The sequence below is a fragment of the Dermacentor andersoni genome, chromosome 10 (genome assembly GCF_023375885.2).
Source record: "Dermacentor andersoni chromosome 10, qqDerAnde1_hic_scaffold, whole genome shotgun sequence".
Lineage (NCBI taxonomy): Eukaryota > Metazoa > Arthropoda > Arachnida > Ixodida > Ixodidae > Dermacentor > Dermacentor andersoni.
The window spans coordinates 62,066,985-62,127,932 of record NC_092823.1 but is presented as its reverse complement, the minus strand read 5'-3'; the positions used below and the strand labels follow the sequence as shown (position 1 = coordinate 62,127,932).

General features: G+C 46.0%; 1 long non-coding RNA gene across 1 annotated transcript; it reads right to left on the bottom strand.

Moving 5' to 3' along the window:
• Positions 1-4,108: 4,108 nt before the first annotated feature.
• On the bottom strand, positions 4,109-29,201 carry LOC140213498 (uncharacterized). Its single transcript, XR_011890343.1, has 4 exons — positions 29,023-29,201; positions 14,163-14,225; positions 12,559-12,620; positions 4,109-4,321 (listed from the first exon to the last, which is right to left on the bottom strand). It is a non-coding gene; the product is annotated as an uncharacterized lncRNA (long non-coding RNA).
• Between the last annotated feature and the right edge of the window lie 31,747 nt (positions 29,202-60,948).

Sequence of the window (60,948 nt, the reverse complement as noted above, 5' to 3'; positions counted from 1 at the left end):
CAGCAATTTGACCGAGTTTCCCACTTTATATTTAACCTGATGGCAGAAATGTGACTTGTCTCGTAATAGTGGCGACCTTTCTCAAAAACAGACACCCGTAAATGCGTTTTCCGGTTCCTCTGGCCTCAAGAACCCGCAGTGCGAAATCACTGCAAGCACCGTGAGAGACTCCGTCCCGTATTCTGCTTCACATGCAAGTTCCCTAACTGTCGCCGTTCGTGGAGCTGCTCGCCAGCATGCCACTGGCGCGCCACTGGTGCCTTACGATAGCCGCCCCGTGCCTGTAGCATGGGTTCCGGCCTGCAGTTCCTGACATAGTAAATCCGGGAACGACCTAGGGCCGGAGGCCAGCATTCAGTATTTTGAAAATAAAGACGTTTTCACCGCCACCGCTAAGATAGCGGCAGGTTCTTCGCGTGGTTAGAGTCTAATGCAAGCGCCATCATTCAGTTCGCTAGCGCGGGAACTCTTCGTGGTACTATTCTACAAGGACGCCTTTCTGCTGTGGTCGTGGTTTATCGTGACATCAATCATCATTGCAAGTTAACGCGGTGGCACCCACACAGGCTTTCGCTGGCTTCGGTATTCACTTGTGCCAAGCACACGCCTCACATGCAGCGCGGTCCCTCGTAGCATAGTCTCAAACATACACGCAGAAAAGTGACTGACAGAGTAAGCGATGCTCTCCCCAGCGAAACACAGCGCACGTTTTTCCCGCACAGTGGTGCCAGGTACCGTATGTCTGTTTTTCGTATTTGAACGAGAAAGCTCGCTGCAGTACTTTGTTGGTGTCTCTACACATGCAGATTAACTAACATGACTTTGAGTAGTATACAAAGAAACACGTTATTTGGCGTAACCCCTTCGATGTAACGTACGAAGTCTCAAAACGAGACGGAGGCATACGCAAGTGACGTCAGAAATATACAGAGAGTACGCATGTAATATCATCTCCCACTGCTTAGCTTTTCTTTTATATTTCAGCACTACTTTCGAAGCCCCAACGCCGCCACCATATAAGAACAAAAACGAGAAAGAACGTTCAAAGACAACACGTATCTTTCTCTATATTATGCGTTAACATATACAGTGTACACGCTAAATGTTAAAGGCTGCATTTCTACCTATTTTACTTTGCAGCGCTGCCATGCTACTTTTCTACTATTCGGAGAAAGCTTTACCATGCAGTGTGGACAATCTTTGAGGTTTCTTGTGGTGATCAACGAGATGTGTGACAACATGTGATTGCATGTAGAAACAATACCTAGAATACGGTGAACGCCTAAGCGCTGTTTTATGGTTACCAAAAGTCTGTCCGGCGTTGGCGTTGGTGAAGCCACACGGTGTTGTACGAATGACGAGAATTAGAGCGAGAAATACAGATCGTCTTTGTAGAAGTGTACTGTAGACTGTAGCTTGCAAATAGTGATGACTGCAGAGCACACGGTGTATATTCCAAGCGGAAGCGTGCAAAGTTAGGTGTAGCCAATATGGACTGTTTGTGGAGTACATGGTGTGTGGAGCCACTATGGACTACGTGCAGCTGTAGCATTTTCTAAATTACTCACTCTAACCACTGTAGAATTCCAGAAGATTTTAGTTATCTTTAGTCAACCGGACGCTCTTCTAATTTTCTGCCTCCCTCTTTTCTTTCTCTTGCGTCCTAAGCAGCTGTACAAACATAACCTACTAACAAATATAATATTCTAACTCGAACTTAGGGGAAGCTTTGGCTTGGAGGCTGCTATCGCAATACATGGAAAATCAGCAATCGTTTTCCTGAGAAAATGCGGCACTGAGTGTAGTGAGGTTTATTGAATATTCAATAAAAAGTTACAATTTACTGATTTCGGAGCAGATTTTCGTTTTATGAAGCCTGTACACGTCTTTATAAAGAATTACAAAAATTACAACATTACAAAAACCTATAATTTAATTACAGAACTCTGTATGTACATATCGCAATTCTGTAAACTGCATCGAAACGGGCAGAAATTGTATACGCCACTGGAAATATAGCAACTATATGTGAGTATTACATTTTAATGCCTCGCATACGTTATGATAAATTTACATAAGGTTAAATTGATAGATCAAATTTGTCCAATTTAGGTGCTTTATCGGGTGCAGTTTACAGAAATGCAATATTTGTTTTTAATGCTGACTAAGGAATTGTCAACTTTTTGCTTCGATGCTTTCAATGCTACCAATTTCAGGCAATTCTTACAGAACAGGCCATGCCCTTAGTCGAAATTGTGCTTGCTCCAGTCACTGTAGTTATACTTTTTCTTTTCTTTTAAATGCAACAAATTTCATTCAGATATGTTGAGTGGTTTTCTAAAAGCAGCATTCTTGTGTTTTACTGAACTTGAGTAGCTGGTCTCTAGGATATGCCCGAGCCAAAGCTTCATCATAATTAATGCATCACGCTTGTTCTATAGAAAACCCAGGAAACAGAACGTTGGCGCATGTATCTCTCAAATAAAGAAAGGAAAGAACTAAAGCACAAAATATTCAACGGACGCTTTGCAGAAGTGGTTATGTCGGCCAGACATCGCATCAAGAATGTTGACCAGCAGTCTGGCAAAAGGAAGCTTTAGCTCGGGTGCTCCTATATGAATACATGTAAAAGGAGAATTCGTTTTTCTCGGTAACCACTGCACGATATTTGATGAGGTTTGTTGCATTTAAAAGAAAAAATGTTTAGTGACTGTTGGTGTCAAATTTTTAAGTTAGATCGTCAATTTTTTATTAAAAATTGGCAAAGATTGATAATTTTCAGAAAACGACACTATCAAGTTTACAACTCTGTCTTTCAGCAGCAGAAATGATAACACAATTCTGTGAATTGCATCTGATAGTGCATCTAAAGCGGACAAAAGTGATGTTACACACGAATCTAAAAAAAATTGGTGATATGGAAATACAGCTTTTGCAGAACCCTTGTAAACAGCGTAACAAATTCACATAACTTGCAAAAGGACCTATATAATTTGTCCACTTTGAATGGTCTAATGGATGCCGTTTCGTGCTTCGTGCTTCGTGCTTCCTACAGTGACTAGAACTTAACTGTCTCTCTCAAATGCATCAAATTTTATTAAAATCTGTCCAGAGGTTATCCCACAAAAACGTTTTTGCGTTGTACGTGTACTTGAATAGGCCGGGTCGGAGTTGGGCCCGAGCTAAAGCTTCCTCTTAAGTGCCAGTCGAGCTAGTAGTTGGCCGCCTTCGCGATAAAGCTAAGTGCACTGGTTTTCAAGTGCCGAGGTGAAGCGGCAGTCTCGAGGTATGCCTCGTTTTTCTTTTGTACTTTCTTTAGTGGCGCAAGAGAGCATACGTCATGGCGGGTATTTCGAATTCTTTATGATCGATACGCCTCGCGGTCACGATAAAGGGAAACTGAAATAAATGTCCCTAATTCTTGGGGACCGACAAAATCTGTGCCCATAGGGGGAAAATACTAATGAGTTGCATAGAAGTTTAAATTCATGGTACACGAGTGTTTTTCCCTTTGGTTCTGATCGAAATGTGGCCGCCGTGGCCGGGACTTGATCCTGGACCCTAGGGCTTACCAGCGCAACAACAAAGCCACTGCGCCCCCACGGAGGATATCTACGTGTTTGGTCTCTACGTGTGTAAGCAGAGAGTAATTGTAAGTACTTTGCAATAGCTTGTGTCCGTGTGCTGGTATAAGCAGATGAAGATGGGTGGAGAAATTATTCATTACCTCATTGGTAACATATGAAAGGCGCCGTAATCATGTTTGCACATGACAAAAAGGCTAAGGCGATGCACGTGTAATCCACTGATTACTAATGAGGGTCCAACATTAGGATAAAGAAGATTGTGTATATTAGAAGCACACAAACGATGTCTCTTTCGCATTATGTCAGTGGTGCAGGACATCCTGTCACTCCCCAGTGAAGTCAGGGTAAACGATGCAGTTTTTCCCCTGGAAGCAGTCAGTTACTGGACACAAGCTGGGAATGCTTATTGATAAAACCTAAATATAGTTCCCTACTGTGATTATGCAGTCACCTTCCTAATACAGAAGAAATGAAAGAACTGCTGCCCTAAAGGATGGAATAATAAACGTTTACAAGGGAAGTGCTGAAAGACTGAAGTCATTTTATTTTATCGAGACGTTAATTTGAAATTTATTTTACTAGTAAAATAGGAGCATATAGAAAGAGAACACCACATAGATGGTCATAGTAAAAAAGAATGAAAGTGCTTGTGTTGTGTATGGCCCTCTGGTAATCGGCTGCACGGTATACTACCATTTTCTTTTCCTACTTTCATGGACCCATCTCAGTAGCACCTGTTGAAGGAACGCAAGAGTATAGATAAATGTTTAAATTGTTGATAAATATATATTTATGTTGTAAAAACAAACAAATACTGACATTTCGTGCTCGAAGTCCAGGCGCTTAAATCTTAAAGGCAGCATAATATAATTGAAGTTGCCATTAGGAAATGAGTTCACACTTAGATGAAGCAGCATATTGTGGAGACAGGTTCTGATCGCGTGAAAAGTCCTCTCGGGCATATTTCGCCAACAATCATGCTGACAATGAGACAGATGCGCAGAAAGAGCTCCATTTTAGTTATTCATTATCTCCGCAATCACTTATTATTCTTGCACGCGTGCAGGTAAATTTAATTTAAAGCTATGTGCAATACAAACATACTCTCCTCGAAAATTCACGCACATTTCCATTATTTCGTCCCGGCGTTAAACACTTGATGTAAAACCATCTACAAACTGTATCTTAGGTAAAAGATATATACAAGCATTGCTGATTGAACAAATGGTCGTTGACTCTCTGCCGAATAAAGAATGGATATGTTCACTGCGTATTACAAAAGAAAGGGTTCCAAATATTTGCAACTTCTGTCGAGAAAAAAAAAACTGATTTTCATTCAAGTCGGTAATGTGTGAAAGACCAAATAGTACTTCCTGTCGCATTGAGTCTTAATGACATACAATATAATCCAATCGCTGGCCCGAATTTTCACACCCACATTGCCACGCTCTCTTAGCGTTAGAGGAAGAGGACGAAGAAGTCCTTGGTTGATTACGAAGAAAGTGAACACCGGCTCGCTTGGAGCTGATCGCTTTGCCGTTTTCTCTTGTACGAATATATTGTAAATAATTCATTCTTCATGTCCAATCAACACTCACAAGTGATGTGTGTACGAGTGATTCCATGGTACAACAAGCGTAGATTATGCAACACAAGCTGTAAGTTATCCACTGCACAGAGTGAAATGCAAAATGGCAATGCACATCTAAATACTTGAATTTCTACGGCGAATTTCTAGGTGAAAGAGTCTACTAACGAGCTTACACTGGATTTTGGTAGAATACGGGGAAAACGAAAACAGTCTAACTGCAGTTTATTATTGTGCACGCATGCAGAAGGCCTGAAAGTACCACGTTTAGGACTGACGGAAATATGTCAGCGTTCCTACAATGCGAAATAAAATATTGTTCTCTTGTAGTAGTGGCGCTCCACTAGACATGCTTGACGCGATCATTTGTGGCTGTAGTTGCCGCTACTAGGTCGTGGCCAACGAAAAATAAAGTGTGCAATAATGGTTATCTATTCAGTGAATTTCAATTAATACCTGTTCCGGTTCCTTAGTCTTATTATCTTGACTAGAAAGGTAACCACTAGGGCAAGCCATCAGTAAAGGTTATTGACTTATAGAAAATAAACACAAGCCTGAGTTCACTCGAAATAATATATTCTAATAGCTTTTCTACAGCGAATTTCAGTATCACTTCTACTGCGTCGTGATGTCATGACACAAAATACGGTCAAGTGGCTGCAGGAATCGGAGGCGTTTCGACACTCTCTTCAGTTCTATCTGCCACCTCCTATGCTGCCCCTAATGAAGAGATCTGATGTAGCAGCATAGCAGATGACCGAGCAAGCTGCAGCAATTTCCAAAACGTCGGAATGCCCTGTTCCCACGTGACTACCTTGAGCGTCAAGACGTCATGACTATGACACAGTGCACCATATTGTTATATCGTCCGCACACATAGTGTGTTTGATGCCTTTAATCTCGAGAAGTTTTCTGCTAAGGTTGACCATAGCTATATTGAATTAACAGGGGGAAATGACTGACCCCTGCGGGGTGCCCGTCTCGCCAAGTTCCAGCAGTAGTGATTCGAGATCGGCCACCCGGAGGGTAGCCTTCCTATCCGAGAGGAACGGTCTAACATAGTTTTAAAATCTCTCACCCAGATTGAGCCGAGATATCGAGGCTAGGATATGCGAATGTAGAACGTTGTCGAAGGCCTTACCAAGATCAAGTCCCAAAACGGACCCAGTGTTCCTAGAGTCGTTGTCTATGATTTGATGCTTAATCAGTTTCAAGGTATCCTGTGCGGATAGGCATGGTCTGTATCCTATCATACGATGGGGGTAAATGTCGTTATTCTCCAGGAACCGGGAGAGTTGATTCAAGACCGCGTGCTCCGCTACCTTACCCACACATGATGTAAGCGAGATGGGCCTCAAGTTGTCAACGCTATGTGTTGTGCCAGGTTTGGGGATGAGTACTGCGAGAGCAGTCTTCCAAGGTAATGGGACGGTTCCATTCCTCCAAATTTCATTAATTTCCTCTGTGAGGTATGCGATTGATTTGTCATCCAGATTTCGGAACGCCTTTTTGGATATGCCATCCGGCCCTGGTGCGGATCTACATTGAGTCCATGTAGAACCCTATGAATCCCCTCAACGCCAAATTCCGCATCCAGGTAGGAATTGGCCTGGCCCGGGTAATCGACATGTACAGGAGACCGTCCTGAACCGACTGGGAGATATTTTTCAGCAAGCATGCGGAATAATTCATCCTCAGAGATCATTCGTGCGGCCTCATGTATGGTTCTACAAATGACGTGCCTCTGATTAGGCTTAGTATGCGTCTCGTTAAGCAGATGCTTAAGCAAGCTCAAAGATTTACCATTGCGTATTTGGCCGTCTATCGGATTGCAAACCTCGTCCCACTGCTGTTTAGAGAGGGTTACACAATGCTCCTAAATGTGTTCGTTAATCTCACATGTCTTTTTGCGTAGCTTACGATTAAGTCGTTGACACTTCCATCTGTTGAGAATGGACTGTTTGGCCCCTAACAGATGCGCTAACCTGCTGTCCATTTTCTCAACAGGAAGGTCAGTGCAGATCTTAGATGTTGCACGCCGAAGGTCCTCTTGGACCTGAACCATCCATTGCTCTATGGTAGGTCGGGAATCTGAGGGAGGCCTCTCCTTCCGAAGCTTGCGGAATTTATCCCAGTCCATGTACGAGAATTCGCGCCGTTTTTTTACCTACAATAGGAAGCTGTGCCTCACAAATATAGTGATGCATACCAAGGTTCTCAGCCAAGTTATTCCATTTGGCCTCAGTCACGTTCTTGACAAAGGTGAGATCAGGGGTAGAGTCTCTAAACGTGGTTGGCCCGATTCGGGTTGGAAAGTTCGGGTCAGTGATCAGCATCAGGTCCAGATCCATGGCATTCTGCCAGAGATGCTTAGCCTTATTGGTATCATATTTGTAACCCCAGACATGAAGCGGGGCATTAAAGTCGTTAGCGACAATAAGAGGGCTTGAGCCTGCCAGGTCTACGGCCGCGCAGAGAAGAGTCTTAAATCGTTCCCTTTTTTCATTGGGACTACTGTAAATGTTAAGAATATACATGCTGCCTCGGTTCACCCGACCAGGCATGACCTCTACCATGACATACTCAATAATACTACCAGCCAATTTGAGATCATGTGTCACATGAGTGAGTTCCTTGCCCTCTCCCCTTCCCCCGACTGCACGGCGACCGAGCAAAACCCAGTCATCGAAATGCCAGGTGAGAGGGTTTCCTGTAATAAGATAACTGGGGCATCTTTTCACAACTGCGTAGATATTGCTGTAGGGGAGCTTTCTTCCTAGAGAAGCCCCTACAGTTCCATTGCCAAATTCGGTATGTGTCAAGGGGCGAAGCCATCTCTTACGAGCTGGACACCGACCCTAGCGGGGGGGGGGGGGGGGGAACTAGAATCGTGGCTACATTACTAGCTGCTGGGTCAGAGAGCCGCATCGGTGGGTTCGGTGGCGCTACCGGGCCCACAATAAACTCGAGAAAAGATTCCATTTTCGCCAACCGCTGGTTGGTGTTTGCTTCTAACGTCGTCATCTTGCTTTGCATCTCAGTGATCCTATCACGTAACTGTTTCATTTTTTCGCTGAGAGTGGTTAACATCAAGCGCACCTCTGATTTAGCTTTACGTGACATGTTCTCCTGATCAAAAGCTATTGCCCTCTTCTTCGGTGGTCGTGATCCATCGCCACCCTCGGCCATCGGGACTTCCAGAATTTCCACGTTGATGGTAGCGGTGGGTTGCTAGTTCCTGGCGCCCTTAATCTCTATCTCAGCCCATTAGCCTATTAATCCTCTCTCTCATGGCCGCATTCTCGCGCTCTAATCTCGTGATTTTTCCCAACTATCATCATGCTCTGGCAGCGACCTCAACATCACCTCCGATGGTCCTCCACGGACCCGATCTGCCCAAGTAAGGCGGCCCTCCTTGTGGACGACCTGCTGCTGATGATGATGTCCCCTGGCTATGGATGTTGACATAGATCGGCTTCTGGGCTCAAAGCGAACTGTGGAAGCAGATCCTCCCCTGGAGTGACTACGGGAACAGCTTCGGGATAAACTCTTGGAACGGTGATGACCCCTACACCGTGATCTGGAACGGCGGCGATCTCCCTCGGGGGCTGTTTGCTGGGGCCGATGCTGGTCGAGCTCCGGGAACTGCAACTCGGCACCGCGGTAATACCGGCTAGGGCTTCTCATCCGGCTCCTTTCGGCTCTGGCTCCTTCTCTTCGACGACGTCGAACGACGTATGGGATTTCAAAGCGTTGTCTACACTCCTTCCCTGCCGTGAAATGGCTCTCGCCGCACAACTTGCATTTAGGCATGCACTGATGCTACTCGTCTGGGTTCGAGGCCCCACATCTTCTGCATATGGCTTCGCTGCACGTCGGACATACGTCGGCGCGATGGCCGAGCCTTCCGCAAACGTAGCAGATGTCGATCTGCTTACGATATAAAGTACATCTGACCAATGTATTATCATACCTGACGTTGTTGGGTACCCGGTATCCGTCAAAGGCAATTATGACGGTGCCGGTGTCCTTGATCCTCTCGGCCAGCGCCAGGGGGTTTCTTGCATTAAAAATCTTGCACTGCAACACCTCTGGCCCGTCACAGTGGGCAGCGTCTCGTATTGCACCTTTGCACGTAGCATGGGGTGTCGTTCGGTATGCCGCTACCTCGTGCACATGACCCGCCATCAAAATATTCTTTATCCTAACATATTTGGTTGCATTCTCCTCCTCAGGGGTACTGACCACGACGATATCCTGTTGATAGTTAGGACAGATTGTGTCCGCTTCACGCTTCGAATCCTCGATGCAAGCAGCGGTGTTGATTGCATCAGCCACCACAGCCGGGCCTATCCTGGATATATTCAGGCCACCCCTCACTCTGATCACAATTTTGATGTCCTCCCTGGGAAGCGGCGGTATTCTTCCACGACAAATAATGCGGCTCTTGACACCAGCTCCGGTCCTGCCACCATCATCGCGCCCGGGCATCGCGCTAGGCCTGGCTCTATTGCCGGGCCTGTCTTTCGACGATTTCGTCAAATGGTGTCTTTGGCCGGCTAATTGCCAGGCGGAATCCTCTAGAAAAGCGTCGGGTGGTAGTTCCTCCCCTTGAACGGTTTATTGCATAAAAAGAGGTTCCACTGAAGGGCCAAAAGGCCGGGGGCGGTTTCCCGCCACGAACTCTTCTGGTTCACGGGCGGCGCGGTCGAAGTGCAAAGAGCCTAAACTTGGAAATATTCCACTCACTGGTAGCAGTCTGGTATCCAGTTGGAGCTAACAACTTCACGCATCCATCCTCGATGAAATTGGGCACCCACAGGCAAGAAATCTGGTCAGAAACTTCCCAAAAAAACGGGAGCCGATGTAGGCAAAAGATTGCGTGTTCTGTTCTTCGTCTCTCCTCTTGGCACGTAATACCATATTATTCTTTTTTTCATCGCTTCTCGGCCTTTTGGCTAAGATCAAAGTATAGAATTTTTTTTCAAGCAGTACGTCATACATGCACAGAGCTATCGTTGAAGGGCTTTTACGACGCCGCTGTGAAGACGCAGGTGATGTTGACGTAGCTGCGACGGAGCGCCGTTTACGCGCAGGTGACCGTTAGAGGGAGCCTCGACGCGAGCGATCGGAGCACACTCCGAAGGAGTGCACGAAGCAAAACGCGTTTCTTTGTAATTAGTGGTTTAGCATACTTCCTAGTTAATGAGACCAACGAAACTTGGAAGGGCTAGAGTTTTATTGTAACCGGCAAACATGGAGCTGACAGTTTCCCTCCCGTGAAGCCCATGTACTGACAGCAAACGGAAATTCCACAGTTTTTACAACTTCACCCAGAACTACGTAATTACGAAAAGTAAATGAAACTCGGCGTGAAGTTAAAGTTCTCTTAGCGGCAATTTATCATTTAATTTGTTTAGGGAAAGTTGCGTAAAAGAAGAGTTACAGCCGTTTCCTGTAACCACACTCCCCCTGGAAATGCCCATGTACTGACACAAGCGGGAGTTCTGTAACGTTTACAACTTCACTGTGCACTAACCAGTTATGACAAGTAAATGAAACTCGTTGTAATGATAGAGTAATCTGAGCGGTCAATTTCAGTATGATCTTCTTCCGAAGGTGCCTACACTTGATTCAGAGCTACAGAGCATTCGCGAGAAAGTTGGCTTTGCCACAACGCGTTTCTTGTTTGCCGCAACAATTTTTCTGGAGGGTAGCCATAGACAGCATCGCTGTAAAAAGACAATACCCATAGACATACAAGATCTTCTCAGAATACACATGGCGAAGCTTTTAAACGTGGTAGGCAAACTGAAATTTCGGGGTGGGCCAATCTCAAATTTGAAGGTGCGCCAACTGAAATTTGGGATGGGCCAACCTAATATTGGGAGTCGGCCAACTTCAAACTTGTGGATGGGCCAATGTAAATTTAAGGATTGGCCAAGTTGAAATCTTGGGAGGGGGGAGGAAGTTCAATTTTGGGTTGAGGCAACTTCAATTTTGCACACATCAACTTGAAATTTTCAGGTAGGCCAACATGAAATGTGGGGTGGGCCAAACTAAAATTGGAAGTGGGCCAACTTAAATTTTGAGAAGGACCAAAGTAAATTTGGGAATGATCAAACCTGAAATCTGGGAATCGGCCAACTTAAATGTGGGGCGGGCCATATGGAACTTTTGGGGTGGAATAGTTGAAGTTTTGGGGTGTGCCAACTTGGAATCTGGGCGTGGGTCAAGTTAAATTTGGGGATGGACAATGTTCAGTGTTGCGGAGTGGTACAACTTAAATTAGGAGGTGGGTCATCTTAAATTTTGAGTGTGGGCCAACTGAAATTTGGGCGTATGATTACGCATACTCAGGCAAAGCCAGTGGAGTTTCTGCATTCTTTTTTCCGAAATGCAGATGCGGCCGTGTAAAACAGTTCAATATTTACACGACGGTATTGCTACGCATCTACTGCTGAAATGCAACTCCGACGTTGCTTTCAGGACTGCCCCCTTTTCTATCAGATGGTTATGGATTACAATGTTGACGGAACTATGATTTACGTATCATACATCACCTTCAACCTATTCATGTTTATTGCAGGAATAAGGCGGCTCACAAAAGTCTCCAATTACAATGGTTTTACGCCAGTTAACTACATTATCTCCTTGCCAATTTTCAAATTTCTTCACGCCACCTTGCCTTACGCCATCCACAACTGCGATTTCCTTCTCTTGGTACCCAATATGGGGCTCTATTAGATGACCGGCAATCTGTTTTACGCGTTACATCTCCTCCACAGAACAAATTCTTACCTCTCATATCAACTAGGGTGTTGATTTTCCCGTTTGATTTCTAACTCGACCACTGCCTCAATGTTACGCCTTTCATTTTTAGCAGTGTTGCTCTTTGCGTGGTCCCTAGTTTCGTCTCAAGCTTCTTTCATAACCTCCAATTGTACAGCCCATATACTTTAAGACTACTTGCTGCTGGGCTAGTTGGTTTATTTCGAACATTACTGAATTTAGCGCCAAGAAAACAAACGATCACGACGAGGAGAGGGCACAAAGTACTCGTCCTGTCTTTATGACTTTCCCCTCTCCTTGATCGTTTCTTTGGTGCTAAATTCATGAATGCTCCATATGTTCAAAACGTTAGTAGCGGTAAGATGAAATGATTGTGCAATTTTGTTTTCAAGGATAGCCGAAAGCTGCCGGTTGTGAGATGGCAATGCCTACTGTATGCGCTCGGACAAATTTTATTCGGCCCTAAGTTTTCTTTTCATGATCATGGAGTCCCATAACCAACTGGCCTACATAAACGTACAACACGCCATGGTGGCGCATGGGCTTTTGCGTTCTGCTGCTTGCACGGAAAGGGAACAGCAAAGTACATACTCAACGGCCTTGATTCCTACGTCGTGATGGAACGGGTTGAGGTAATTTGCCGCAAGCTCGTTCTGGAATGTAAAGAGCCAGCAATCACGTTTTTAAGCAGTTAGAAGAAAGAAAATGGTCAAACTAACCAAAGCTCTTTGTCTAGTAACATTTTGTTGTCCCTTTAACAACTGCCTCCGGTTGGGTGCAAAGTTTGGGGGTAGCAGATGGCCGGTGGTTTTATGCGCGCTGTCTTTTCGCCTGTGTAGTGCTGCAGTTTGGGTAATATCATGTTATGGGGACGGCGCTGAATCAAAAGCCAGCAGAAGCGTTCGCTCGCCTCCATTTCCTCTCTTTGTCACGCCTGCATTGTAACCACGAGTGTCTTATTGTAATCACGAGGTAACCAAATGAGACCTGCACATGTTTGCCTGTGCACGCTGAGGACCAATTAGGGGGAGGACGAATTGAAATTTGGGGATGGGCGATCTTCAATTCTGGGGAGTGCGACAACTTAAATTTGGAGGTGAGCCAACTTAACATATGAGTGTAGGTCAACGGAAATTTGGGCCTATGCTGATGCATATTTAGGCAACTCTAGTGGAGTTTCTGCATTCTTCAGAAATGCAGAGGCGGCTGTTCAAAACAGTTCATTATTTGACCGACGTTATTGCTACGCATCTACTGCTGAAATGCAACTCTGACATTGCTTTTAGGACTGGCCCTTCTTCAGGCAGATGGCTATGGATTGTTATTTTAACGGAACTATGCTTTACGAATCATATATCCCCTTCAACCTATTCATGTTTACTGCAGGAGCAAGGCCCCTCACAAAAGTCTTTAATTATAACTGTTTTACGCCAGTTAACTACATTTTATGTTTGCTAACTTTCACATTTGTTCACACCACCTAGGCGTACGCAATCCACAACTGCCCTTTCCTTCTCTTGGTATCCAATATGGGACTCTGTTAGATTACCGGCAACCTGTTTTACGCGTTACGTCTCGTGCACAGAACAATTTATTACATCTCATATTAACTAGAGTATTGATTTTCTCGTTTGATTTCTAATCTGACCACTGTCTCAATGTTACAGCTTTGATTTTTGCTGAGTTGCCCTTTGCCTGGTCCCTAGTTTCATCTCAAGCTTCTTTGATAACCTACAATTGAATCTCCCATATACTCTAGTACTACTGGCTGCTGCGCTAGTTGGTTTATTTCGAACTTTACTGAATTTAGCCCCGAAAAACAAACGATCATAAAAAGGAGAGGACATAAAGTACTCGTCGTGTCTTTGTGGCTTCCCCTTTCCATGAACCTTACTTTGGTGCTAAATTCGTTAATATTCGATATGTGCCAAACGTTAGTAGCGGTAGGATGAAATGATTCCACACTTTCCTTTTCAAGGATAGCCGCAAGCTGTCGGTGGTGACATGGTAATGCCTACCGTATGCGCTCGGACAAATTTTATTCTACCCTAAATTTTCTTTTCATGATCATGGAGTCCCATAACCAACGGCAAAAAGCGTGTAGTAGGCCTACAACGGGCCTACTACACGCCATGGTGGCGCAGTGGCTTTTTCGTTGTGCTACATAGACGGAAAGTGAAAAGAAGGGTACATACTCTTACGGGCCCCTTTCTTAAGTGGTTTTGGAAGGGCTGAAGGTGTCAGGCCGGAAGATCCTCCTGGAATGTAAAAAGCCAGGAAACACGTCTTTAAAGCAGTTAGAAGAAAGCAAGTGGTCAAACTAACCAAAGCTCTTTGTCTAGGAACATTTTGTTGTCTCTTGAAGAATAATGTCGGGTGGGGGCAAAGGTTGGGCGAAGCAGACGGCTGGTGGTTTCATGTGAACTGTCTTTTCACTTGTCTAGTACTGCAGGTGGAGTAATGTGATGTTATGGGGACGCGCTGAAGCAAAAGCCAGTAGAAGAATTCGCTCGCCTCCGTTTCCTCTCTTCGTCGCGTCCGCGTTGTAACCACGAGTGTTCGCGGTCATCGAGAGAGATCTGCTCATGTTCGCCTGTGCACGCGCGACACCATGCTTCTAATTTATTCGTCAAGCAAATCCTTAGTGCTATTTATGCGGCCTCTGAAGCTTCTACCCAAAACTGATGTAGTTGACTAACGCTTTTCCCTCGCTATCAATGCTCCGTCTTTCGGTCCAAAATACAGCATTGTTAAAGCGGAGCTTTGGTCGTCTACAATTGAATGGTTTCACCTCGGTCGCTCAGCCACTGGTAAGGTTCTCGCCCTGTAGACTCAACCTAATGCGCAAAGAAAGCGGTGGCTTTCGAATCCCGGCTTGCCAGCAGATCAACCTGTTTCTCTAACAATTAGGCCACAAGAGCTTTCTTTTTGCTTAATGCTTTGCTTATTATTCCACAGGCAATTCACTATCGCTCACAATCTCATGAAAATACTCCCAGAAGTTTTTCTTTGATACTTAAGCAAGTGAAAGATAGTGACCGGGTTATGTGGTTGAAATTGCATTCTAAGCACCTCTCTAAGTTGCAAATGTACGTACACTTCGCCTCTGCCAACAACAACTAGCTCTTTTATATGATCACCGTGTATGGATACTGAGCATGATTTCGACACTACGACACATACCCATAACGTGGGATTATAATGTTTATAATCAAGATGGTCGTTTTCATAAAATTCCACGTACCCAACAGCGACATATTGTGACATGGGCAACTATCTCTATAAGATAATCTAACTAGATAATCTAGATAATCTATGAGATAACTGCCACACTATTACAAGCAGTGTCCGCTAAGCAACATTTATTACATGCTACGGGGGTAAGAATAAGAATAATACAAGCGACATGCACTTTGACATTCGAACTAGCACCATTCCAGTAATACCTTAGCGCCGCCATCAGCGGCCTCAAATGCTTGCACAAGTCTCAGCACGCGACAGCCTCATTATCAGCAGAGGACGCGTCGTGCACAGGCATGATGTGAGTCGGCGCACAATCACGAAGAAAAGTTTTAACAGGAGCGCTCTTCAAGCGTTGATATGTTGTGCAGATGAAACTGTATGTTTATCCGAAAAGAATGAATTTTCAGATTTGGTACCACTAATCAATATGGTGGAAATCACTGCTTTAGGCTTGCTTCTTGGGGATTAATACATGTAGTGCTATAAGGCAACTGTGAACAGGAGAGACCACCAAGAAAATGCGCTGTTCAATTTCTTCATGTGCATTGTCATACGTAAAATTAGTGGCGAAATCGCCAATGCTATTCCACACCCCTACAAATATTTGTTGCTAAGGTATTTGATATAGTAGTGTAAAAAGAAAACTATCTGTAGCTTCAAGCTTATACATTATCATTATTTCGAATTCATAGTGAAATGTAATAAATGTTTCAATAGATGCAGCAGTAATTTCACACTACTGTTACCAATTACATACTATATACTATATTAATGCTCTAGTTAACTATGGCAAAAAAATAAAGTGAGCTATGGGTGCAGCGAACCAGGCTTATAAATTAAGTACCATTGCCACGTTTGTTAGCTGGCTCTGTAGCTTGAAAACAATAAATCCACAAAGAATATAGAACTGAGGCTGTGACAAGATTTCTCAGGATAGTTACGGAAAGACCTTTCTTGAGAGCCGATAGAATTAATATATAGAAACCTGTCCGGGTGTGATTACCTTGTGTCGCAATATACCTAGATTAAAAAGAGCATTGTACAAAAATTTATTATACTGATGTAAGATTAGCGAGCTGAAATACATTGCTACTTACACTTAGGTCCTACTTTCGTGCTAGTCTAAAATGACTAATCACTCTCCGTGTGTATCGAGCGTAGTCAAAGTAGCACAGCATAAATTTGCATGGGTTATTTCGGGTCTCTTTCACGGATTATCATGTGAATGAATTACAAAAAGTTGGAAAATTTCGACGTTATTCTGCTCATTGTGGGTTGGAAGGTTCAAGAGTACACGTACTGACACTGCTGTTGTGTTGACGTTGTGGGGGGACAGGTAGTGGTGGGCGAGCTGGAGGTACCGGTTTAGCGTGTACTGCATGGTTAGTTCGTCCGTTTCCCAAACATGCACCTCTAATTTATGAGGTTGACACCGTGGAAAGATAAATATGTATGTCAAAAACTACAAAACTTTTAATTGAAAGGACTTGTAAATCAGTCGGACACCCGGGTGGAAATGAGCACATGTTTATTGACGCACAGTCCCTTTATATTATGACCAACATGTGCTGAAAACCACTGCTGCTAGCCTGGGTGATAAGCGATAAAATTAACACGCAACGTGAGCATATAACACTCGTTTCTCCTAAGATTAGTCGTACAAACAAAACAAAAACTACGCTGGGATAGTCATTAATGTCATAACGTAGAAGAGGTCGTTGACCGTGCATTGACCTTTGCGGTGCGATCGGATCTTGGGTGGCTCGTTGCGGGCTTGCCCCTGGCGGTGCTTCTGGGCTCAACAGCTGCTGCCGTGGCCGTCTTGCCATGGCAGGAACCCGGCATGGTAGTCCACCCCAGTACCTTGGCCTGTCTCAGGTCTCCTCCAGGTGCTTCTTGGTTGGTTCCGCTGTCTGTGATGGCACTCGCCGTTGTTCAGTTGTATCGTGTACAATACCCGGCCTTTGACCGCCCCCACTCTGGCAGCTTTCCACCTGGCATCTGAAGTGAAGCTTCCAGAGCTGACAGCGTTACCGACACAGTACGTCTTCGTCTCTGGGCGGTGAACCTCAGGCCCGTGCTGTCGATCCGGATGAAGTCGTCCCAGAGGGGTTCTCAGCCTTCGCCCCATCATCAATGCTTCTTGCAATTTTCCAGTGACAGAATGCGGCGTCGTGTACAGTTTAAACAGGAACCACCAAATTTTGCACTGTGTTGATCTTTTCTGTTGCGTTTTAACGCTTCTTTGACGTCTCTTACCATCCTCATATCTCTACCAATACTGGCGGGATGATAAGGTGAGGTAAAAACAATACGCACACCAATACATTTCGAAAACGTATGTAACTCAGCGCTTGTGAAGGCCGAAACGATAAAGTGTTGCACACCATGTATCGAAAACATTCTTCTTAAGCTTGTCACAATGGAAGTAGCCTTCATGGACGACATGACTTCAACCTCTGGCCAGTTGCTGGACACATCTACCACGTTAAGAAATACATGTCCCTTAACTGGGCCAGCGAAATCAATGTCTCGATGACTCCAAGGTTGGTATGGCTTGATCGAAAAACGAACGGGAGACTTGAGGTCGCTTTGCTGGTTACTCTGACATGACACGCAGTACCGTACATATTCAACTTCGTGGTCCACATTTGCCCACCACATGAACCCTCTAGCTGCTGCTTTCATTGCCCACGTTATTTGCATGCAGGAGTTGTAGCACTCGTTCCCTTTCGGGTTCGGGAATAACTACACGATTTCCCCGGAGTATGCAATCCCGATGCAACACTCGGTCTTCCAGTTCCCGTAAGGCGCAAACGTGCTGCGTAGTTGTGTTGACAGCCAGTCACTGAAGATCCCGTCCTTCACCTTGACCAAGATGCTGTCTTTCTTGTTCAGCTTGAGAATGTCCGCTGCCTGTAACGGTGCGCACTCGACAGCTTCCAACAGAAGCACGTCTCCTGGTGGCTGCCGTGGTTCGTCCTGGTCCCCTGGGGATGGCAGGCTACTGAGTGCAAAGACGTTGCAGTTGTCTTCGCCTGGCCTTTACTGGAAGCAATAGTTATAAGCAGACAACAACAAAGTCCTTTTGTCTTGTGACTGGCGCAGCATGGCCTTAGTTGCCTTTGTACTAATAAACTCAAATTAATGAACAAACAGAATCCACAAAAGCATTTAGGGCGACAGTACTTCCGGCACTCGCTTGTCCGTGTTAAACAAACCCAAATGTGGTTTGTGATCTGTTATTACCGTGAATTCTCGCCCGGGAGATACTGATTAAACCTTTTTACACTGAAGATGACGGCTAAACCCTTTTTGTGAATTATTGCATAGTTGCGCTGTCTTGCGCAAAGAGTTCGTGAAGCATAAGCTATAGGTTGCTCCCTCCCGTTAGCGTCTCCAAGGGTGAGCACGGCCCGCACCGCTACAGGGGATACGCCACAGCACAGCATCAAGGGATGCTTGTGGTCATTGGGAACAAGTACGGCGCCAGAGCTAAGTAGCTTCTTCTGCCACTAGAACACCTGATAGTGCTCACCAGTCCACTCCAATTCGTGGTTGTGGTCCAGGAGCGGATAAACAGGTTCCGCCGATTGAATCCTACCCTCGAAGAAACTTCTGTAGAAGTTAAGTAGCCCCAAAAAGGCTTGCAACTCTTTCTTGTTACTGGTCACTGGCGCTTGCTGGATGGCATGAGTCTCGCTTCAGCTCGGGTATATTCCTGTGTCATCAATCCGGTGTCCCAAGAATTCAATGGTTGTCTGGTTGAATTCGCACTTGCCTTTATTGAGTCTCTACTGTGCGCTTTGCAGACGCGACAACAGTCTCCAGTCTCTGCATGCTCTTCCGCTTGAGGTTTGGAAATCAGGTTATCATCAAGAAAAGCCTTGACGCCAGGAATACCTGCCAACAACGCGTCGATGACTCGTTCAAACACCCACGGCGTGACGAAAATTCCGAAGTGCAGCCGCCTGGCCTTCTACAGCCCCTTTATTGTATTAACTGTGAATACCTCGGTCGACACATCATCTAGACTAAGCTGTTCATACGCTTGACCTAGGTGAATCTTCACAAATATCTTGCTTGGCCCAAGGCTCGGCAATGGGCAAAACATATGTGCTTGTTTTAGCTGCCTTGTTTAGCGTGTTTCGGTAGTAACCACAGCGACGTAAGGCTCCATCTTTTTCCTTACCACTACCTGCGGAGTTTCCCACTTGGAGTACTCGACAGGTACGCAGACAACAATGTCATAACTACTAGCTTTGCGGTTATGGCATTACTAGAGGTCACGGATCTGATCCCGACCGCGACAGCCACATTTCGATGGGGGCGAAATAGAATAGGTACGTGCACTTAGATTTTGGGACACGTTGAAGAGCACCACGGTGTCAAAATTAATCCGGACTCCACCACTACAGCGTGCCTCATAATCCGATTGCGGTTTTGTCACATACACCCCCATATTCCAATTCAAGTTTAATACTTCTACTACAATGCGATGGGCCATGTGAGGCCACGAGAACGCTCAACTCTCTCACAGGTTATGAAATATGGCACACAACACCGCAAGCAAACCCCTGTTTTGTGTACTACGCAGACAAACACAAGTAGCGCACACAAGGTAACGTTTAACGTCTACTCAGCAATCTCGTGTTAAACTAAACGTTGAAGAAATTAAGCTTCCGCCGTCAACATCACAGGTAATTATCGTCAATAAAAGCAGCCATCACAGAAAGCTTCGCTTACATGGATTCCCACAGTGCGTGGGATTTGCATAGGTTTTTGTCAATAGAACTCTTCCATCATTACTTATAGAAAATTCTAAATACGTTTTGGTAGATTATGGGTGGTTCGAAATATAACACAATAAGGTTGAACGACAGGACTGGTGTTCCTCTTCCGCGTTCGCAATGTTGTTCTGTATTAAAAATATATTCGTCATGTCTTTTTCCCAGCGTTAACTGTTAATTAGCCTGCGTATTCTATAATGATGTATCCGCCAATATATCCTATGCTGATATATTTTGTTTGTTGTACTAAATTAAAAACTACAAATTTTCTACCTCATGCAGAATAGATCGTATCATCTCGAATTTTTGATGAATACTTAAATGTAACATTATATAGTATTGTCACGTACTGTGGCGAAGACAAATGCATTGTAGTGGGGCTAGGTCAGAGTCTCTCCTGTCTGACTTAAAGGGCAGCTAAAACCTGTACGCCCTGTGCAGACTTCACTAGATAAGTGCTAGCGATTTACTGTCGAATAAAAACTCCTCGTAACATCTTTTCGTGGAGGTTGCGGGCTCTATTCCTCCCGGCCCTCGATCTTCGGAGCGGGCGCCACATTCATTTCTCCCACCGCTATGGCCGAAGACAGTACGCCGTCGCCACAGCCCGCGCCAGAAGGTCCGGCAATTGTGGCCCTATGGCATCCCCTCGATCCCGGCATATTTTGCGGTACGGACAACAATGACATCAACGATTGGCTCGTATTGAAGCAGCGCGTCAGCAAGTGCCACGGGTGGGGTGAGACGCTCATGCTCGCCAACATCATTTTCTACCTACGGGGCATAGCTCGCGTGTGGTTTAACACGCACGAAGAGGAAGTGACGAGTTGAGACGTATGCAAGGAGAAGAGGCGCGAATTGTTTGGCCGATCGATCGAACGACAAATGACAGCCCGGCACGAACTCGCGGCCAGAGCTCAGATGTCGACGGAATCGTACGTCGCCTATATCCAAGACGTCTTAGCCTTGTGCTGCACCATTGACAAAGACATGCGACAGCCGGAGAAGGTTGGCCACGTGTTGAAAGACATAGCTGACGATGCCTCAACATACTCGTGTGTAAGCACGGCAGCACGGTTGACTCCATCATAACAAAATACCGTCCGCTCGAACAAGCGAAAAGCAGGCGCATCACTCGCCGCTTTACCAGAGTCCCGAACACGGCTGCGACATCCTCATGCGAAGATCCCATGATGCCCCCTCCATAATTCTAGACGCCTATCAACCTAACCAGGATTGCTCACCAGGAGCTCGTAACCATGGCTCCAGCCGCTTATCAGGTACCTGTTCACGACCATTTGGCGATAATGTCTTTCATTCAATCCGTCTTCCGTCAAGAGCTTGCGAATATGAGCATTCCACAAGCCACCTGTCACGCACCTCAGCCCATGCGTGTCAGTGTCACTCACGCAGCCAATGCGTGTCAACCGGTGTCAATGTAGAGCTGCACTTCCAACATGCGGCCCAGGTGAGGTTGTGGAACGTCGAATGAACTTCTAAAGTGGTGCAGGAGATCAAGAAGGTCGGCGCGCTCGGCAGGTGTGAGGGTATCGGCGATGACACTCGAGAACGCATCCCTGGACGTCTCCTCAAGCACGGAAATCGAAGATGGTTGGCCGGAGTCGACATAAAAAGAGTCGCCCGGGACGTCAATCAAAGATGAAGAGTCGAGGAGTTCCACGAAGCCAAGGCATTCGCCAACGAGCAACATAATAGGCGCGCAGAGTGGATTATAAAAGTACATAATGCTGCAGCTGCCGGCCATGTCAAGTGTTGCCAAGGGTAGTGGGAGAGATTTACGGCCCATCAAGACGTCGGATGGTGTGAAGAGGACCCTTGCATCAGAGATGGCATCGCGAGAGACTGGTACGATGGCGAAGGAGCCAGGTGGAATATCGGTGTGCTCGCACACTGTAAGTTTAGAAGGGCGAACGTAATCTTCGTGGAAGGGTGCGTCACAAGGGGAAAATTCAGCTTCGGCGCGTGTGCAGTCGATCACGGCTTTATGACGGGATAAGAAGTCCCATCCGGGGATGATGCCATGCGAGCAGGTGGAAAGATCAATACACTCGACGATGTAAACAATGCCGTGAATAGGCACACGTACAGTGCAGGCTGCGTGCGGAGTGACGTTCTGCGCGCTTGCCGTACGAAGCGACAGTCCAGAAAGCGGCTTGGTTACCTTGCGCAGCCACGGGCACAGTTTGCCGGCTATCACAGAAACGACTGCGCCGGTATCCACAAGAGCAAATTCAGGAACACCGTCTACACAAATTTCGGCTACGTTAGCAGGACAGGCGCGAGGACTTGGACAGTTCGAATGGGGCGCAGTTCTTGCCTCTTGAACTGCGACGTTGAGTTTTCCTGGTCAGGTGGTGCGGGTCGCCGACGCATTGGGGAGAGCGAGCGTCGGCGAGGGGATGGCGAGCGACGCGAAGGAAATTCTGGGAGGTCAGCACGAGCATACGGTTGGGGGGAAGGAAGGCTCAGTCCGGGGGTGCCGTCTACGTGAAGCAGAGGCCAAAGACATGTGTTGCCTCCGCCGGGAGGCATTGAAGGTCCAAAACCCAGCATTGGCTCAACCCCCAGGATCCCGCATTCTCCAGACATGACTAAGCCACGTACGGCTACACGCGGGAGGGTGGAACCCTCGTGTACTTGTGTACGTGGTGTCGCAACACACCAAACGCCTGCTGACGCAGACGCCCCTGCTGGGACGTTAGCCAGCCCAGCAACTATCCCCCCCCCACCCCCCCTGTGAGACGAAGCATGCGGTTCATTCAAGCAGGTCCGTCATGTAAACAACGTCGCTGGGATGAAGGGAAGTAATAAACTGAGGCCATCCCACCTACTATGGGAATATAAGCTCTACGAAATATTTTTGTGCTATCTGGCTATTGAGCATGGTTTCAGATCAAACAAGTTTCCAGGGGGATTATAGTCACTGCGTGTGTCTGCCGCGAGCGTATGCATGTCGACAGCCGCAACGTGATGGTTATGAAGGCATCATGACTACGATACCTTGATTTCTACTCCGGCCCTTCAGCGCGAACGTAAGACTTGCCCGATCGTTTGATTCTACAAACTTCGTGCACACGTACTACACGAGCGAAACATAGATTGTAACGTCACCAGCGACTGCGTTACTACAAGTGTATGTACTTAAGATTATGTCACGTGTTATACAGTAAAAGGACGATGTTATTTGGATTCCTGCTATAATAAGCTAAAACCTGTTCATCGTGGGTCTATCATGAAGGCAGCCCAACGTCGCACAGTTTCTACGCAGGTTTAGGCGCTACAAGGGAAGTACTGCGGCTAAGTCACTAAGCCGCAGATGTAATGTCGGTCTTGATTTCGCAGTATATTCCGCGCTTTTTAGTCAGCGCCTGCTGCTAAACCAACAGCAGTTTAAGTTTATTCGTTCCGCGGTGTTCATTTTTTTCAGGCAACATGTACGTTTTACGACTGTTTTCATGAGCTACAAAGAATGCAAGTGATCGCCGGGAAGCCTGCTATTTCAACTGCTCCGCTGTGTTTCTTTTTTGAATTAGATATGTTTTTATAAGGCGTGTTACATTTAACGCGAGTAGCTTGCCTGGCTCTCCGTTATGTTTACGTGTAAGCCTCTGAGGGAACCTTTCCTGTATATGCGCAAGCACTTAATTCTTTAGTTATCACCTTGTCCTGCAAGTGTAATGCCTCAAAGAATTACAATTCGCACAACCACAGCAATACTTACTTCTTATTCTTCCCACAAAGATCTCCTCAATACGCTCTATCCGAAAAAATAGTAATCCGTCCTTCACGTTGCCTATAGTTCCTCTACAATAGGTATTGTCATCATATAACTCTTTCTGAAGGTGTTTTATACATCTGCCTGAGCCGCGTTGTCAAGAGACACAGTAAACTGTGACTTTACCGTGATCGCCAACTTGCTGTCCGGAGGTGCGATTTTCCTCTATAGGGTATAGCCTTTGCATTGTTCGACAACAGCCTATTGCGAACGTACACCGGAAAAGTCCAAGCGTTTTTTCGAATGTGGTTCGAATGGGACGAGCGTAGCCCTTCCCACCTGATGGCACCCTGCCCTCTCAACCTGCCCTCATAAGTTTAGGGCTTCGGAACAATTCAAGTTTTATATAAGAACCACGAAAGTCAATGGGAAGGATGTGAAACAATGTTATATTTAACAATATTCATAGAATCGTAACTATGGGCATGCATGATTATGCAATCAGCGAGACCTGAAATACTAAATGGTAACGGGCAATGCTGTTACTAGTTTATAGGTGGCTCTAGAAAGGAAAGCCAAAATTATTACGGATCGAATTCATTGCGGTTGCCAGAGTGGGTGAAGATCAGGTAAGCTTTGCTTTATTAGTAGGACTTGACGCTATTGCAGCACGTTTCATTTCTACAGTTTGGCGAGGGACTTTGCGATCTCTAATATGGTGTCTTCAATGTGCACATTTTCGTTTATGCTCTTCACATTGTCTTGCCAAACCTCGGAACTGGCTAAACTAACAATGCGCGTCAATTTGAACGCTGGTATGGATTAGTCTGCGACTCGATCATGGCCAAAGGCCCAGACGCGATATTTTGACGTGATTGTCAATTTGGGCCCCTCCAATCTGACCTGCGATGTTGAGCCGGTTAACCACAATGTGACAAGCAAAACGCAAGAAAGATGAGCTAAAATCAATCTTCAAATCTTAGTTAGATAAGGCGAGGCATCTTTTACTCTACTATGCTTGATATTTACGTTTTAAAAAATTGTGAGCTTGATGCAGCCTGCATGGCTCGCTCTTCGATTCACGTGCGGTCCTGAGCACGCCGTCGCACTTAACGACCGCCACAAGAAAACGGTCTTAACAGCTCCACTGAAAAACAGGAGAATGGAAGTATGGACTAGAAAGCAAGCGTGTTTAAATTATGCTCTGGAAATGATGTTGTTGATTATGACCAAATAGTTACGACGTTCTATCGCAACAGGCTATGGGTGATCGAGAACAAATTTAGTGCTAGAGACAAACATCAGAAAAAAACATCAAATTATGGGTTTTACGTGCCAAAACCACTTTCTGGTTATGAGGCACGCCGTAGTGGAGGGCTCGGGAAATTTGGCTACCTGAGCTTCTTTAACGTGCACTTAGATCTAAGTACACGGGTGTTTTTGCATTTCGCCCCCGTCGAAATGCGGCCGCCGTGGCCGGGATTCAATCCCGCGACTTCGTGCTCAGTAGCCCAACACCACAGCCACTGAGCAACCACTGCAGACAACAAACATCGGAAGGTGTTTTGCGATGTGTGAAGAAGGAACATGTACATTGACTCTCCTGCTTTTCTAAGCGGTAGCCATTTGTTACTTCTTTCCCCAATTTTGCACCGTGGGCGCCGAACGCAGTAGTCAGCCACTCCTGGAGACAGTGCAGTCTACTGTTCGCGTGGATATGTGCAGCTATATATGTTGCACTTGGTATGTTCCACCATCATCACACTTTCATCATCATGTTATCCTCGTCATACAGGCGGCGGCACACCATTTCAGTCTATGGTCGTCATATAGTCGTGGACTTCCGATTCTCGTTATATAGTCCTCACGTCGTCGCCGTAAAGCCATTGTCCCCATAAAGTCATTGTCATACAGCCGTTGTCACGTCAACGCCGTCGTGCACTCGTCGTCGTCCCACTGTCGTCATGCCATGGTCCTCATATCGCCTGCGTTGTTTCATCGACGTCATTCCTTTTTCATCATTTTCGTCCACCGCAATCATGTTGTCGTCATTAAATTATGATTATGACGCCTTTATTAATCCATCACCGCCCCAGAGTCGTCGTGCAGTCCTTCTCCTACCGTCGTCGTAATACCGTCATTGTCATTCCAGCTCCGTCATCTGATTCTTGTCAAACCACTTTTGTTACGTCATCGCCGTCATAAAGTCTTCGCCGTCATATCGGGGGCGAGGACTTACGGAGTCGCCATCTGTCGGAAGCGCCTCCCTTGCGTAATACAGGCGATAACGCGGTGCGCTCCTCATAGGTTTGGCTTACGGCGCCCAGTAAAAACACCACGAGGCAGCCCTCGTGGAAATTTCTGTAATAACTCCCAAAACGAGGGAAGTTTTTTATTGTCAAAGTAATAATCTTGGGCAAACTGAAAACACAAAGTCGTTTACAGACGTTATCGTTTTACCGAATATGCACAGCGAGCGCCCCTACGCACGGTCGCCGCGATGGAGCCTCCCGAACCGGCTTCTTGCGTGCAAGGTAAACAAACGCTGAGAGCAAACAATGTGAAATATGTTCTTACAGTGGGTTGTCTGTATAACCGAATGGAGCATAACAGAATGAAGCCTCAATGCAGCAATCGCACGGGTTCGCAGCGACCGACTGCGCGTCTGCATTCATGTCCGTGCACAATGTTTTGCTTTCGCTGTGAGCGCGCTTTCGCACCGTGCCGTGAGCTTTAGGCCGCACAATATGAGCGTTTGACAGTACACAAACAACCATTGTCGCGTCGACGATATCAGAGCTGTTCAAAAATAATTTCGCGATGTGACGTCGCAACGTCTCAATCTCTTTTTCTTTTCTTCTGCATTCTTATATGTTTCAGTATTATTATTTCTCATGTCGCGCCGCACTGTACGTTTATCGGTTTTCTCAGCGTGCGATTTGCCGCTGCTTCTTTTTCGTAATCCAGTACATTAATTCATAACACAAACATGACCATGTGCCATGCCTTTATTTTATGTGATTCTTACCGCTCCCTTTCAACTCCAGTGAGCTTGCTAGAATCTAGCATCAACATGTTCATACGCCAAATAAAGCGTAATGTCACTAGCCGGGCGGCGGGCGCGGACGAGCGTCTCAGTGCGCGTTTTCTGCTGCTCGCCGAACATCACAATCCCAACGCCGTACATGAAATCTTCCTCGCGTCTGTGCTTGCGGCATACCTGAGTTGCAGCCGATGGCTGTTTGACGGTTCTAAGTTTCGCCAGCCAAGCTTCAAGCAGCTTCCTGTCCTGCGGCTACGTGTGAATAAGGCTGACACCAGGCTCCGCTGCCTACGTCCCGTACTGCGGCACCGAGCAGTAGCGTGCCGTGCTGCACGCCTCCAAAAGCAGCCACTACCTATTATAGTGCTTTCAAATGCTGTCAAGCAGATACCCCAAGGCGAGAAAACTTTGTCACTTAATCAGAACAGCAGTGCAGGTGGGGCTTTACACTTTCTTTTTCAGTTCCTTTCGCTGCTTCCGAAGCAGCTGACGCGGCCGACGTGTCCACGTGATCCTTCAGGCCACGTCACGTCGATGGTGGCGCCAGCTTTTCCAGTGGTGGAGCTCGCCCCCAATACTCATTATCGTCTCAATGTCACCACGCCATCGCCTTCACACTGTCGTCGTCATAGCGCCTTCGGTTGCGTCACTGCACGCCTATAAAGTCGGCGAGCGTTCGAGAACCAGACAGGTGCGTAGCACACTAATCGAGAGCCCCTAAAACATCCTCTACAGTGAAATGTCATCTAAGAAACAAAATGCTCAAACCCCCAAAGGATTCGGCAATCTCGACATCGGGAGCAGGAACGCCTAGCTCATATACCTCAGCTAGCACTTCAACATCCGCGCTACTCACTCGTAACCACCCGCGATTTTTTTTTCTCTCTTACTTACTAGCGCGATAAAAGGGCCATTGTACGCTTTTACCACATCTCCCTGTGTAAAGCAGGAAACCGAACGTGCATCTGGTGCACAACCCTACCTTTCCTTTCTTTCTCTTTGTTATTTCTTTTCGGCATGCTATCACGCACAAGCGTATTGGCTGCCGCGATCATCTATTTTAGGTACGTTCTGCATTGAAAAAGCTGCGCAGTTTCTCCTGAAGGCGAAGCATTGAAAGAGATAGGAAGGTTCAGCGTCGCGGTGAAGGCGTGTCAGCGTCAGTTGACGTCATGAAAAGCGCCACGAATTGCGTTGCAGGAGTCGCATTTCGGCCGTGCACAAGATCGCAGGCGCTTGCTACCACCGAAAGAAGCCGTTATATATATTTGCCTTAACAAGTGCTGTCCGTTCCTCTGAGTTCAGTTAAAGTACCACATTGTAGTTCGCACAAAACTGCTCAAGAGGAATTACTGCTACTACAATGCGTCTGCGAACAGCGCTCATGCCAGCAGCGGAAGGCAACATTCGAGCTGCTCCTGCAGAACCCATTGAGCCAAGCCTGATGATGCGTCCACTCGCTACCGTCGCTTGTGACGCCAAAGTGACTGCGTAGATGTGGACGCATCTTAACACTGCACGCGCAAGTTAGGCGATGCGCGCCGATACCGTTGCAGCACGACAGCGGCAATAGCTACGTTGTACACGCACATTGAGCGTCCGTGCAATTGCAATACAAAATGATTCGAGTCACTTCGGAAGGGTATGCCACCACAGTCAGTAGCAACACCGCATTCCTTGTTCACCAAATGTGCATGTGGTCTTACACAACACAAATCTTCTTCAAGCATACGATGCTTCCAAACGCGCACATAACCAACCGTCAAGGAGGAACACATTTACGCGCTAGCAACTTTGCGCACTGGCATTCCAGTATTGCCTCACGAGTGTTGATTCCCCGTTGAACTGCTGCTCTTCGCTAGCACAAGCAGGGGCTTACGTTCAAACGTTCGGCATCTGTACATGAAAAACAGTGCTTAAAGATGAGTTGTCTCGTTGCCTTTGCAACATTCCCCGCTACGAACAACACAAGTGTTCATATTCATAAAGGAAAACCGTCTTTTAGGGATAATTTTCGCGTAAGCACATCCCTACCCTCTGTGGTGTCGCTATGCATTGTGTGTATACCAACGTACAACAAAAGTAAGCAAGTTCAGTACCTGCCAGTGCAACATCACCCTCTTTTGATTTACGTTGTGTATTGTGCATAATAAAGCATATTTTGCGGCTTCGCATGAATATACTGCATCTCATTAAGATATATGTAGAAATTATATATAGAAAGAAAACCGGAGAATACGTACCCCTATGCAATTGCGGTGAATGATCGCGGTCATGTAAACCTAGATTTCCTAATTCTGCCTGTCCTAACTTTCCTCCAAGCACGCAAGCTGGGCCTTGCTCAAGCGTGGACAGAATAGAAATTAAGGCTAGTGCGACTAAAATTTTCAAGCCTGAAACCTTCGTCATGGTTTGTTGCCTAGAAAAGCTCCAAGCGGTTGGTGCCACTCGCAAGCTGTTATGCCTTCCTGTAGGCAACACACAGAGCTCGAGAGTACAATAATAAATCAATTCACTGCAAACTTTCGCAAGCCGCTTCTCTTTTCCCGACGCCCCTTGCCTTCGTTTCCTACCACTATGCAGCCTTTGTGTTGCACGTGCATTGAAGACATGCAGGTGCTAAATCGGACTCGATAAGCAGCGTTACTCTCAACGAAAAGCTGTGGCTAGATTAAAAATAGGTCACCGAAATATTGCTTCGGTGCGAAGTGTTGCTGGAGCTGCGTGTATTGATGAATGCCTAGTGTAGATTCTGTTATCAGTAACTGCACTGCATAATACTCATCACTAAGAAAGGCTTTTTTTTTGTTTTGGGAATTAAACTAAGAAGAAAGTTGGCACCCTTCTCGTTCACAGTAACCAACTACTGCGCTTCAATCAATAGTCACTATGAATCCACAATCGCTGCAAATGCGCCACATAATCGCTAGGCGCTGTGCAACTACGTCACTGTAATGGAGAGTCCAAGCAAGATTTTTCAGTGTCGAATAATTTTACAGGGACAACTGCCTCCCCATGCAGGTATATTGCCTCGCTGTGAAACCGCGTTGCCCGAAGCTTAGACAAAAGTAATTTTCTTCACTTGATGTTTGTTCGATGTCGCATCTAAATTAGTGCGTCAGTGTGAGAAAACCACAATCTTTGCAAATAAATGAGAAATTTCTGTTGGAAAGCCAGGAATGCAGAATACTGCGCATGTGTTCGCACAGCTATTGAGCTTCTGCTTTTATTATAACCTTAAACTGAATATACATATAGTAATAACTTACTTTCGTACGTGTTTAGTGTGCCCTTGAGTGGGTAAATAAAATCATATTGCAGCTACCTATAAACAATATACTTATACATTTGCAAACAATTCATTTGACACCCCGTGCAATTATTACATATACAAGCTTGCCAGTTATGTTGCCCCCTGCTGCAGGCTACCTTTTCGTAAAATTTTGTGTAACTTTACCACGTCATCTCTGTCTGAAATACAAACGGCAACTAATTGCGCGCGCGCGCGCGCGTGTGTGTGTGTGTTGTGTGTTGTGCGTGCGTGCGTGTGTGTGTGTGTGCGTGTGCGTGTGTGCGTGCGTGCGTGTATGTGTGTGTGTGTGTGTGTGTGTGTGTGTGTGTGTGTGTGTGTGTGTGTGTGTGTGTGTGTGTGTGTGTGTGTGTGTGTGTGTGTGTGTGTGTGTGTGTGTGTGTGTGTGTGTGTGTGTGTGTGTGTGTGTGTGTGTGTGTGTGTGTGTGTGTGTGTGTGTGTGTGTGTGTGTGTGTGTGTGTGTGTGTGTGTGTGTGTGTGTGTGTGTGTGTGTGTGTGTGTGTGTGTGTGTGTGTGTGTGTGTGTGTGTGTGTGTGTGTGTGTGTGTGTGTGTGTGTGTGTGTGTGTGTGTGTGTGTGTGTGTGTGTGTGTGTGTGTGTGTGTGTGTGTGTGTGTGTGTGTGTGTGTGTGTGTGTGTGTGTGTGTGTGTGTGTGTGTGTGTGTGTGTGTGTGTGTGTGTGTGTGTGTGTGTGTGTGTGTGTGTGTGTGTGTGTGTGTGTGTGTGTGTGTGTGTGTGTGTGTGTGTGTGTGTGTGTGTGTGTGTGTGTGTGTGTGTGTGTGTGTGTGTGTGTGTGTGTGTGTGTGTGTGTGTGTGTGTGTGTGTGTGTGTGTGTGTGTGTGTGTGTGTGTGTGTGTGTGTGTGTGTGTGTGTGTGTGTGTGTGTGTGTGTGTGTGTGTGTGTGTGTGTGTGTGTGTGTGTGTGTGTGTGTGTGTGTGTGTGTGTGTGCGTGCGTGTGTGTGTGTGTGTGTGTGTGTGTGTGTGTGTGCGTGTGTGTGTGCGTGTGTGTGTGTGTGTGAGAGAGAGAGAGATCTTCTTGCCAGCCTTCCACATCACCTGTTAGGTCTCTGCAGCTCCTAATTTTGTTTTGGTCAGGCGGCACTCCATCAACTTTGCTCTCGCCGTTCGCTCTCATTTCGTGCTCTTGTGTTCGCTGCCGGCTGTTGCTCTGCGATTTGTGTTCCGCCTGTTGCACGGTGATCAATGCCCTACCTGTGATCTCGCCTGTTATTTCCTGGAACGCAGATTCGCCACTTGTCACCAAGCATAAGGATAACTTCCGGACCCTAAGCTCTCAAGACACCTCCGTTTGACTTAAAGGTAGTGGCACTTCATCATCTTGCACAGCCTATCTGCGCGCAATCAGATGTGCTTGATAGCCGCGTTGCGGATGCAGTGACAGCCAGCCTCCGGGTAGGTTCAGCCTGCGGGTACCTGCAGATACCCGCGGGTATCTTTCCGTCCACGCTCACTTATTTTTACTTTTTTTCATTATGCATCTAAGTTACGTACAACAAATACTTTCCATTAATCTTGTCTGTTTTTAGTTATTCGTTTGTGCAGCACTTCCAAAAAATGAGGCCCTCAGATCCACCTATATTTGTTCTTATCAATTATTTTTGTTCTTGAGCATTCTGCGGTGGTCACAATAATAAAGCAACGTTTTATCCTGGTTTCTACTGCTCACAAGCTGGGTACCACAACAACAATTGGTTCATCCCTCTTTCAATATAATTTTGTCATAACCCGAAAGTAAAACGAGTATTCTTGGAGCCAGTTTCAGCTTAGCAATGCAAGTCTACAAATGCAAGTCCATAACTGTGGAGCCTTTTATTAATTACAGGTTCACTCGCACGTCGAAGCATTGCCAGCGATAGCAAGAACGCAACGCCGTTGGTGTTCTCCAGCGTAAACAATGCCCCGGAGGCTACTGGGCGTCATAAGTATATCCGACGCCACTGCCGGTCCGTATGCGGCGGCACTGCGTCGTTGGAGCTCCCGCAGCGATATCGAATGGTGATGGTTGTCATCCACTGGGAACGCCTACTCAGCTTGACACGGTACTTCCAAGCACCGCCATAATTACAAACCTTCAAGGTGTCTATGGAGTCGGGTATTTTCTCGACAAAATTACTCAGTGATAAAGTATGTATCATCTAAGTATACTATTGGAAAAAGATACCCGTAGTGCAGGTAACAATCCCATTATAAAACGAACCTTTCTAATATTTCCTTGCCTGATCTTTAAACCGATTATACAGGCACGAAGCGGCAAATTTCGGCCTCAAGAAATGTCCGTCGATGAAGATACTCCTTATTGCGAAATTGAAAACTGTACATGTGTTTTTATTTCGCGATTTATTGACGCAAAGAATTTAGGACCAATTCACCGCACCGACCAGCGGTGGGCCATTGCCGTCAGCACCTTCGCAGATGGACGGGCAGTATGGGAACGCTGGATTCATGAGCGGCATCGGAGTCAGTTATGCAAGAAGTAGACGACGACGCGCAAGCAGTGACACAACCGCGTTCGCGCGGTTACGGCGATGGACGACGACATTCAAACCAGGAACAGGCGCCTAATAGCTGTGCTCGAAAACAGTTTTAAACGCTACCACATTTACTGTCCTTCTACTTGTCTTGGTAAGTGGGCATAGTACCTAGAAATTTAGTGAGTGATCAAATAAACGAGAGCTAGATATGCTCCTTGAAACATACATAGCTCCTGATGGTCACAATATTTTTATTAAACGAAACCTTTCTAATCGTTTTATCTCTACTATCATAGCCTTTAGGTCGGCAACGTAATGCTGTAATGAGCACTTGTGGGATGATGATTATTTGGTGTAAGTACAAGCGACCTATTTTCGATTGGGCCCGATATAAATAACTTTCGTTTTAAATTTGTTTTTGCAGGGATAGAAATATGTTTTGTATCTGCAGCTGCAGTGAGGTCATGATGTTTGAAACTTTCTTTTTGCGATAACAATTGCAGTTGTTGCAGTAAGAAATGTTCTGCAGGCACTTTCTCAGAAAAAAAGAAAGACGCTTTCGCCGCAAAGAAATGCATGCTATTTTTGTGCCATTTTAAATGTATGCTCAATATACGCGAAGTCAAACAGGACACGGTAAATACAGCGCTAGTATGCGCCATTTTCAATGTATTTTGCCTACGGTGCTCATTTACATTTATTTCCGCGCTGTGACAGCGCTGTACTACTACAGGTCTCGCGAGTTAGTCTAACAATTACAATTGTTTGGTGGTTATAAGCTATTTGGCACCACAAGAAGAGGTCGCACTTACGACAAATACTTTTACAATGTGAGCGAATAAGTTAAGCCGGCTCTGTTTATGACAGCGACGTTTCAGTTAAACGGCGCTCGGACCACACGTTCTTATAGGACGAGCCACCATCCCCTCGCCATCCCCCTCCTGCACACACACATACGGAAACTGTGCAAAAAAATGGAAATTTGATATTGCACAATGTCGAAACGTGACGTAGCTTTCTCTCATGGCTCCTCACCATGCGCGTGCATACCATTAGAAATTGTTTTTTTTTTAATTTATGTAATAGATCTGTAGAACTGTTATTATTTCCATTTCAATGGTATTCAACACTCTTTAAGTCAGACGGATTAGACTACAATGAAACTTCCGCGCTGCGTTTGGCAAGGATCATTCCGTCGACATTCCGTTCATTTTTCGTTTATTTTCTCACATCATCTGTGCGATAGAACGAACAAAGTCAGGCGTGCTTTCTTGCGGCCAGCGTGGCATTCTCATATTCGCTGCCATCAGAGGCCGAAGTTTCTCGCTTTGGTATTTTAGAAGTCACTGTGCCACGTGTATCGACAGTATCAGTTTCAGTACGAAACACACCCTGAAGAAGATCATGACCTGTCAGAACGGTATAACTCTTTCGTCAAGAGCGCCAAAGACACCTATGAGCAGACCGCACTCAAAAAGCATAATGATTTTGCACATAAGCCGCGCCATAAGGCATTTAATATTTAATTGTGAATCAAATCTTTCGAAGTGCCGGCCGCGTTTTGAATTGGCCCACGCGCCAGGTTTGGGCTGGCACAGAGACCCGTCATGAGACTCAAAGCGATTTCCTTCACACCTGCAGCGTCTTGCCGCTATCCCATTATCTTAAGAAGGTGGCCAACGGGCACGAAGTCAACGTAGTGCTTTCCGCTCTCTTCAAATTTTCCAAGCTCTGCAATGCAATGAGGAATCGGAAACGACCGCAATGCACCAAGTCTCATCAAACAAGATTTGCCAAGTGTACCTCTGAAGTTGTTTACAAGGTACCGTTAGATTGCGGAAGAGTGTACATCGGACCAATCGGGCAATGCTTTAATGATGGAGCAAGGTAGCACAAAAACAATGCATAAGCAGGTACGGTAGCCATTTGCCTGCCTATTGCAACAATTTCGCGGCTAAATAGACTATTAATATACTCCCTAATGCGAAATTTGAGCGCAGCTGTATACGTGTGTGTGTTTTTTGTGTGTTTATTAAGCCCCGTGGTTGCTTAGTGGCTGTGGTGTTGGGCTACTGGGCACGAAGTCGCGGGACCGAATCCCAGCCACTGCGGCGGCATTTTGATGGAGGCGCAATGCGGAAACAACCGTGCACACAGATGTAGGTGCACGTTAAAGAACTCGAGGTGGTAAAAATTTGCGGAGTCCACCACTACGGCGTCCCTCATACTCAAATCGTGGTTTCGGCGCGTAAAATCTAATAATAAAAAAATCCGTGTTTTTATTTCACGATACATTGAGGCAAAGAATTTGAGAAAGACATGTAGCATAGTCGGCTATCGTCGTAAATCTAACATGCGAGTCATGCGCATCGGACTTCACACATGACTCGTTCAAGGTTCCAGTGTAATCGCTGTTGCCGCTTGACTGCCAGAAAGTTCTACAAAGTTCGCGTAACGCATTTAATCAGATTAGAAAACAAACACAAACGATGGCAATCGGAACAAGCGCGAACCAGTCAAAACCAAGCAAATCAAGCAAGCGCGAGTGATAGCAGTCGCGAGCCGACGGTAGTACGAAAGGGGGGGGTTCAGCTGAGACCAGCACTAAATTATGGGATTTCACGTGCCAAAACCACTTTCTGATTATGAGGCCCGCCGTAGTGGAGGAGTCCGGAAATTTCGACCACCTGGGGTTCTTTAACGCGCAGCTAAATCTAAGTGCAGGACATTCTCTCACTCCCTAGTGAAGTAAGGGTAAACGATGCAGTCTTTCCGCTGGAAGCAGTCAGTTACTGGGCCAAATTGGAAATTTTTATTGCCATTGTTTAAATAGACTTCACTACAGTGATTATGCAGTCACCTTCTTAATACAGAAGACATGAAAGAACTGCTGCCGTAAACGAAAGATAGAATAATAAACGTTTCCAAGGGAAGCACTGAGGGACTGAAGTTCTTTTATTTTATCGAGACGTTGATTTCAAATTTATTTTGCTTGTAAAATAGGAGCATAGAAAGCGAGAATACCACATAGATGATCACAATAATTTGACTGAAAGTGCTGGCATTGTGTATGGTTCTCTGGTAAAAGGCTATACGGTATACTACCATTTTCGTTTTCTACTTTCTTGGACCCATCTCAGCAGCACCTGTTGGAGGAACGCAAGAGCACATATAGATGCTTAAATTGTTGACAAATCTATATTTACGTTGTGAAGGCAAACAAATATTGACATTTGGTGTTCGAAGTCCAGTTGCCCAGATCCGAAAGGAGGCATAAAATAATTGAAGTTGCCATTAGGAAATAAGTTCACCCTTAGATAAAGCAGTATTTTGCGTAACATAGGTTCTGATCGCATGGAAAGTCCTCTCGGGCATATCTCACCGTCAATCATGCTGGCAGCTAGACAGGTGTGCAGAAATAGCTCCAGTTTACTCATTCATTATCTCCCCAATCACTTTTTATTGTTGCACGCGTAGAGGTGAACCTAATTCAAAGGTATAACTAATATAAACACACTCTCATCGAAAATTCACTCACGTTTCTTTTATTTCATCCCAACGTTAAAACACTTAATGTAAAGCTCTCTATAAATTGCATGTTAGGTAAAAGATGTATAGAAGCACTGCTGACACATGGTCATTGACACATGGCCGTCGACTCTGCGCCGAATAACAGATGGATCTATTCACCACGTGCTACAAATGAAAGTGTCCCAAATATTTGCAACTTCTATCGAGAGAAAAAAAACTGATTTTCATTCAAGTTGGCAATGTGCGAAAGACCAAATGGTACTTCGTGTGGCACGGATTCTTAAAGGCATACAATATAATCAAACTGTGGGCGCCAACTTTCGCACCCACACGGCCACGTTCACTTAGCGGTAGAGGCCGAGGACGAAGAAATGTGTGGTTGGTTACGAAGAAAGTGAACACCCCTTCACTCCGGGCTGAGCGCTTTGCCGTTTTCCCTTGCACGAATATATTCTAAATAATGCATTCTCCATGCCGAATCAACATTCACAAGTGATGTGTGTAGAAGCGATGCCATGGTACAACAGGCGTAGATCATGCAACATAAGCTGCAAGTTATCCACTGCACACATTGACATGCACAATGGCAATGCACATCTAAATGCTTGAATTCCTACCACCAATTTCTAGGTGGAAACGTCCACAAACGAGTTTAATGTCGATTTTGGTATATTACGGGAAAAAAGAAAACAGACCAACTCCAGTTTCTTACTGTGCACATATACAGAAGCCTGAAAGTACCAGCTTTAGGGCTCACGACCGTTTGACAGCATTTCTATAATCCGAAATAAAATATTGCTGTCTTGTAATAGTCGCGCTTCGCTACACGTTTTACGCGATCATTCACGGCCGTAGTTGCCGCTACTAGGTCGTGGCGGACGTAAAATAAGGAGTCCAATGGTGATTTTCTATTCAGTGAATTACAATAAATATCTGTTCGTGTTCTTTGGTCTTACTATCTTGACTAGAAAGATACCCACTAGGGAAAGCCATCAATGAAGGTCACAGACTTCTATAAAATAAAGGCAAGCCTCATGTCACGCGAAATAACCTATTATAATAGCTTTTCTACAGCTAATTTCAGGATCACTTCTACTGTGCCGTGAGGTCACGACACAAAGTACGGTCACGTGGCTGCAAGAACCAGTGGCGTTTCGGCACTCTCTTCAGTTCTATCGGCCGCCTCCTATGCTGCTCCTAATTAGGATATCCGATGTAGCAGCATAGCAGATGACCTGCCGCAATTTCCTAAATCTTGAAACGCCTTGCTCCCACGTGACTACATTGACCATCGAGACGTCATGACAATGACGCAGTAGGAACGAAACCAAAAATTACTATAGGAAAGCTGACATACTAAACGAGTTGCGGCGTCTGGAACTTGCCATTATTTTTTCTGGTGTTTTAATGTGTCGGATCAACATTTGAAGCCAATAATGAGTCACAAATATATTGTCAGTACTCCTTTAAAGCCATGTGCATTCGATCTATTCACCTAGAATAGAGCCAATGCACCTCTTGGGCACCTTTCCAACCTTTTCTTCAGCCTATATCATGGCACTTTGTTGAAACTATAGTGCAAACCATCAAGTCTGCTGGCGCTCACGCTTAGTAGCGTTAAACTGCCATCTTTCAGTTACGCAAAGGCTCAGCTAGTATCAGATGCTGTGGTAACTAACACGGGCTTGCCGATGAAAAATATTGTGCGAGTGAACGGTGCGCCGATTATTTGTTCTTGCAAAATTGTTTCGTAGTCCCGCATGTACATTGCTTTTGGTCAATAAATTGAGCGATTAGAGTATTATTTCTACTATAACTCTAATCTATAATATAACTCTAACTCTAAAGTTATATTGGAGCGATTACATTTTGTGTAATTTGGTCCCCAATTTGAGCGATTAGAGTTATACGCAGTTGTTGTATTACATTATGTGTATCAGAAACACCTTTCGTTAAGAAACTGCTGGCTAGTGACACGTTCTTCTGCCATGAACGAGTGCCAAATGAAAGGAAAATATTTCAGGGAATTATTTCGACATTTCGCAAGGCCAACAAGCAAGAATTAATGCCAACTCGGCAGCTAAAGCTTCTGTTTCATTCGATCTATTGGTAATGAAAACTATTAGGCACTACGTATGTTTTGTGACTAATACCGGATAAAAATAGCAGTGGCAGAGAATTTCAAACTTACATTTTTTTTTGTTGCAGCAAAAGCTGGACGTGCTCTATACTCGTGGATTCACTTCTCACAAGTAATCTCTACTTGCTACAATGCCACGTAGATGCCACGACGATGACAGTCAGCATCTCCATCAGCTCAAAGCCACGAAAAGATATTATAGCAGTAATTCTCCCGTTTTTCGCGTGACACGCAAGAGGAACTCTGTATGCTCCTTAATCGGCAAATTATAAGGAGGCTCCACATTTCAATATTGAAAATGGAACTGCTTCCTATTTTGTTCTCATCTATAAGTTTTATGAAATGCGCAAGTATGCTTGCGCTAAAGAAATAATAACACGTAAACTTTCAGTTATCCGGGTACGAGTTTGTTTATAGCTTCTTGCTTCTTTCTCTTCATTTTATATTCGCGCTGTGTGGGAAAACGAATAAATTTGAATCCATATTGCAGTCAAGCAGCCATTTATAGTGTTATGACATGAATTCTAAAACTGCCGAGAGAACATTTCTCGATAAAAATAATTATTGGTAGGGTCTTTTGATTAATACAGAACTAACTTTATTGAGATATCTTGTCAAATATACAAAGCATTCGCGATATATTTCCCGAAATACTGAGCGTGGTTGTTTAAGGATAAGTAAACGTATCGGGAATATGAGAATAATTATCTGCTTTATGCAGTATATATGCTTCAAACAATCAGGGATGGGAAATTTATAATGCAACTACAACTTAATGAATCTGGAAACGGCGAAATTTTTCATGTATTGACAACTCTCTTGAACACAAAATAAAGTCTTTCGTAAATGTTTCTTACCACACGACGTGAAATCTACGAGGAAACTTGTTTTACTGAGGGCTCATCCCCATTCAGCTTCATCGGTATCACGCTTCTGCTTCCGCACGAAATTAGACTTGTAGTTATGCAGGCACGTCAATATTTGCAATATCTGAATCGTGGCCTTCCATTTTCTTGCGGCGTCAAAAGAGCAGATATCACCTCGTATTTTCACAACCCTACATTGGTAGAAGGTTGATTTAGGTAGTCGACAACTGACTCGCGAACATCAGTTCTTTATTTATACAATGCGCATGGTACTAGTTCGGATTAGACAGTACGTAAAGAATATTTTTAATGTAGCAGCTATTAAGAAATGTTGCCTTAGAGCGGACTATAATAAGCAATTAGGCCATCAAATGAAATGAAATCTCTGACGACACGGACCGGCTATAAGAATGAAACTGAATACTATCGCTAAGTTTCGTAACTGTTGCAGACACTGAGATCAACAAAATTGATGAAGAATTGGCAATAACAGCGCTTTAACGGCATGGAGAGCCTCTTTTTGAGTGACACGTTTCGAGAAGTTCCGTACTTGTTATTACCATGTACTGCCGTTTGAACATCTAAGGAAACAATGCTGAAATTCCACTGAAATTGTCTAAGCATGCGTACGCATATACCTCACTTGGTCCACTCCCCGAGTTTCAAGTTAGACCACCCCCAAACTTCGATGGACTCACCCCCAAAGCCTTAAATTTCAGTTAGCCATGTCCCTTATTTAGGTTCGCCCACCCACAAATTCCAAGTTCACCCACCCTCAAAATATAATTTGGTGCACTCCTTAACCTAAGCTGGCCTACCCCGCAATTTAACTTACACCCCCCCCCCCCCCCGCCCCCAAGTTTCACATAGGCTCGCCACCAAGTTTAAAGTTGGCCCTCCCCCATACTTCAGGTAGCCACACCCCCAAAGTTCACTTCGCCCACTTTCAAATTTCAAGTTTACACACATCCAAGTTTCAGCTCGTCCACCCATATTATAAGTTTCCAATGCATTTTCTAGGGAGCACCACGTACGTCTATGTGTATTCTCTTTTTCTTCCCCTTTTATGATATATTGTTGCTCATCGCATTTAAACCTAACAGTCATCTACATTTACGCTATCAGAACGACAAACCGTCTGAGCTTTGTAAATTACGCATTTTCGTGCAGATACAAGGCATTACAATTTTCCTGTGACAGCTGGCGTACTCGGTAAAGAATGCTTATGCATTAAAGACGTACGGAAATAGTTCTGTTACAATAAATGTTGTGTGCTCTACAACAAAGTTGTTTACATTGAATTAGAGTTGAGTCTAGGAGCAACTCAATGTCACCTATTGGCTGATTTTGAGGGATTCCTACAGGCCCGCCTTCAGTCCTGCGGTTCTTAACACAACCAGAGAAGGCACCTATAGGCACCTACAGGCACCTCTCCACCTATAGCTTTTCGCCGTTGTAGCATCTACTTCTATCTGTATAAAAAAGGGTTTTGTGATCCCGCCGAAAAGAAAATATACAGTGACTATTCTGATTTGCAGATTGTAGACAATGCTCGCGAGTAGTCTGCAATAAGGATGTATAAAAATAGTTTAGAAACTTAGTTGTTTAGGCTCTACAAATATTTTGAATATCCTGATTTCCAAGAGGGTATGTTTGACTTCGTCTAGCGAAGATTTAATTCTATGTATGTATTCTATTTGACCATCAGTTCGCGAATACGGCAAGCCTTTTGGTTTCTTAGAGGCATAATCTGCGTGCAGTGGTTTTAATGCATAAGCATTCTTTGGCGAGTATCCCGCTCTGTCACGTTAAATGTGTAACGCCTTGAATGTGCACAAGAATGTCTAATTTGAAAAGTTCAGACATTTCATTGCTTTAATAACGTAAATGTAGACGATCAGTAGCTTCATATGCGATAAGAAACAACTTAAACAAAAACTAATATCACAATTGAGGAGCAATTCCATTCTGTGAAGGCGCTTGGCCATCGAAGCCACTATGGTTGTATATATTGCGTTGGTATCGGGTTTTGTTGGCAAATAACTACACATATAATTATGTATATGCCACAGACGTGCGCTACGTCAAGCAGTACGTCATACATGCACAGAGCTACCGTTGAAGGACTTTTACGACGACGCTCTAAAGACGCAGGTGTTGTGGACGCAGCTGCGACGAAGCGCCGTTTAGGCGCAGGAGGCCGTTAGACCGAGCCTCGACGCGAGCGACAATATGCGTTGACAAAAGCACACTCCAAGGGAGTGCACGAAACAAAACACGTTTCTTTGTAACTTTTGGTTGAGCGTACTTCCTATTTAATTAGACGAAGGAAACGTGTAAGGGCTACAATTTTATTGTAGCGGGCAAAGTCGGTTTCCTTCCCGCTGAAGGCCATGCATTGGCAGCAGACGGAAATTCCACAGTATTTACAAGTTTACCTTCAACTACGTAATTATGAAGAGTAAATGAAAGTCGGCGTAAAGTTAAAGTCTTAGCGGCTATTTATCATTTAATTTGTTCATGGATAGTTTCGTAAAACAAGAGTTAGAGTCGTTTTCTATAACCATACTGCCCCTGGAAATGCTCTAACGTTTACAACTTCACTGTGAATTAACCAATTATGACAAGTGAGTGAAAGTCGGTGTAATGATATAGTAATCTGAACGGTCAATTTCAGTATGATTTTTTTTCCGAAGGTACCTACACTAGATTGAGAGCTACAGAGCATTCGCGAGAAAGTTGGCTTTGCCTCAACGCGTTTTTTGTTTGCCGCAACGATTTTTCTGGAGGGTAGCCATAGACAGTTTCACTGTGAAAAGACCATACCTATAGAGATACAAGGGCTTCTTAGAAAATGCATCGGGAAGCTTATAATAGCGGTAGGCCAACTGAAATTTCGGGGCGGGCCAATGTGAAATTTGGAGGTGGGCCAACTCAAATTTGGGATGGGCCAACCTAAAATTGGGAGTGGGCCAACTTCATATTTGTAGATAGGCCAATGCAAATTTAAGGATTGGCCAAGTTGAAATCTTGGGGGCGGGGGGGAACAAGTTAAATATGGGGGTGAGGCAACTTCAGTTTTGCAAGCACACCAACTTGGAATTTTCAGGTAGGCCAACTTGAAATGCGGGGTGGGCCAACTAAAACTTGGGGGTGGACCAACTAAAAATTGGAAGTGGGCCAACTTGAAATTTTGTGCTGGGCCAACCTAAATTTGGAGAAGGACCAAAGTAAATTTCGGAATGAGCCAACTTGAAATCTGGGGATGGGCCAACTTAAACGTGGGCCCGGCCATATGGAAATTTTGAGGTGGAATAGCTGAAATTTCGGGGTGGGCCAACTTGAAATCTGGAGGAGGGTCAAGTTAAATTTGGGGGAGGACCAATTTAAATTTGGGGATGGACAATATTCAATGTTGGGGAGTGGGAAAACTTAAATTAGAAGCTAGGTCAACCTAAAATTTGAAGAAGTTTGGACGTGTGCTTACGCATACTTAGGCAACTCCAATGGACTTTCTGCATTCTCCTTCCGAAATGTAGCGGTGACAGTGTAAAACAGTTCAATATTTACACGACCTTATTGCTACGTATCTACTACTGAAATGCAACTCCGACATTGCTTTTAGGACTGGCCCCTTGTCTTACAGATGGCCAGATGGCTATGGATTGCTATTTTAACGGAGCTATGCTTTACGAATCATACATCACCTTCAGCCTATTCATGTTTACTGCAGGAGTAAGGCCGCTAACAAAAGTCTCCAATTACAACTGTTTTACGCCAATTCCCTACATTTTATCTTTGCTAATTTTCAAATTTCTTACACCACCTAGCCTTACGCCATCCACAACTGCGCTTTCCTTCTCTTGGTGCCCAATATGGGACTCTATTAGGTGACCGGCAATCTGGTTTACGCGTTACGTCTCCTGCACAGAACAATTTCCTATTTCTCATATCAACTAGAGTGTTCATTTTCCCGTTTGCTTTCTAATCCGACCACTGTCTCAATGTTATGCCTCTCATTTTTCGCTGTGTTGCTCCTTGCGTGGTCCCTAGTTACGTCTCAAGCTTCTTTGATCACCTCTATTTGCATGTCCCATATACTCTAGTACTACTTGCTGCTGGGCTCGTTGGTTTATTTCGAACATTACTGAATTGAGCGCCAAAAAACGAACGATCACAAAGAGGAGAGGACATAAAGTACTCGTCCTGTCTTTGTGACTTCCTCTCTCCTTGATCGTTAGTTTGGTGCTAAATTCATGAATGCTCGATATATTCCAAACGTTAGTAGCGGTAAGATGAAATGAATGTGCAATTTCGTTTTCAAGGATAGCCGGAAGCTGCCGGTGGTCACATGGCAACGCCTACCGTATGCGCTTGGAGAAATTCTATTCTACCCTGAATTTTCTTTTCATGACCATCTTGTCCCATAATTAACTGGCCTACATAAACGTGCTACATGCCATGGTGGCGCAGTGGCTTTTGCGTTGTACTGCTTGCACGGGAAGAGAACAGGAGGGTACATACTCAATGAACTCCAATCATATGTCGTGGTGGAATGGGTGGAGGTAACCTCCCATTTGATGCTTCTGAAATGTAAAGACCCAGGAATCACGTATTTAAAGCAGTTCAAAGAAATCAAGTGGTCAAACTAACCAAAGCACTTCGTCTAGTAACATTTTTTTGTCACTTGAAGAACAAACTTCGGTGGGTACAAAGGTTGGGAGAAGCAGACGGCTGGTGGTTTCATGCGCGTTGTCTTTTCGCGTGTGTCTAGTGCTGAAGATCGGGTAATCGCATGTTATGGGGACGTGCTGAAGCAAAGGCCAGCAGAAGCGTTCGCTCGCCTGCGTTTGCTCTCTTCGTAGCGTTCGCATTGTAACCACGAGTGTTCAAAGTCATCGAATGAGATCTGCTCATGTTTGCGTGTGCGCGCGGAGGACCAATCAGGGGTAGGACCAACTCAAATTTGGGGATGGGCAATCTTCAACGTTGGGGGTAGTGGGATAACTTATATCAGGAGGTGGGTCAACTTAACATTTGAGCGTAGGCCAACTGAAATTTGGGCGTATGCTTACACATACTTAGACAACTCCAGTTGAGTTTCTGCATTCTTCTTCCGAAATGCAGGGGCGGCCGTGCGAAACAGTTTATTATTTACACGACGTTATTGCTACGCATCTACTACTGAAATGCAACTCCAACATTGCTTTTAGGACTGGCCCCTTTTCTGACAGATGGCTATGGATCGCTATTATAACGGAACTATTCTTTACGAATCATACATCACCTTTAGCCTATTCATGTTTACTGCAGGAGTAAGGTCGCTCACAAAAGTCTGCAATTACAACTGTTTTACGCCAGTTACCTACATTTTATGTTTGCTAATTTTCGAATTTCTTCACACCACCTAGCCTTACGCCATCCACAACGGCGCTTTCCTTCCCTTGGTACCCAATATGGGACTCTAGTAGACGACCGGCAACCTGTTATACGCATTACGTCTCCTGCACAGCACAATTTCTTACTTTTGATGTCAACTACAGTGACGGTTTTCCCGTTTGATTTCTAATCCGACCACAGTCTCAATGTTACGCCTTTGATTTTTTGCCGCGTCGCTCTTTGCGTAGTCCCTAGTTTCATCTCAAGCTTCTTTGAAAACCTCCAAATGTATGCCCCATATACTCTAGTACTACTTGCTGCTGGGCTATTTGGTTTGTTTCGAACATTACTGAATTTAGTGCCAAAAACAAACGATCACAAAGAGGAGAGTATATAAAGTACTGGTCCTCTCTTTGTGTTTTCCCGTCTCCATCATCGTTTCTTTGGTGCTGAATTCATGAATGCTCGATATGTTCCAAACGTTAGTAGCGGTAAGATGAAATGAATGTGGGATTCCGTTTTCAAGGATAGCCGGAAGCCGCCGGTGGTCACATGGCAACGCCTACCGTATGCGCTCGGACAAATTTTATTCTACCGTAAATTTTCTTTTCATGATCATGGAGTCCCATCACCAACTGGCCTACATAAACGTACTACACGTCATGGTGGCGCAGTTGCTTTTGATAAGAAGAAGACGAAGACGCTGTTCCATCTGTTGTCACCTCAGCTCTGGAATTTTTGCATAGGTTTTGGTATTAATTAAGTAAGTTATTTATATCCTTCGAAGAAGGCCGCACATTTGCTCCCAACACCGAGCCCCCCGAAAAAATTTACTTCGGTTTTACCAAGCATGCAGTCAAATAATTCGTTGAAACTCCTCCCCGATGCTTTAGGTGCCAATGCTTTGGGCATGTAGCCAAAGTTTGCATCAAAGATCAACGCTACAAACGATGCAGTGGCGCCCACGATTACGAAGCCTGCAAGGCAGATTTTGCTTGCGCTAATTGTGGGGGTGACCGTCCAGCGAGTTTCGGAGGCTGCCCCATACGTGTAAGCGCCTTACACCGTCAAGTGTCCTTCATCAGGGATCCGAAACCACAACCTACTGAGAAGCCGATACCTGGAAATGGCGAGTTCCCTGCGTTAGAGTCGGAAGTTCATGGCGTAGTAACAAGCAACGTCAGTGACCGACCTGACCTTACCAAGACGACAAAGTCCTTTGTGGGTGAGTCGGTTGTTCGACCTGCTTCAGCAAAATGTATCCAAGTTCCTCAGCGACCAGATCACAGCCAAACTTGACGGCATGTAGGACATTGCCTTGCCTCAAAAGAGATGAAGAAACGAGTTGTAGTGGCCAAGAGTGGGTCCCAATCCGCATCTTTTGTTGCATTTGTGAGGCAGTGCGTACAGCAAAATAATGAGCTTAAAAAATCGGGATCTGTCCGACCTTCTTCGGGTTTTGTTTGAAGTCCTGCGTTCATATTGCCGCTAGTTGTCACGCGCCAACGCTGAAAAAGAAGTGACTTGAACGCGCGCTCGGCAAGAGGTGGGCGCTGAAGAAGAAGAAGCAGAGGCTGAGGACGCCAGCTTGAGTTTTGTGTACGCCATCTTGTACAACTGTGTGTCTCGCCGACGCCGGGTACATCTTCAATTGTCTTTTCGTGACAAAACTGGTGGAGGTGCTGGGTACGGTTCATCCGATGCCACAAACTCCTCCTGGTAGCCGGAGTACCAGCCCTATACTAGTGGACACCCCTGTTCACCGGGCCAGCAGGAGAATCCGAGGATTACCTCCGGAGCTTGATCACCTCTCCGCAACAACATCGGCGCCCCCACGGACCAGTATGGAAGGAACATCGACGTCTCCATCGACCATTATGCAAGGTACGGCCACAACGGCAACTCAGTACCTGCTCCAGAATCTCAGAGCGCCGAAAGTGTTCTACGGGGATGTCTTCGAGGATGTTGAAGACTGGTTAGCCCAGTTTGAGCGCGTTGCTGAGATAAATGAATGGAGCGACACGGCGAAGCTGAGAAACGTGTACGTCAGCTTGGAGGACGGTGCTCGCACTTGGTACGAGAACCGAGAAGGGCTCCTGAAATCGTGGCTCGAGTTCCGCCGTGCCTTGCTGGAGACATACACCAATGCTGATCGCCGCGAACGAGCCGAACGGGTGCTCCAATCCCGCATTCATCTGCCGAATGAGAGCGTGACGTCGTACGTAGAGGATATGACGCGTCTCTTCCGTCGGGTGGACCCTACCATGTCAGAAGAAAAGAAGCTGCGCCATCTAATGCGGGGAGTTAAAGAACAGCTATTTGCTGGCCTGGTTCGAAGCCCGCCGAAGACCGTGGGTGAATTCTTAACCGAAGCCACCACGATGGAAAAGACGCTGCACCATCGCTCAGCCTTCTATGAAAGGCAAATGAACGCTACTTCACCTTCGGACCAGCGCTCAGCTACGTATGACAGACACGCGAATGCTGCTTCACTGACGGACGCGGTTGCCTTTGGAAACCTGGACGTTCTCCGAGACCTTATCCGCTCTGTGGTTCGTGAGGAGCTTCAACGGCTCAGCTGCCCGCCTTAGCCCACGCTGGGTTCCATTTCTGCCCTCGTGAGAAGTGAAGTGCAGCAAGCGGTCCAAGGTCCCGTCCCAAGCAGCAATGCGCCGCCTGTGACAGCACAGTTGCAGCGGCCGTCGTATGCGGAAGTTTTGGGGCGAGTCCCTGTGCGCGCTGCGACCCATTTCATCCCCGCCACGTCTTACGCCGCGTCATACGTCCCGCCGCTCCCATCAGTGCAACCGATCCAACGTATGGAGGATCGGCGCCCGCTCGAAAGGAAATCTCACGTGTGGCGTACCCCGGACAGAAGGCCTCTGTGCTATCACTGTGGAGAAGCCGGTCACGTATACCGCGAATGCCCATACCGCCGCCTTGGACTGCAAGGTTTCGCCGCGGATTCACCAAGGCCCAGATATGGCGAAAGGCCTAGGGCGATTGAAGAGTACATGAACCAGCAGGGTATGCCACTGTTCCCGCGGCGGCAGTCGCGCTCGCCGTCCCCCAGGCGATCTTCCCCAGCTCCTAGAAGCCCTCCAATGGCAGCGCAGGGACGATCGCCAAGCCCTCGCCGGGAAAACTAAGAACAGCGACCTTCGGGGGCGAGGCCGCTGATAATCGCCCTTCCGAAGACCTCCCATCGACGCAAGCACGGTCTATTCAGCACGATTCAGCGACGACAGCAGCCGAACTCAGCGACAGACTCTCGCTAGACATACCTGTTGTGCTCGACGGCCGCCACGTTAGTGCGTTATTGGATACGGGTGCCGACTACTCGATCTTGTGCGGAAAACTAGCGACGGAACTTAGAAAAGTTATCACGCCTTGGTCTGGAACGCAAATTCGTACTGCTGGCGGGCATATCGTGACACCGTTGGGCATGTGCACGGTCAGAGTACAAATTCGTGGGTCCACGTTTCCAGCCAGCTGCCTTATACTCCGCGATTGTTCTCGAGACCTCATCTTGGGCGTCGACTTTCTGCGAGAGTATGGTGCCGTTATAGACCTCCGGGCACGCACAGTGACTTTTTCGACAGAGAGAGCAGCGAACAGCCGCGACAATTGCCGACGTAACGCGCTTCGGGTTACGTCGGTACGCGCAAGTGTCCTGGTAGCGGTCGTATGCGACGATCTGCGTGACGGCGAAGCTGTTGCAGAGGGCAATTCCTCCCTTATGCTGACTCACGGTGTATGTGCAGCCCGCAGTCTCATTATGCTTCGAGGTGGACATTCTGCGCTCCTCGTGACGAACTTCAGCCAGGAACATCGGCACCTGTTTCGTCGTACTACTATCGCTTTTGCTGAGCCCTTAGCAGACGTTGCTGAATGCTTTGCGTCTATGACAAAGGACAACACAGCTCACACACTCAGCAACATCGACATCAATTCAGACCTTTCGGAGGAAAAGCAAAAAGCGCTGCGTGAGTTACTACTTCGGTTCAAGGAGTGCTTCGCATCTACTTCTAAGGTACGCCAGACGCCCATCACGAAACACCGAATAATCACGTATGACGATTCTCGTCCCATACGACAACTTCCTTATCGCGTATCGGCGAAAGAGCGCAACGTTATTAATGCACAAGTGAAAGAAATGCTTGACGATGACGTCATACAACCATCCCAAAGCCCTTGGTCGTCGCCGGTGGTCCTTGTCAAAAAGAAAGACGGAACGCTTAGGTTCTGTGTTGACTATAGAAAGTTGAATAACGTCACAAAAAAAGACGTTTATCCGCTTCCGCGGATCGATGATTCGTTAGATCGGCTGCGGCGAACCAAGTATTTTTCATCAATAGATTTGAAGAGTGGATATTGGCAAATCGAAGTTGACGAACGAGATCGCGAAAAAACTGCCTTTGTTACCCCGGATGGACTGTACGAATTTAAAGTACTTCCATTCGGCCTGTGTTCTGCACCGGCCACATTCCAGAGAATGATGGACACTGTTCTTACGGGTCTGAAGTGGCACAGTTGTTTAGTATACTTAGATAACGTCGTCGTGTTTGCGGCAACCTTCGAAGAACATCTGAAGCGTTTAGAGGCGGTACTTGAGGCGCTCCGCTCCGCTAATCTCACACTAAAGCCAGAAAAGTGTCACTTCGGTTACGAAGAGTTGAAGTTTCTCGTTCATGTCGTCAACGTCGACGGTGTCCAGCCTGACCCAGACAAAACATCTGCTGTTGCTGCTTTTCCGACTCCTCGTGACAAGAAAGCAGTACGCCGCTTTCTCGGTCTGTGTGCGTACTATCGTCGCTTCATCGCAAATTTCTCCCGGATCGCCGAACCACTCATACGCCTCACGCGAGAAGACACACCATTCGTTTGGACGGATGAGCAGGACGCAGTTTTCACCGAGTTACGGCAGCGCCTGCAGGAATCACCCGTTCTCGCACACTTTGACGAGGACGCTGACACCGAGGTGCATACCGACGCAAGCAACATCGGTCTTGGCGCGTTCAACACCAGGAAGGCGTCGAGCGAGTGATCGCTTACTCCAGTCGCACCCTTTCACGTGCCGAAATTAACTACTCCACTTCCGAGACAGAGTGTCTAGCGGTTGTGTGGGCCATCATGAAATTTCGGCCTTATCTCTACGGTCGCCCTTTCAACGTGGTGACAGACCACCATTCCTTCTGTTGGCTAGCCAACCTACGAGACCCGTCCGGGCGACTTGCTCGATGGAGTCTCCGTCTGCAGGAGTTCGATGTTACCATCGTATACAAATCGGGCCGCAAACAGGAAGATGCTGACGCGTTTTCGCGCGCTCCCGTCAAAACTTGCGATAAGGACATGGACGAAGACGGCGCATTCCTTGGGGCCCTCACCGCATCTGACCTGATCACACGACAGCGCGAGGACGCCGAAATACGCCCTCTCATCAATCACCTAGAAGGCAAGAATGTTACAATTCCACGACACCTTTCTCGCAGTCTCTCGACGTTCTGCCTCCGAAAGGGTGTCCTCTACAAGAAAAACTCGAGTGCCAGCGACAAAGAGTATCTATTGGTCGTACCTGCCACCCTCCGTGATGACATTCTCCTAGCCTGCCATGATGAGCCCACATCTGGACACTTGGGATTTTCACGCACTCTTGCAAGAGTACGCCAGACGTACTACTGGCCCCGACTTTCTCCCACGGTGAAGCGTTACGTGCAAAGCTGCCGTGAGTGTCATCGCAGGAAATCGCCGTCTTTGAAGCCCGGGGGGTTACTGCAACCCATCGCACCACCTAGCGCGCCGTTTGATCAAATCGGTATGGATCTTCTGGGAGCCTTTCCCTTGTCAGCCAGCGGAAACAAGTGGATTATAGTCGCCACAGACTATCTAACACGCTACGCCAAGACGAAAGCTGTACAACGTGCCACCGCCTACGAAGTTGCCCAGTTCTTTATCGATCAGATAGTCCTAAGACATGGTGCCCCATCACATGTCATCACCGACAGAGGAACTGCCTTTACGGCCCAACTGATAGAGGACATATTCGAGCTGAGCTGCACGCAGCATCGCAAGGCCACTGCCTATCATCCGCAGACCAACGGACTGACGGAACGGCTAAACAAAACCATTGCTGACATGCTGTCTATGTATGTAGACGTCCACCATAAAACATGGGATCAAGTCCTTCCGTACGTTACATTCACGTACAACACCGCCATTCAGGAAACAACACGCTTCACACCGTTCCGTCTTGTCTACGGGCGCGAGGTCCAGACCACGCTAGACGCAATGCTCCCGCACGACACCGACGCATCACTTCCGACGCCGAGCAACTTACTCAACACGCCGAGGAAGCTCGTCAACTCGCGCGCATACACATCACGACGCAGCAGAGTGCAGACGCGCGACGCTACAACCTTCGACATCGGCAAGTCGAGTACCAGCCAGGTGACCAAGTCTGGGTGTGGACTCCAATTCGTCGCCAGGGGTTGTCTGAGAAGCTGCTGAGTAGATACTTTGGACCGTACAAAGTGATACGCCGCGTTAGTGAAGTGAACTATGAGGTCATTCCCGACGATGCCGCGTCGCCTCGGCGTCCACAGCACCACTCAGAGATAGTGCATGTTGTTCGCCTCAAACCGTATTTCGCGCGTTAAGGCGGCGCCAACTGATCTCATACGACTACCACACTTCCACTTTCTTTTAGTAAGCATCGTAGTTTAGCAAGCATCGGGTCGATGCTTTTCTTTTGGCGGGGGGATAATGCCGCTAGTTGTCACGCGCCAACGCTGAAAAAGAAGTGACTTGAACGCGCGCTCGGCAAGAGGTGGGCGCTGAAGAAGAAGAAGCAGAGGCTGAGGACGCCAGCTTGAGTTTTGTGTACGCCATCTTGTACAACTGTCTGTCTCGCCGACGCCGGGTACATCTTCAATTGTCTTTTCGTGACAATATGTTCAAGGGATGCAGACTGGCACCCTGAAGAACTTTCTACAGCTCGTCCTTTCCTTTGAGTCCATGATTACCGCCTTCGCAGCGAACTTTACCTTATAATATGGCTAGTTTTCTTCAACGTCGTGCAATTAAAAATCACCGAAAAGTACCGTTTATTATGCAGTGGAACTGCGCTGGGAATATAAGTCGATTAACAGAATTGAAATTATTTTTAAACGAAACTTGTGTTCCAGTATTGGCCCTCTCGGAGGCTGGTCTACCAAGCGGGAGATCTTTCACTGGATATGTTGCCCGCAAGAATTGCAGCATAAAGTCATTTCCCGCAGGAAGTGCCGCCCTTTCCGCGCGAAGAGAGATTCCTCATGTGTCTTTGAACGTCAGTGATCTTTGCACCGATAGTATTGTGGTGGTGGCTGTGAGCATGCAGGTGGGCTTTCGAACTGTTCCTGTTACATCCGTATAAGTGTCTCCGCGGAAGAAGGTATCAATGGATTTGTTTCTCCAGCAGCTTTATGACCGTTGCCCAGCGCCCCGAATTATCTGCGATGACTTCAACGCCCATCAGTCTGTCTGGGGTGACAGGAACGCAGATTCCCGCGGACGCAAACTTGTAGAAGTTATCGACAGTTTTGACCTGTGCGTGGCCAATGACGGAAGTTCACATTCTTCCGGCCTCCAGCCTCAGCCACATCTATAGACCTAACTTTGCATTCACCTGACGTCCGTGCGAAGTGATCAACTGCACCTGACCACATGGGAAGTGATCACTGTCCAATTTTAATGTTTACTGCCAACTTCCATTTGCGCGGCTCTAAAATTAGCCATGTTTTTAATTGGGACAAATACAGGAAGCAACTTGCTTGTGTTTCTGGTGGTGTGATAGACAAAATGATTTCTCGTAAGAGCGCTGCTACCACGGCGGTCAAGTTGCCTAATCATGTTCCGGCTCCGCATTTAAAACTCGGGAACCTTTGCGCAGTGCGCAGAAGGGCGGAGCGACAACTCATGCGGAAGGAGGACGACAGATCCTTCAAGATGACCTTCTATAGGCGTAACTCTGCCATTCGACGCCATACGAACAAGCTCTGTAGGTCGCAGTGGGCGTCCATCTGCGCTAGCTTGACGGTTTCCTCACCGATGAAAAGAATTTGGCAAGTCATTGGCAGTCTTGCTGGTGATTATCGTCCCAGTCAGCCTTTCGTAGTGCTTGCACTGCGCAAGCAGAAACCTCTCGCGTGCTTGGCAGAGGAATTCGCAGATGCATTTGTACGTGCAAGTTTAGGAATTGATCCCCGCGCTCTGTCTCCAACATCTACACACTTCTAGAGCTACAGACAGCGCTCAGCAGCTTGCGGCGTCGATGTGCACCAGGTCCTGATGGCATTACCAACTAGATGATGCAGAACCTACCTCTGGAACACCGGAAGATGCTCCTAAAATCTCCCAATCGAGTGTAAGAGACTGGTCAGGTTCCTCCTTCATGGAAATTGTCTTGTGTTGTCCCAGTGCTGAAGTCCGGCAAAGAAATGACAGACTTAGCCTCGTATCGTCCTGTATCACCGACGTCGTGTGTGGCTAAGCTCATGGAGAAGCTGGCAAGTAAGCGTTTATCTTGGTGGCTCGAAGATAGAAGGGATCTGCCAACATGCATGACTGGATTCCGAACAGGTTTCAGCGGGAAAGAGAGCGTCTTGGACTTGATAAGCCATATTGAACACCACAGAGCTTTCGGCCTTTAAAACACTAGCTATTTTCCTAGACGTATCAGAGGCTTATGATAGCGTCCTTCAGAGCTCAATACTCAATAGCTTGCACGACATGGGTGTACAGGGCTATCTTCTGCGATTCATTCACTCATTTACCAGTGATAGTAAAATTCAAGTGCGGTTAGGAAATACCATAAGCACCGAAAGGGCGGTATCGCAAGGCGTACCTCAGGGCAGTGTTCTTTCCCCAACGCTGTTTAATGTTGTATTGGCTGGTCTTCCCGCTGAAGTGCAAGAACATTGCAGGCATGTCCATGTGTCGATAGATGCGGACGACATTTGTCTTAGGTTAACCGGATAATAAAACAAGCGTTTAGCTCTGATAGCTTGACAGACATTACTTTCAGTTCAATATTACCTTCAAGGTGTTGGGTTGTCTATCTCGGTGTAAAAGTCTGGCTTCATCATGTTTCCAGGTAGAGGAAGACGGAATGTGCGGCTGAAGATAGACCTTGATCAATCTTCCATTCATCAAATGAAGCACAAGTGCTTTTTGGGCGTCAGTATTGACTACCGTCTACAGTGGCGACGAGCTGTGGACTCGATTGTGAAATCACTATCTTCGCGTCTCAATCTGATCCGTAGAGTTGCAAGTGAGCTATGGGGATATCAACCTTCTTCAATGATCAGGCTGCACTCTGTACTGGTGAGGAGTCGAATAATGCACCAGCTCCCTTTAATATCCCCCTCGCAAGGTTTTGCACAGAAATGGCCTGAGAAGGGCTCTTGGCGTTCCGCAGACTGCTCCTGACAATGCAGTACTTTATGAGTCTCTATCGAGACCTCTTCACGAAGGTTATTGATGTAAATTGGCCGCCTCAAACAGACGGTAGCCGGGCGAGCACTTCTACAGCGTCTTCGAAAGAGATCCGAGTCCCGAGCGTACTTGACCCTTAATACTCTTGGTTATCTGGGTCTTGACGCTAGAGGTCGAACAAATAGGTTAAAACCCACTTGGTCATTCGCGAGCCTCGATTATTCGTTGACAATTCCTCATGTTCGCGCTAAGCGGAGTTCTCCTTTGGCGGCAACGCGTTCTCTCGTACTGGAACATGTTGAGACTGAATATGCATGTCATCTTCAAACTTTTACTGATGGCTCTGTGAACAAGGTCAGAGGATCTACTGCAGCTGCTCTTCACATTCCCTCTTTGAAGTATGATTGGTCGGTTCGCTTCACTGCAGTCGTGTCCTCCACAACGGCCGAAAGCGTTGCCATTGAGGCAGCTCTAGAAAAGCTACGGTTTTGTACGCCTCAACCTGTTGTGATTCTTACAGATTCAAAATATACCCTTCAAATGTTACAGCATGGGTTCCCTACTGATGCCTTATGTCTTAGCTCCCTACGCTCTGTGCATAATCTTCATAGCAAAGTTTCTCCATACGTTTCTCATGGGTGCCCTCGCACATAAGTATCATAGGCAACGAGATAACGGTCAGCCTCGCCCATAGAGCGCTGCCTGGGAACCCATTGAGAAAAGTGCCTCAAGAGGACAAGAGACTCTTGAGAGAAGCGGTGTTGTGCCACTTCAGTTCTTTGTGGAGCTCACCTCACAAGCCATGTGTGACCTATGGTCTCAAAAGAAACCAAGCCACTTTACTTGCTCCGCATTCGCACGCGCTCTGCTCATAGCCCTGCGTGGATGTATAAGACTGGCCTGGTGTTGTCTCCATTATCTTCAACGTGTGGTGTGTGCGTTGACATCAAACATTACCTTATGTACTGTACTCTGTATAACATGGAAAGGAGTGTTATTCGGGTCCCGGAAGAGGACAGGAGTTCCTCACAGTTCTCTACAGGACATTGTTTTCCCGCGCGGAATCCAATTGTGTATGAAGGAGGTTTCTCGCCTTCTTTTAAATTACCTGAGGGACACGGATTCGGCCTCGACAAGGTGACCTTAGGAGTGACTATTAGTAATTGTGATGTCTGTGTCTGATTTATGTGATTTATTTATTTTTAGTATCGCTACGGTGGAGCAATTGCCGGCAGCAACTGCAAGGCCAATCCCACCAGTAGCATACAACCACTCAACTCAACAACGCAGTTGCTTTTGCGTTGTGCTACCTGGACGGAAAATCAACAGAAGGGTACATACTCTGATAGGCTCCAAGCTTAGGTGGTGGTGGACGGGCTGGAGGTGTCTTGCGGGAAGATCCTCCTGTAACTTAACAAGCCAGGAACCACGTTTTAGAAGCGGTTAGAAGAAAGTAAGTGATCAAATTAACCAAAGTTCTTTCTTTAGGAACATTTTGTTGTCCCTTGAAGAATAATCTCGGGTGGGGGCAAAGGTTTGGCGAAGCAGACGGCTGGTGGTTTCATGCGCGCAGTCCTTTCGCTTGTCTAGTGCTGCAGGTTGGGTAATCTCATGTTGTCGGGACGCGCTGAAGCACAAGCCAGCTGAAGCATTCGCTCATCTCCGTTTGCTCTCTTCGTCGCACCCGCGTTGTAACCACGAGTGTTCGCGCTCATCGAGAGAGATCTGCTCATGTTTGCCTCTGCACGCGTGAGGGCATGCTCCTAATTTATTCGCCAAGCAAATCCTTAGTGCTTTTTATGCGGCCTCTAGAGCTTCTAACCAAACCTGATGTAGTTGACTAACACTTTTCAATCGCTATCAATTCGTCGTCTTTCGCTCCAAAATACAGCATTGTTAAAGCCGAGCTTTCATCGTCTACCATTGCGTGGTTTCACCTTGGTCGCTCATCCGCTGGTGAGCTTGTCGCCGTGTAGACTCGACCTAATGCGTAAAGAGAGCTGCGGCTTTTGACTCCCGGCTTGCCAGCAGAACAACCTGTTTCTCTAATCATTAGGCCACACGCGCTTTGTTTTTGCTTATTGCCTTGCTTACTATTCCACAGGCAATTCACAATCGCTCACAATATGGTGCAAATACGCTCAGAAGTTTTTCTTTGATACTTCAGCAGGTGAAAGCTGTGACCCAGTCATGTGGTTGATATTGGATTCTAAGCACCTCTCTAAGTTGCAAATGTACCTACGCTTCGCATCTGACAACAACTAGCTCTTTGAAATGATCACCGTGTATTGATACTGAGCATGATTTCCATACTACGACACATACCCATAACACGGGATTATAATGTTTATAATGAAGATGGCCAGTTTCATAAAATGGCACGTACCCAACAGCAGGATCGGACGAGAAATGAGGGGTACATACTCTGCCATGGGCCACTATCTCTGTAAGATGATCTCCGCGGCCTGACGATGACTATAACTTCCATAGTACGGCATACACACCCAAAGGGCAATTGGTCGAAAGACGGCCGGTAGATTCAAAACGAGGAACTAGAAATAAAGCGATACAAGTCAATACCACTCACTCGTCCTGTCTTTTTGACTTCCCCTCTCCCTGATCGTTACTTTGGTGCAAAATTCATTAATGTTCGATATGTGTCAAACGCTAGTAGCGGTAGGATGAAATGATTGCGCACTGCACTTTCCTTTTCAAGGATAGCAGCAGGCGGCCGGTGGTGACATGGTAATGCCTACCGTATGCGCTCAAATTTCTTCTGTCCTAAATTTTCTATTCATGATCATGGTGTCCCATAACCAAATGGCCTACATAAAGGTATTACACGCCATGGTGGCGCAGTGGCTTTTACGTTGTGCCGCTTACACGGAAGGTGAACAAGGGGGTACATACTCCGATGGGCTCCAAAGTTAGGTGGTGGTGGACGGCGAGGAGGCATCTTGCCGGAAGGTGCTCCTGGAATATAAAGAGCCGGGAATGACATCTTTAAACCATTTAGCAGAAAGCAAGTAGTCAAACTAACCAAAGCTGTCTGTCTATGGACATTTTGTTGTCTCTTGAAGAACAATCTCTGATGGATGCAAAGGTTGGGGGAAGCAGACGGCTGGTGGTTTCATGTGCACCGTCCTTTCACTTCTCTAGTACTGCAGGTGGGGTAATCTCAAGTTATGGGGATGCGCTGAAGCAAAAGCCAGTAGAAGCATTCGCTCGCCTCCGTTTCCTCTCTTCGTCGAGCCCGCGTTGTAACCACGAGTGTTCGTGGTCATCCAAAGAGATCTGCTCATGTTTGCCTGTACACGCATGGCACCATGCTTCTAATTTATTCGCCAAGCAAATCCTTAGTGCTATTTATGCTGTCCCTCAAACGTTTAGCCAAGCCTGATGTAGTTGACTAACACTTTTCTATCGCTATCAATGATTCACCTTTCGCTCCAAAATACAGCATTGTTAAAGTGGACCTTTCTTCGTCTACCATTGAGTGGTTTCACCTCGGTCGCTCAGTCGCTGGTCGGGTTCTCGCCGTGTAGACTTAAGCTCATGCGTAAAAAAGCGGTGTCCTTCGAATCACGGCTTGCCAGCAGATCACCCTGTTTCTCTAACCATTAGGCCACAAGCGCTTTGTTCTTGCTCATTGCCTTGCTTAATATTCCACAGGCAGTTCACAATCGCTCAAGATCTCGTGCAAGCACGCCCAGAAGCTTTTCTTATACTTCAGCAAGTGAAAGGCTGTCTTTTTATGAAAATAAAAAGACAGCCTAATAGGCAAGGCATACATATTCATATACACAAAATAAATACGATGATGCCGTCACATTGCTGCCAATAGGAAAGGCATAATAAAAGAGACATCAGAATAGGTAACAAAAGCAAATGAGACAATGAATGTATCACATTACAAGCACGTCTGTCGTGCAGATAAGAAGGAATCAGGAGTGGCTGAGTTGACCACGCTTTGCGGAAGGGCGTTCCATTCACGAATTGTTTTGGGCAGGAAGGAAGAAAGATATGCGTTTGTTCTAGCACGCGGCAATAATATTGTTTGATTGTGCTTACCTCTGCTTAGTCGCGATTTATTAAATTGCATGTAGCTGTCAAATCTCATTTGAGTGTGGTTATTAACAAAGTTATACATTGTTTGTTGACGGTGCATTTTGCGACGAGTTTCAAGTGTCTGGAGCCCAGATCGCAACCTTAATGAGGTGACTGAAATGCGCCAATCATAAGCATTGTAGATAAATCTAAGAGCTTTTGTTGTACTCTCTCGATAATGTCTGTACCAGCGTTTGTGTGAGGGTCACAGACTATATCTACATACTCGAGTATTGACCTAATAACTGTATTATATGCGGTTAATTTGATAGCACTAGTGCAGTTATTGAAACGGTGCTTTAATAACCATAAATTTTTCGTTTCTGCCGCGGAAACATACCGAACATGAGCGTTATAGCTCATCTTAGAATCAATTGTAATTCTAAGATATGTGAATTCCTCTACTTGTTTAATATCCATATTATTTATCTTGCAGGTGCAAATTAGCGGATTTCTTTTACGTGTAATAACCATGTCACGCATTTCGCGATGTTTAGAGATGTTTAAAATGTCAGATAAGAGTACCTGGGCAACTTTATTCATCTCTCACATAAAGCAAAGTATGAAAAGGAACTATGAGTAGCAAAAAAAAAACAGATGAGTGATTCTCGTTAAAGCAGTTCAAGCTCACAAAGACACTATGGCGTAATGAAGACAAACAAGCGCCTTAAAAATTAAATTATGGGGTTTTACGTGCCAGAACCACTTTCTGATTATGAGGCACGCCGTAGTGGAGGAGTCCGGAAATTCCGACCGCCTGGGGTTCTTTAACGTGCACCTAAATCGAAGTACACGGGCGTTTTCGCATTTCGCCCCCATCGAAATGCGGCCGCCGTGGCCGGGATTCGATCCCGCGACCTCGTGCTCAGCAGCCCAACACCATAGCCACTGAGCAACCACGGCGGGTGACAAGCGCCTTGTCTGTCTTTTTTTTTATTATTGATATGATATAAGGAGATGTTGGCGCACAATTTAAGGCGCCGGCTACTCCTCATCTCTTGAATGGTTCCGTCATACATCGTACAGGGTTCAAGATTACACATCAAATAGTCTTTTCACACAAGCATAAGGACTTATCACGCAACGTTTCCACAGGAAGACTATGACGTAAGGAACACATAGTACATACAATATATATATGGCAAATGTCTCTACACTTATGTAGGTGAAAGTCTCAAAAGTACAAACGACACTGTCGCCTATTAACACATTGTCTAGTCAGCGGGTGGTACATACATCGTGTAAATGCATTATCACATACAGTCACAACCGAACAGTCAACATAACATAATTCACAAACAGATGCATATATACAGTGACATTGAAATGAAGGAAACAATGAAAGCGCTAATAACGTCCAACAATGCCGCTGTCTTCAAGAAAAGTCTTTAGTGATTTTAAAGCACTCTTCTGCAAGGCCGTTGTTGGCCAAGGGCCCAAAAGTTTCCTTAAACTGAACGGTCTGCGGTCTAATTTAATTAGCGCTGATTTGAGCCGGCTTCTTGGTGTGTCGTGATGTGGGCAATCTAGAAGGAGGTGACATATATCTTCGTCTACAAATCCACAATCACATTCGGGGGTTTCCGCTCGGCCAATTCTGTGTAAGAAATGCTTTCTGTAGGCAGTGCCTAGCCTTAATCGATGAATAAGGTTTTCCATAGTTCTATCTAATGACAATAAAAATTTGAATTTAATAAATGGATCAATATGTCCAAGCTCTTAGAATTCTCGTCAAACCAAGTGTTTCTAGACATTTTGAGAGACGCTGTCCTTATAATGCAGCGTAATTCATCCTTTGATATTGGTAACGGAGCCGTATCATCTTTGAGGTGCGCTTGTCGTGCTGCTTCATCAGCTGCTGTGTTGCCAGGAATGTCGCAATGCCCTGGTATCCACTGGAACGCTATTGCATGTTTCGCTTCGCTTGCCTTTGTGAGGTTTTCAAGTGTTTCATATATTATACTGTCACTGAATTTTTTCCCCTTTGTGTTGCACAGTGATGCTAGAGCCACCTGTGAATCGCTGAAAATTACCCATTTTTGCGCATCTCTTACTGACAATATAAATTTTATCGCACATAGAATTAAGAACAGTTCAGCCGTTGTGGACGAAGTCGCACGAGATAACTTAAAGGATTCTTGTTTGTTGAGCTGCGGTATAAAGAATGATGAAATTGAAGAGGTTGCTGTACTGGAGCCGTCTGTATAGACGTGTGTGTATCCTGAATACCGCATATATATCTGGTATAGTGCTAGTTGTTTAGCAGCTCGAATAAACATGTCTCTTTTTCTGAATATCCCATCTACTGACAATTTGATTTTTGGAACTGTAAGCAGCCATGGAGGATATTCGATGTCTGAGTTCCAAAATTCATTTCTTGGCAATATCTGAAGATTTTCTGGAATTTATATATGAACATAACTTCTATCTCATTTCATTACGTCTAGAGCCAATGGGTGACTTTTATGCTGGGTTTGAAGACGGAAATAATGTCGGCATGTTTCTGTAGTTCGCAAAACTGAAAATGGTGATTGGCGAGCCTCAGCTATTACAAGAGAACTAGAAGTCGCTCGTGGAACTCCTAAACATAGGCGTAGTCCTCTAGCTAAAGGTCTTTTAAGTCGCTCTTCTGACGTGTGGGAAAGTCCGTGTTAGATTGGCGCGGAATACGCAATTTTTGTGTAGTATTAATGCATTGTAAACAGTCAGCATGGACGATACTGATCCGCCCCATGATGTGCTTGCAAGTCTGCGAAGTACAGTCACTATGGCATTGACCTCGTTTTCGAGTTTTTTTATGTGGGGTGCCCAGGATAGCTGCCTATCAAGTATTATGCCAAGAAATCGATGCTGTGTGACATTCATTAGAGGG